The sequence below is a fragment of the Nicotiana tomentosiformis genome, chromosome 2 (assembly GCF_000390325.3).
Source record: "Nicotiana tomentosiformis chromosome 2, ASM39032v3, whole genome shotgun sequence".
NCBI classification, from domain to species: Eukaryota; Viridiplantae; Streptophyta; class Magnoliopsida; order Solanales; family Solanaceae; genus Nicotiana; species Nicotiana tomentosiformis.
The window spans coordinates 10,193,671-10,265,759 of NC_090813.1; the positions used below are offsets into that span (position 1 = coordinate 10,193,671).

A 72,089-nucleotide genomic window follows, 5' to 3' on the forward strand; every position below is an offset into this window, starting at 1 on the left:
TTTTTTAACCCCAAAAAAAAAGAAATTTTTATATGTTTCAAATAGAGCTACGGTAGAGATTCTTTTACTTTATTTTAATTATATGTGGACCGTAATACAAATGTAGATAAATTTGTTGGAAAATAAATGAGCAGTTTTCTTTTAACAAAAATGTGTAGGCTAAGTGAAAAAGACTAAATATTTTTCCTGAAATGCTGGATGGAACTTTTTTAAACTATTGTTTATATTTTGACTTTATTAAGAAACGTTTTGCAAAAATAGACTCGCACCAGATTTGTCAAAACTTTTATTATCGGGGTCAAAACACCAATAGTGACATAAAAGTATCCAATTTGCATCATTCTCTCATATTTTCCTAAGCAGAAAACTACGACTTGGGCTTGTTGGGCTAAATATACGAATTGGATATTGGGCTCAGGCTACCAAAGTTTGGCCGCAAATTCATTTAGGGATTTTTACCTTCCTATACACTATTTGAAACTTTATTATCAAAAATATTCACGTTTAGTTAATTACCCGACCTAAACAAGTTTTGTTTACAAAATATATACATTCCACTTTAAAAAGCTCACAATTCATTATTAGTGCCTTCAATCAAGAGATTTAGTTATACTTTTTTTCCTTTTTTCTCTCCTCTTTCCCCTTTTCTCTCCGGATCTTCCACCCTTGTAGCAATTTAGTGATCAAGTCAGTGGACAACTCTTTCATCTGGTTGATCACGGAACCATGTCTTAATAGTACTTATAATTTTGTGTTATTTCTTCTAATCCTTTTTCTTCTTCTTCTTTTTAACCCTTCAGTTTTACGTTGGAATTTAGTAAGAATTCCTCTATAATTAACAGGAAGATTAGGTTAATATTTGGGGATAACTTTTTACAAGTTCTTTTTATCAGGATTCAGGATAAAATCAAAATTCTATTTTAAATCCTTAAAAGGGAATCAGACTCTATTCCATGTCTATCAAGTCTATTTAATTATTATCCAATGAAGAACTTGTTGAAGTTGTTATTCAAAATACAAAATCAAAAGGGCACCCATTTTCAAAGAATTATATCCTATGCTTTTCACTTTCTTTAGGTAGGAGTAATAATTAATAGGACAACCCTAGTTGGATAGAATATATGTGGAGGACATTATTCTACAAATCATACTCAACAATGGTTATACTTTTTCCTGCAAAATAAGATGGAATCCTTCTGGCATGTAATGCTGAAGATAGGTAAGTTTACCTTTAATGAGAAGTCGATCTGAATTAAATTGCAAGGTATTTCATGAAATTAAGTAATGTTTTAAACAGTTTTAACACGTTTAGGCAAAGAGCTTAAAAGCACAATGTAAAAACACAACTAATCTACAACTTTCATACATTATTTCTACATAGTTAAATACAACTATAATATCATACAACTAAAATACAATTTAAATACAATATGTCTTTTGTATATTTTGTATCTAATTTATACATAGTAAAAATAAATTTCATACAACTAATTAAATATTATACAACGTATCTACAACTTTCATATGTTATTTCTACCCATTTATATACAACTACAATATCATACAACTTAAATATAATTATACAATATTGTTCAACTTTCATACAATATTTAAATAAAAATATATATATAAAGAACAGAATAAAATTTTACTACAACTTTACTACAATTTCGTAAGTATAATATATATCATGTCTTCTTCTTCTTCTTCTTCTTCTTCTTCTTCTTCTTCTTCTTCTTCTTCTTCTTCTTCTTCTTTGAGTTTCAATCTGAAATTCAGCCAAAATCAAGTCTAATCTTTACCAAAACACCCTAAAAATGAGATATAAACTCCAAACAATATTCTCAATTATTTGCAACAACACCCATGTAACGACCCGACTTGTCGTTTTAAGAATTAGCTCCTTGTTCTGTGACTTAAGGTCTCGAGCAGCTTCGTAATATGTATTATGACCCGCGGGTGTGGGCGAATTTTATTTTCGGAAGATTCAGAAATAAATTAAAAGAACAATTCTTATTTAGAAGCTTAAATGAAAAGAGTTGACCAGAGAGTTGACTTTTGAGAAAACGACCCCGGAATAAAATTTTGATGATGTCAATAATTTCGTATGGTGATTTCGGACTTAGGCGTATGTCCGGATTTGGATTTGGAAGTCAGTAGGACAATTCGGCGCATTTTAGCGAAAGTTGAAAAATAGACGATTTTCGAAAAGTTCGATCGAAGGTTGAATTTTTGATAACGAGGTCGGAATCTGATTCTGGAAATTGGAATAGGTATGTTATGTTATTTATGACTTATGTGCAAAATTTGAGGTCAATCGGACTTGATTCGATAGGTTTCGGCATCGAATGTACAAGTTGGAAATTTCATAATAGACTAAAGTTTCAAGTGAGTTCGCATAAGACCTAACTTCAAATGAGCATAACTCTCATGATACGAAGTGTTATATGGTGTATTACCTATCAAATGAAAGATCTTTAAGTCTAGTTTCTAACTATTTAAACCGTTTGTCATTTGGATATTCCTACAAGATGTTATGACCAAATTACCAAAGGCTGGAAAAATACGATTCTGCAACCAATTCTGTGATCGTAGAATAGTTATGCGATCGCGAAACTGCTTCTGCGACCGCAAACTGGTCACAGAATGGACCAGAACAGCCCAGTTCTGGGCACCGATTTTTGCAACCATTTTGCGGCCTGCATACCCATTCTGCGGTCCATTATGCGACCGCAGACCTGCTTTCGGAGGGTTAATTTTTCTATTTTCATAACCCGATCCCATTTTAATAAATGGCCTTTGGGGCTTATTTTGGGGTATTTTTCTGGGGATTTTAGAGAGAAGTAAGAGAATTTTAGATAGAGAAGGAGGGAACCTAACATTCTAATCATCCAATCTTCAAGAATCAAGGAAGCTAATCACAAGATCTTTATCTAAGAGGTAAGATTCAACCCCTAGTCTTCAAATTTCGAGTTTGGAGTAAAAGATTGGTGATTGGGAGTATGATTCTTGGGTGTAAGAGTATTATGTATATATACTTGTACCAATAAGATTTTTGGGAAGATTGTTGAGAACAAATAAGTAAAGATTGGGTTGTGGAATGAAGGAAATCTTGTAGAAGAACCTTGTAACCAAATCTGCACACCTAGTGTTTGATAAAATGCTCAAATGAGCTGAAACCATGAAAATCTTCCTAATTATGGTTCACTTTTGTTATGTTTCTAAATGAATTGATGTTTCTAGGATTTCCGGAACCTCGTAGTAATGTAAGGAAGGCTCAAGAAAGATTGGGGCCGTCCGGAGGTCAATTCACGTGAGAAAGCTATTTTGGAATATCGGCCTAAGTTCAAAAAGGTAAGTATCTTGCCTAACCTTGAGTGGGGGAATTACCCCTTAGGCATCGAGTCTTATGTACCATTTGTGAAATGTGTAAAGCTGTGTACACGAGGTGACGAGTACGTACTCGGGCTTATATGTGCAAACTTTATTGAGTTAAAGTCTTGGGCATATTGTATAGTGAATTGAATAATTGTTGGGATTTATTTAATCATCTATTTGCCATGCCTCAAATCACATTTATTGAATTTGTTTTTATATGACAATTTGATATAATTATTACTTGTATATTTATGTGAATTCTGTGAGTTTGATGGTTTGATATTTCTTGGAATTTAATTTCATTATGAATTTTCCCTATGCAAATAATTAATTAAGCAAGCTTAAGAAGAAGTGTTAATATAATTATCAAAATTTGGATTAATGAAGGTGTTGCCCTATGCTGATTATTTTCTATCTCTGTTGATTGTTTTGAGGTTTCATATAAATTGTGTGGAGCCTTGGGCTATTTGTTGTGAAATTAATTGATTTTGTTATATCCTTGGAATTGGTTGTGGCCATTGGGCAAATTGTGATATGAATTAATTTTGTTACGTTATCGTGATAATATTCCGTGTAAATTATTGTGTTAATTGAGTTATTATTTTAAGGATATAAGGGTGGCATTTCACTGTTGATAATATGTGGGCATAAGGGAGGCGTTTCACTGTTATTATGTGTGTTGGAATATTGTCTGGGCGGAGCGATAAGGGTGGTTATAGGAGAGACAAGGGTGGTTATATGAGCGATAAGGGTGGCTATTGATATTATCAGGGCGGAGGGATAAGGGAGGCTATTATAGGAGTGATAAAGGTGGCTATTGTCAGGGATGATATATGATGATGTGGAGTTATTGTGTTGGTAATTTTTATGTGATGTTGGGGTATTCCTTGTGTTTATTTTTATACCTTGTGCAATTTGTCTTGTTGTTGATAAATTAATAACAATCTGATTTATGTTGAAATTGGGAGCCTGTGGCTATCCGCCTGAAATGAAATATGGGTACGAGGTGCCCGGAATAAAATAAAATGATGATATTGGCACGTGAATTGTCCGTGCAGTTGTGATATGAAATGTAGGCACGAGGTGCTGATCACGCCCAACTATGCCTTATAAAAAGGACTAAGCGGTCGTTGCAAATATATTCCGCCTAATAAGTCCGGAGTCGAATCCCACAAGGAATTAACCTATCAAATACAGCTACTAGACTTGCACAAATTCACACAATCAATCTTCAGAAAGATTTAAGTAACATATTGGTTTTTACTAACTAAATATTACGTAATTAAAATGTAATAATTAACAAGTAACTACGAACGGGTTGTCAACAAGAATTGGAATGATCTAAGGTTATGATTTCCCCTATTATCGGAATCTTTTCCGCTAAGTTTTCTACAAATTTGCCTAAGTCTTCTCTACTGATCATGAGCACTCTAACTGTCGTAACTCTCTCCTGAGTAATTACCACAATTACTAGACATATTCTCCCGAATTACGCTAGCTAGCATTAAGCACAGCTCACTCAGATCGCACCAAGGTTTCGTTATCCCTAAACCCACCTTTAAACCTCCGTATTGATCCCTCATATACGTTTAGGAGTGATGTTGTTCAACAACTACCTAAATATTCACTCTCTCCCGAGTAATACATACTAAATAGGCATAGCTAATTGAAGGCCCTTCAATCAACCACAAGAATAATATAGTTGAACAAATAGAGAAAATACTACGGCAAATCTATATTAACATAACAAGAAAATCATCCTTCAATAGGTTCCATCAAAACCCTAGATTAGGAATTTAGCTACTCATACTCATAATAACAATATCCCAAATATTTTGCATAATTAAAATAGAGAGTAAAGATGAAAAGATGTAAAAATGATGATTCTAACTCCAAGGAGTGATTCCACAAGCTCTTCTTGCCTCTAGCTGCCAAAAAACGTCCTTCCAAGTGGTGTTTTAGGTCTATTTATATGTGTAGAAGAAATCCTAAACGTGTGGGCCGAGTCATAGTCAAACCCGAAATGAATTAAGTCTTCAAAACTTGGATTGGACCTGGCCTCAGGCCTAGCATCGCTAGCCTAACGCCTGGAATTTGGCTGGCCTCGCCAGGCTAAAGCCTGGTTCAGCCTGGCCTTAGGCTGGCCTCGCCAGGCTAAAGCCTGGTCTAGCCTGGCCTTAGGCTGGCCTCACCAGGCTAAAGCCTGGTCTAGCCTGGCCTTTGGCTGGCCTCGCCAGGTCTCTCCTTTTCACTGTTCTCAAGCACACCTTCGATGTTTAAGTATCCGTTTTGCTCTACTTTCATCTCCAATTTACCTACACATAAAATAGACTCCATTATGCGCAAATAAAGTGTAATTAATCATTAAAGCATGTAAAATGCAAGGCACATAATGTACGAAACTATGGAATTATAGTCGCACATCAATACCCCACACTTAAACATTGCTCGTCCTCGAGCAATCAAACTACACTTATAGATACGACCTTTTAAAGCAATTCTCCTAACTCATTATACCAAGAATTTTTAAAACAGTTTAATCACACAAGTGTGACATCTTCACCTCAAGATTCGACTCACAAATACCATGCCTTATTCACAATTCACTTACTTACTCTGACATGGATATCGACAACCTTACCTTTCCTTTATGAGTCATGTGCCCTCACCCAATCAGAGAGCTTAGTTCCACACACAATGAAATTTTAAGAACATAGGAACTTAAGATAGACAAAATTCACTCGCTCTCAGAAATAACATTCATATGCTACAAATGATGCACCATAGGCTTCCCCGTAGTGTAATACTCTACGAATCGAGTTCATTCAGTCTAAGATCAAGTAGGACTTTCATTGGTTGTAATGTAGGCTGTGGGTCGGGTGTGATACATTTGGATATGAGTGACTACACCTCCCTTAGCACTTTAATACATATACTTTAACACACATCCCATACTTGTGCCAAACCAAACATTCCACCTTCACTTCAATTTATATTATCCCATATTTCTTTAAGCATAATTACATTAAGAGTCGCCACTTTTCAACGAATATTCTCTTCTTTTTCTTCTTCTTTTTTTCTCTTTTTCGATTCAAGCAGCTCTTACTTTTTCAAAACAGTTCACCCTTCTCCTTATTTCATTGGTTCCACTCAAAAACCAAACCAATCACCCCACACTTTAACTTTTATAAAGTTCATAACAATTCAAGTGCTCATTCGAGATGAAAAGGTTCAAATAGACGGTTAATTCAAACAATTGGGTAAGGCTTGTAATGTGGTGGTTGCCAAAGAAACATGATAAAAGGATCAAAGGGGTTAACTATGTTACATAACATTTAGGTGGGTAAACTATATATATCTGTCTTAACAAAGAAATGCCTATATCACTTCTCAGACTGAACAAGACTACTATTTCGCTTTGCACACACACAGGGTAAGTTCTAGACATCAAATGCAATGCACAGAATACAAACAAAACTCACACATGCATGGCACATAACTAACTCAGGATTGGTTTCATCGTGACACTCCAGTCAAAGCAGCTAAGCAAAATTAGGAATCTACGATTTAAGGTACTTATGCGAGAGTCAAAAACCGAGCCTAAGCGTCACAACCTTAGTACTAACTATTCTCAAGGCATAACAAAGCTAAGAGATATTTCTACAATTAAACGCATAGCTTCGTGGTTCCTACTCCTAAAAATTAAAACTAACTACGCCTGGTTCAACTAAAAGCCCCTGGAAAAGAACCGCGGCCCAAAGAAAAACTAAGGGGGAATTACTACACTACCTGCACACAACAAAAAAAATCTTTTTGGTATTTTCTTTTGACTTACTTCCCTCAAGAAAACCGTTTGGGAGATCCATCGTCGGGATGAGTCCAACTCAATTTAAAGATTTTTTTTTTAAAATAATTACTAAACTACTAAAAACACATACTAACACAATTAACATTAAATAACTAAATAACTAAAATTAACCATGTACAAGTCCCCACCCCATATTTAGATCATGCAATGTCCTCAGTGCATGCACAAAATGACAAAACACGGAAAATGAGTAGGGTGTGAAGAAACTCCCTGATCAAGCAACCTCTTCATCCTCTGAAGCTCTCCACTCCTCATCATGTTTGTCCTCCGCATCATCATCATCTCCCTCACCATCTGACTACTCTGGCTCAGCTTCAGACTGCTCCAGTGTGTTGATATCCTCATCATTGGGTAGTTTGTATCCATCTCCTAACCCAACCAGCTTCTAGGCATGAGCATTGAGCGGGTACCGGTGCTCCAATTCAGTCCTCTCCTCAGATGTGGCCTGTCGACCTCCTATCCTTAGCTACAAATCCATCATCCTATAGAGATGGGCCATAAAACTATCATCCCGAGTGTTGTGCTCGGTACTTGTCATCGATGTCATGGCAGTCTCTTCTTTCAGTCGGAGGCTAGTGATGTCCGTTTGTCGTAGGTCTAATCAATGGTGTGGTCAAACTCTGGCTCCTCCTCAACCTCCTCGTGTCTTAAGTACTGAGTTAGAAAATTAGCAAATAGCATTCGATCGATCTTTTTACTCGTTCTGACAACAGACATCTAGTAGGGGAAAAGATGACCCACATTTACCCTTTGACCCGTCATGAGGAAGTAGAGTACACAGGTCCTCTCACGGCTAATGAGTGTGTCATTATTGCACGGTAGGAGTCGTGCATTTATCAGTTTAAGCCACACTTGAGCCTCCGCCCTCATCTTCTTTTTGGGAAACCTCTTGTGCCGATTAGTTATCTTATCCCGGACCCGTGCTGCCGTAGAATCGGCACCACAAAGCATGTGTCTCAACTCTCTGTATGTAGGACGGCGAATGAAGTGGTCTAATGGCTCCACAGGAACATCCGAAGCACCTAAAAAGTTACATATGTCCGTGGGTGAGAAATCTATCAATCGTCCACGAATCGGCACCAGCTGTTCAGTACTCTGCGGATCAAACCCTGCATAAAATTCTCGGACTAAGTTGAGATTAATGTTCCCTGTGTTCTTGAATACATAGCTCAACCCCATATCCTGAATGCCCCTCCAAATTACCTGATACTTTGCTTTCAAGCTGCGTTCATTGATAGCTGCTTCCGGGTGTACATGTTTAGGCCTACAACGCATGTACCAATCCTTAGTGTGCGGTGGTATGTTGTTGATGCCAAACTCTCTTTGGCCTTGTGGTTGTTGATGCATATCTGCCACAGCTTGTACTCCACTTAAATTGGAGGTAGCTCCCCCCTCCCCCCCTCCCCCCCCTTTTATCTTCTTTGGGGGAGGTGTTGAGGTCACTTTTACTTTAACCGGCGCAGTGGAAGTAGCCTTGGCTTTTCCGGTGTCTTTTCTGGGAGGCATCGTTATTCCTACACAAATAAGCAGTAGTCAGATAAAACTGCATTACACGTTACACACATAATTTTTTCCGACTTCCCGAGGTTACTCAGACTCCACCTCGTCTTTCCTTAATATTAGAATCAAAGAACAATACATGGGCTACCCGCGAGCCACCCCACTTAAGATTTTATCGTGGTGTATGACTTCATAACACTAGTCTATTAATCCCGGAGACGGGCTCCAATGGGGACAAGGAATGCCATTGAGGAATTATATCAAACACTTAACGTGCATTAGTGCCATGGTATTTCTTATGGACATGAGGGATTGCCTCATCCTCCCAAATCAGCTTGGGGGTTCCGTACTACCACACATTTTCATAATCCCAGTACTATTCCTATGGGGTTTCATGGGGTTGGGGCACACAAATTCAATACCACAATGAAGAACAACCACCAATTTTTGTGTGTAATATTATACATGTACCTCTGTCGAAATTGCAAAGGGAAGAAGTGAAATCATACCTTTGAAGCTTTTGAGTGGAAGAAGCTGCCTGAGAATTTCTGATTAGTGTGAAAGAATAGCAATACTAAACTTGACTTCAATGGGGATGGGGGATACTACTATGGCAATGTGTTGTTGAGTGTTTGTGGGTGAGGGCAATTCATACAGTGTATTTGGTTGAGAGAAACATTGATGAGAAGATGTGTGTGTTTGTGAATTTCTTTTCTAAAGCTTGATATGTTTTTGGTTTAAGTGAGGTTAGGGTTGTGTGTATTGTGTTCAGTGTTTAAGGGGTGTAATGATAGGAGGTTCGACTAAAATAACGTGAGCTGGGCCGAAATAACTTACCTGGCGTCGCCTGGCCCAGTACCTGGCATTAGCCAGGCGTCGCCAGCCTAAAGCCAAGCAGACCCTAGCGTCGCTAGCCTAAGGCCAGGTAGACCCTGGCGTTAGCCAGGCATCGCCAGCCCCAGCGCCTGTTGTCCGTCAGGTGATGCTGAAACCCTGTTCGACTTGCCCAACTCTCCTGCAAACTTGTTAGTACCTAAAAACAAAACCAAAACAAGGAAAAATTCTAACTACACTAAAAATCAACTACGAATTGGGTTGCCTCCCAACGAGCGCCTGATTTAACGTCGTGGCACGACGCAGATAATTGCACTTAAGGCTCGCTTAACCTTGGTGGCTCGAGCAAATGAGTCACCAACACCACCTTAACATCTTCCATGCCCAAATAATGTTTTAACCTGTGCCCATTGACTCTAAACGTGCGAGAGTCATTTGATGCATCAATCTCTATGGTTCTGGTGGGGTGAATCTCCACCACACTAAATGGTCCCGACCATCGTGACTTTAACTTACCCGGGAATAACCTCAACCTCGAGTTGTATAGCAATACCTTATCTCCGGGTTTAAAACTCCGCTCAAGAATATTTTTATCATGCATTATTTTTATTCTCTCCTTGTATAATCTTGTGCTCTCAAAAGCGTGGTAACGAAATTCATCAAGCTCGTGCAGCTCTATGACTCTGCTTGTGCCCGCAGCTTCTATATCAAGATTCAATTGTCGCAGTGCCCATAAAGCTCTATGCTCCAACTCCACTGGTAGGTGACATGCCTTCCCAAATACCAATTTATATGGCGTCATACCAATCGGAGTTTTGAAAGCTGTACGATAGGCCCAGAGTGCATCATCTAACTTTCTTGCCCAATCCGTTCTTGAAGCATTCACAGTCTTTGTCAAAACACTCTTTATCTCTCTGTTCGACACTTCTACTTGCCCACTCGTTTGAGGATGATATGGGGTGGCAACTTTGTGACGTACACCATACTTTTCTAACAGCTTTGCGAAGGCTCGATTACAGAAGTGAGTGCCTCCGTCACTGATTATCGCCCTTGGAGTGCCAAATCGGGTGAATATATTTTTTCTCAAAAAGCCAATTACTCCCTTAGCATCATTTTTCGGGAGCACTGCAGCCTCTACCCATTTCGACATGTAGTCCACTACTACGAGTATGTATTTGTTGCTATATGAGCTGACGAAAGGCCCCATGAAATCAATTTCCCACACGTCAAACACTTCTACCTTTTGAATTGGGTTCATAGGCATCTTATGTAGACGGGAAATATTCCCAGTTCGTTGGCATTCATCACAACCTTTCACCCGTAAGTGTGCATCCTTGAACATTGTCGGCCAGTAGAAGCTTGATTCCAGCACTTTCGCGGCGATCCTTACTTCTCCGAAGTGGCCACCATATGGTGATGCATGACAAGCCTACAAAACAGAAGATTGATCTATCTCGGGGATACATCTCCGGATCATGTTATCAACACAAATTCTGAACATGTAAGGCTCATCCCAATAATACATGTGACAGTCACGAAAGAACTTTTTCTTTTGAACAGAGGAAAGATCATAGGGGATAATACCGCTTGCCAGGTAGTTTGCAATGTCTGCATACCATGGCGCTTCCTCCAGTATCACTGCTAGCAATTGTTCATCTGGGAATATCTCAGTTATATCTTCTACCTCGACTTTCTTTTCAGCTCCCTCTAACCTTGAAAGGTGGTCTGCCACTTGGTTCTCTGCCCATTTTCTATCGCGGATCTCCAAATCAAATTCTTGTAGCAAAAGAACCCAACGGATCAAGCGTGGCTTTGACTCCTTCTTTGCTATCAGGTACCTAAGTGCTGCATGGTCAGTATAAACAATCACTTTTGAACCAATCAAATAAGACCTGAATTTGTCGAATGCAAACACCACAGCCAACATCTCTTTCTCAGTCACGGTATAATTGAGTTATGCACCGCTCAGCATTCTGCTTGCATAGTAAAGTGGGTGCACCAGTTTGTCCTTTCGCTGCCCCATGACTGCTCCTATAGCATAGTCACTTGCATCACACATGAGCTCAAATGGTTGCTCCCAGTTGGGTGCAACGATGATTGGTGCAGTCACCAGTCTCCTTTTCAGCTCCTCAAAGGCTAACCTTCAATCATCAGAAAACACAAAAGAATGATCCTTTTCAAGGAGTTTACATAAGGGTTAGCAATTTTTGAGAAATCCTTTATAAATCGCCTGTAAAACCTGGCGTGCCCAACGAAACTTCTTACTGCCTTAACTGAAGTGGGCGGTGGAACCTTCTCAATCACCTCAACCTTAGCATGGTCAACTTCAATACCCTTACTGGACACTCAATGCCCCAACACTATACCTTCTTGTACCATAAAATGGCATTTCTCCCAGTTCAACACTAAATTTGTCTCCATACACCTTTTTAACACTCTTCTTAAATTATGCAGACAGTCTTCAAATGAATCCCCTACCACAGAGAAATCATCCATAAATACTTCCATAATATCTTCAACCATGTCAGTAAAAATGGCTAACATACACCTCTGAAAGGTGGCTGGTGCATTGCATAGGCCAAACGGCATTCTCCGAAAGGCAAAGATGCCATACAGGCAAGTGAATGATGTCTTATCTCTATCCTCAGGGGCTATGGAAATCTGATTGTACCCCGAATACCCATCCAAAAAATAGAAGTGAGACTTCCATGCCAGTCTATCCAACATTTGGTCAATGAATAGTAAAGGAAAATGGTCTTTCCGGGTGGCTGTGTTCAGTTTTCTATAATCCATACAAATTCGCCAACCCGTAACTGTACGAGTTGAGATCAACTCATTATTCTTATTGGGCACTACAGTCATTCCACCATTCTTTGGCACACACTGAACTGGGCTAACCTAATTACTGTCAGAGATTGGGAAGATGATTCTTGCATCTAACCACTTGATCACTTCTTTCTTCACCACTTCTTTCATGTTGGGGTTTAGCCTTCTTTGATGTTCTCTGGAATGTTTGTGCCCATCTTCTAATAGAATCTTATGCATACAAAATGTCGGGCTGATCCCCTTAATATCTGCAATGGTCTAGCCAATTGCAGTCTTGCATTCCATTAACACCTGCAAAAGTTGTTCTTCTTGCACATCTAACAAATTGGATGAGATAATAACAGGTAAAGTGGATTTAGGTCCCAAGAAAGCGTACCTGAGGTGAAAAAGTAACGGTTTTAGTTCCAACTATGGTGGCTCTTCAATTGACGGCTTAGCTGGAGGTATTTTTCTTTCTTTCAAGTGTAAGGGCTCGAATTCGAACTCTCTTTTCCAGTACCCTCGCCCTTCAAGGGCCAAAACCCACTTTGTCAAGTTTTCACCATTCATTTCTTCTAAGTTCATAAGACATGTTGCTAGAGGACTTTTGCATTCAGAGTCTTATCTTCCTCCTCCAAGATCACATCCACAGCTTCTATCAGAGAGCAGTTAGCAAACTCACTAGGTCGCCGCATAGATTTTTGCACATTAAACTTTATCTCTTCATCGTTCAATCTCATCTTTAGCTCTCCAGTTTCACAATCAATTAGGGCTCTCCCAGTGGAAAAGAATGGCCTTCCCAAAATTATGGGAATCTCCTCGTCAACCCGGCAGTCTAAAATGACAAAATCTACTGGGAAAACAAACTTCCCCACCTGTACTAATACATATCATCAATGATACCAGAGGGCCTCTTCACTATCCGATCGGCCAGCTGTAATAACATCGACGTGGGTCTAGCTCTTCCAATGCCTAACCTTTTGTAGATAGTCAAGGGCATCAAGTTTATGCTTGCCCCCAAATCACAAAGTGCCTTAGCAAACGCATAGTTGCCTATTGTGCATGGGATTGTGAAACTCCCTGGATCAGATAACTTCTCAGCTATGGGTCTTGCCACAACAGCACTACATTTCTGAGTCAGTGTAACCGAGGCCAAGTCTTGAAAGTCAAACTTACGATACATCAAGTCTTCATCATTTTTGCATAACCAGGCATTTCCTTTAAGGCATCAATCAATGGAATGTTTACCTGAATTTGCTTCAACATCTCCAAGAATTTCTTATATTGCTCATCCTTTTGATATTTGGCCAATCTTTGGGGGAAGGGTGTTGGAGGCCGCTTCTTTAATGTGCTTTGATTTTGAAGCTCCTTTGGCACTGTTTCTGCTGCCTTCTCTTGCTCTGACTCAGTTTTCTTCGCGACTTCTGTTTCCTTACTTGTTTCGGCTGGCGCATGTTGTACCATCACCTCTGTTAACCCTGTTGAGTCATCTATCTCGATGGGTACATGCACAAGTGTTTCAGTAGGCCGACTTTCGCGAGCCATCTCTTGCTCCAGATTTAGGTCTCTACCATTTCGTAGACTCACTGCCATAAGCTGTTTTGGGCCCTATTCTTTTGGATTGACTTGTGTGTCAGCAGGTAACGCCCCTTGGGGACGATTGTTTAGGGCCATAGAAATCTGTCCTAATTGAATCTCAATACCCTTTATTGCTGATTCATGCGAGTCTACCCTCTGTTGCATTTTTTCCGTTGACCCAATCAATTGTTGCAGCATTCCCTCAAGTTTAGTAAACCCATCCTCTAGTCTCATAATCTGTTGTTGTTGAGGTTGTTGATAAGTCAGCTGCTGATTTTGCTGGATGTAGCCTTGTTGCCTTTGGTAAGGCGCAACTTGACCCATTGGTCGCATAGCTCCAGCATTGTTGTTGTTATTGTACTGTTGTTGAGCTGGTCTATATTGTTGATTATGTTGACCCCAATTCAAACCACCTTGCCTCTGTCTCCCATAGTTGGCTACATAATTCATATCTTCATGATATTGCTGGTTGTCACCTTCCGCACTCCACGAGCAAACATATGGTTGGTTAATGCATGGTGTACATAAGCCCCCATTAGTTGTGTCAACTATGTGAACCTGCTGCTTCTGGCCTGATTCATCAATCTTTTTGGTGAGGATACTCATTTGTGTCATTAGGGTAGCCATATTCTCAGCTATAGAGTTGTTTGGATCCAACGCCACTGAGTGAACTGCCGGAGTGATCGTGGAAGCTCTAGTCATCCATCCTGAGTTTTGTGCCATCTTATCAAGTAGGATCTTGCATTCTGGGAATGTTTTACTCAGAAATTCTCCACCCGCTGAAGCATCAACATTGGCCTTTAAGCTGTCAGCCAATCCCATGTAGAATCTCTGCCCCAACATCTGATCTGGGATACCATGATGTGGACGCTTAACCAATATGCCATTGAATCTCTCCCATGTTTCTTGTAGTGATTCTGTTTGTCTCTGCCTGTAGCTCAATATATCATCAATCTGTTGGGCAGTTTTATTTGGTGGGTAGAATTTGTTCAAAAATTGTTTGACTAATTCCTCCCAAGTAGTGATGGAATTTATGGGGAGCGAATTAAGCCAAGTCTGAGCTTCTCCTGTCAGCGAGAATGGGAACAACAAAAGCTTTATTGCGTCCGGTGTTACGTTGTGTTGCCTTTGCGTTAAACATATTGACATGAAATTCTTCAGGTGCTGCTGAGGATCTTCAATATGTGACCCAGAGAACAGTCCCTTGTTCTGCAACAAATGTAGCATGTTATTTGTGATTTGGAATGATTCTGCTTGTATCTGAGGGACTGCAATTGCGGTTGCCAGATTGTCGGCGGTGGGTTGTGCCCAATCATATAATGTTGTTTCTGGTACAAGAAGCACCACACCCCGAATGTTTGGTTCATTCTCATTGTTTCTGTTGTTTATTGGATTTTCTATTCCGTCAGCCATGTTTGGTTCGATTTGTTCTCTCGAGTTTCGTTGTTGTTTGCTTCTCTTGTTTGCTCGATTTAGTGCCTTGAAAACTTTCTCAGGATTTGATATCGCTTCAAGCAATTCACCAGTTCTTGAGGAATTCCTAGGCATGCACCTGTAACACCCAAGACTACAAACGTTAAAATTTCAATATATTTGGTTTAGAATGGGGAAAATTGACTATACTAAGAATTCTAGCACTTCTTTTAGCTGTAATTAATAACGTTAAATCCCCGGCAACGGCACCAAAATTTGATCACGCCCAACTATGCCTTATAAAAAGGACTAAGTGGTCGTTGCAAATATATTCCGCCTAATAAGTCCGGAGTCGAATCCCACAAGGAATTAACCTATCAAATACAATTACTAGACTCGCACAAATTCACACAATTAATCTTCAGAAAGATTTAAGTAACAGATTGGTTTTTACTAACTAAATATTACGTAATTAAAATGTAATAATTAACAACTAACTACGAACAGGTTGTAAACAAGAATTGGAATGATCTAAGGTTATGATTTCCCCTATTGTCAGAATCTTTTTTGCTACGTTTTCTACAAATTTGCCTAAGTCTTCTCTACCGATCATGAGCACTCTAACTGTCGTAACTCTCTCCCGAGTAATTATCACAATTACTAGACATATTCTCCCGAATTATGCTAGCTAGCATTAAGCACAACTCACTCAAATCGCACCAAGGTTTCGTTATCCCTAAACCCACCTTTAAACCTCCGTATTGATCCCTCATATACGTTTAGGAGTGATGTTGTTCAACAACTACCTAAATATGCACTCTCTCCCGAGTAATACATACTAAATAGGCACAGCTAATTGAAGGCCCTCCAATCAACCACAAGAATAATATAGTTGAACAAATAGAGAAAATACTACGGCAAATCTATATTAACATAACAAGAAAATCATCCTTCAATAGGTTCCATCAAAACCCTAGATTAGGAATTTAGCTACTCATGAAGATACGTTAGAGTGATTTTAGGATACTAATTATTATCATTAAATGCCTAAAAATATACATAATTGGTAATTGGGTATATAATATGTAATTATATTAAAACTTGAGTAGGGAGGGTAATAAAGATTGAAATAGCGTATAGGAATGTAAAAATTCCATTCATTTATAACCATTCGGGACAAACTTTTAACACCCGGTAGTCCAAAATTACAATATACATTTTATAGCCCAAAAGTAATTCTAGTGGCTAGCTCAAAAGTACTTAACTAAGAGGCTCAGATCTACAAAGACATGTCACTGAAAAGGGAGAAGGCGACCACGCCATGGCTGCAAAATCACCGATTGCCTGCAAAGTAAAAACCTTGGAATCACCAGCCGTCCGGTGATTTGCCAGGCCAAGATACGGGTCGGATAGTCTCTATGCCCGATCCAGTTAGCCCAGAATCCGGATAAAATATCATCACTGCCTCAATTGTTATGTACCAAAAAAGAGGAACTAAAATCATAGAAACAGAGACAGAGAAAGAGAGATCTTGCTATTGTTGTTGATTGATGTTGAAGAAATGACTGTATAGTACTATAGTAGTACGTATTTCCAGGAATTCAAGGGATGTTGATTTTATTTTAAAAGTGAAAAAGGAAAATCATTGGCTAAACAGAGAGGAGCAACCACCCTTTGAATAAAAATCTCAAGCTCTTTGTTATTGCCTTATTTTTTTCTGTGATAACTTTCTTTGCTGGGGAAATCCTTTAATTTTTACCAAATAAATTTTCATATATATGTCATTAGTTGATTTTGATGGGAATCATAATTTCAGGCCCACCATTAGTATATATTTACATGGATATTTATGTATTTCTTTCGGTGAAAATAGATTCAAATATTGGTATATTACAAAATATATACTACAAAATAGACTGTCACTATACAAGAATTATACAAAATAGACTGTCACTATACAATTTATATACAATAAACAGTCACTATACAAAATATATACAAAAATAGACTGTCATTATACAAAAATATATACAAAATAGACTGTCACTATACAAAATATACTAAATAGACTGTCGCTATACAATTTATATACAATAGACTGTCACTATACAAAATATATACTAAATAGACTGTCACTATACAAAATATATGCTAAATAGACTGTCATTATACTAAAAAATATAAAATAAACTGTCACTATATAAAATAGACTGTCGTTATACAAAAAATATACAAAATAGACTGTCTCTATACAAAATATATACAAAATAGACATTTCGGCTATTAGATGTAATATGTTTGGGCCGGAGGGCCATTTTGTGTCAATAGGTAAAAACATGAACTATTAAAATTTTGAGGGGCTATAGAGGGTAGTTTTCTCGTTCATCATCAGATTGATCTAAAATCAGCCCAATGGATGCACATTCCCTTTGAGTTAAGCCTAAACAATTTCACTTTTAGACTTCTAACCTCTCTTAAACTTCAAATTACACTGAAATAATACTCCACTCGTTTTGTTTCAAATCAGTGCTTTGCTTGTGTTTCAATAGGCTTGTAATCCTCTAAATTTTATTTTGATCTTCCATTTGATTAATGTCTCGTGTCCCGTCCATCTTAAGACCCGGACAAATAAGAGGACTTATTTGGAACACTGTTTTAAAAGGTTTTTTTTGGACTCGCCCCGAGACGGACCACTACCAAAATGCCTTGAGGCTCATGTGTATGACTTAGTTCTGCGAGGCGCGCCCGACTGTGAGCCTTAAACACGGCTAACGCTTAACGCTCGGAACTCGCCCAACAGTTCCTATGCAAATCATGTGTTGAATTCATTAATTACCATTGTTGACTCTCAAAATTCTTTAACAAATGAAGGATTAAAATTCTTTTGATCTATAGGAATATAAAAATTGTGAATAACTCAAATAACGAACTATAATATTGCATATTTACTAAATGAGAATATCGTGAGAGTGAATATCATTTGAATATTTCTTCTTAAAATGGATAACCAAAATTTATATCTTTACTTGATAGATGTTCTATGTCTTAGTTCTATATCTCTCGACATTATCATACATAATTATTTTAATATTTAAAAATAATTTTATATTTACTCATAAAGGACTAACATTTTAAATTACAGTCTTGATAAAGTTTATTGAGTAATTACTTTTAAGGAGGTAAAAATATAATTTGATAATATTTTTTAAGAAATAATAATTTTAGTTGTTTGAAAGTTAAGACGTTGTAGTTAATTTATATTTCATTGTAACTTTAACAATATTGCATTATTATACATGTAAAACATGTTAGATATTTTATTTTATATGAGTTTCATTAATTCTTTTTAGTTTTTTTGAACTTTTAGTTTATCTTTTTTGTATTATAATGCTATATTATTAATTCTTAAATCTAAAAAATTAAAGATCCTTGGGCCTTATGCCTCATGTCTCGAGGCTTTTGCCTCGCCCCGTATTAAGTAAAATGCCCCGTCTCACGCCTTCTCTTTTAAAACATTGATTTGGAAGAGAAGTAAATTACTATTCCCACTATTTCAATTTTGGTGAGTCTAATTGATGGGACCGTGAATATAGAGCAAGAAAGAGAAAAAGATAGACTTATGAAATTTAGTCTTAAACATACCTATATTTTTGTGGCTATAAGACTTTTTAAATTTGTGATTTTATAAAAGATTAAGGGTAAAATAATAGGTTTAATTTAAATTATTTCTAAATTTAAAAATAATTTTTTAATTTCAAAAAACTAAATAAAATAAAAACATCACATAAACTAAAATGGAGAGAGTATAGATATATCATTAAAGGTGAAATAGACAATTGGGAATATGGATGAATCCTTGAATTGACAACACGTAACGACATCCACCCGAAACAATAAAAACCTTATGCCAAATCTATACAAACAATACAAGTCGTTGTTATGTACTTCCAATACTAGTAATAAATGTTTAATCCGTTCCAATATACGTGAACCTATTTGACTGAATATGCAATGTAAAAACAAAATAAATTTTTTTAAAACTTGTGGTCCAAATTATAATATTTGTGTGATTATAATTCTTTTGAAATTTGTGGTATTAAACAAGTCAGAGTATTTGTGTAGCTATAAAAACTTTTCATTAAAGATATAATTAGAATTTTAAGTTAAATTATTTCTAAATTTAGAATGAGATTGTTTTTTTTTTAACGAACAAAATAAATAGGTCACATGAATTGAAATGGTGGGAGTAGAAATCTTAGATCATAAAACAAAACAAAAAAGAAATTTGATTTCACTCGAGAGTTCAGAGTTGAGACAGAAACTTCATCATACTCTTCGAATCATTAATGTTTTTTTTGCCGACAGACAATAGGCAGTTGGGCGCTACGTCTTTTTCTTTGTTTTTTTTGGTTTCTCACTCAGTATCCGGTATTTACATTGGGGCCCCGACTAAATCCGGATTCGTGCCGGGAAGTCTCACATTTGGGGTAAAGCGCTCCCTAACAAAGGCGACTCCATACCCAGGGACTCGAACCCGAGACATCTGGTTAAGGATGAAGGAGTACTTACCACTCCACCACAACTCTTGTGGTCTTTTTCCACCAATTGAGGAGATCATATCAATTATCAAAAAATGCAGTGATAACCAATATTGATGTGGAAAATTAATGACATGATTATTTATTATTATAATAATAATAATAATAATAATAATAGTAATAGTAGTGATTATAAGCAAATGGTTGATTCCACCATTTGATATGCTGGCTCGAATTAGTCAAAAAAAGGGGATAACTTGCAAAATCTTCTAAGAGGGTCTTAAACTATTTTCTTACCAAACTGGAGCAATTCATAGCATTCTAAAATCACCGGAATTACTTTTTGGTTCACTTAGAACTAAATAGAATCTTCCCACTCTGAAGGAATATTGTCCTAAGTCCTAACTCTTTGTCTCTCGCAGAATCTGACAAAAAATCAGGTGCACATTTTGTTTGATTATTCAAAAATGATAAAAAGCTAACAGAGTCATAGCGAGGTAGTGAAACAACTGAATTCTGAAACTTAAATGCTTACTATTTTATAATAACTAAGTGGTCAGGTGTCTGAACCAAAAGCATGATTGACAAAGAGAAGAAATATAGCTGAGCATGTTTACAATTACTAACTTCAAAACCATGCTACTTTGAGATAACTAAATAAAATACCTAAACTAGAGTGCCTTCACCTCACCAACCTACACCTCCGCAAAACAAATATTTATAACAATGATGTCCGGACTGCTAACTTCGATGCTAACACAAAACAAATAATTTGAATGTGAGGAGACAAAATGGTTGGGTTCCACAAGTTTTGCTATGACTATGACAACCAATGTGCAAAAAGGTGGGAACAGCACAATATGGCTCTACATGAAACATAACAATAGCAATGACAATGACAAACAACTTGAACAAAGTAAGGTAGGAACAGCATAATATGGCTCTACATGAGACGTATATATATAGCTGACTGCACATGGAATGTTATCGTCAAGCACATGTTGAAGCTCGCAATGCAGTTAATAAGCACCAAAACCATGAGACGAATATATATATAGCTGACTGCACATGGAATGTTATCGTCAAGCACATGTTGAAGCACGCAATGCAGTTAATAAGCACCAAAACCGTGTTAGCACTTCACCTGGCAAGGGGACAGAGAGCACCTGACCCTCAATAATGCAACTTATACCAATTATCAGTACTAAAATAATAAATAACATAAGCCACTTGGTTGACAAGCCAACCAAATAACGAAACAATCTTGACATTTTGAGAAATTCTAGATCGAAAACAAATATGAACGGGAAGATAGAAATAAACTAATCACAACAAGTATGGCTGAAAGGTACTAACCTTGTAATGGCATAATGGAGAATATTAACCACAAAAAGAAAAAGATAACAAATATTTAAGCAGAAACAGATAGCAGTATTACAACTTGAAACCCACGCTCCTCACTCTCCAGCATTCACTCCTGATAAACTACGTAAGCCCAAAACTAGCTGGACTTCACAGCAAAGTGTACGCAAAGATGCAACATACAAGAAAAAAACTGCTTATATATCTCTGGGCGATCAGAAACATATTACACCACATATAATAATCTGTCTTTCTTCAGTTGCCTTCATGATCGTACTCTTCCTCCTCCTCGTATTCACCTTCGTCATCAGCAGTGGCATCCTGATATTGCTGATACTCGGACACAAGGTCGTTCATGTTGCTTTCAGCTTCTGTGAACTCCATTTCGTCCATTCCTTCCCCTGTGTACCAATGCAAGAAAGCCTTTCTCCTGAACATAGCAGTAAACTGCTCGCTCACCCTCCTAAACATTTCCTGAATGGAAGTTGAGTTTCCAATGAAGGTGGATGCCATTGAGAGACCTCTGGGTGGGATGTCACAGACACTGGATTTTACATTGTTTGGAATCCATTCAACGAAGTAAGAAGAGTTCTTGTTCTGAACATTAATCATCTGCTCATCGACTTCCTTAGTGCTCATTTTACCCCTGAACATGGCTGAGGCAGTGAGGTAACGACCATGACGTGGATCAGCAGCACACATCATGTTCTTGGCATCCCACATTTGCTGAGTCAGCTCCGGGACTGTTAATGCACGGTATTGCTGTGAACCACGAGAAGTGAGAGGAGCAAACCCAACCATGAAGAAGTGTAAACGAGGGAAAGGGATCAGGTTAACAGCAAGCTTCCGAAGATCAGAGTTCAATTGACCCGGGAACCTAAGGCAGCAAGTAACCCCACTCATTGTAGCAGAAATCAAGTGGTTCAAATCTCCAACTGCAACATAATGTTAAGCACATTTAGCAAGTGTAAGACAAGATGAGCAAATACCAACAAAATCACTGAAAGGTTGGGAAAAAGTAAAAGAAACACGCGAACATCCAAATGCTAGAGCAGTTTAATTTTGATTGTATTCCACTATGACTTTATGTGTGATGGTTGAAGTAATAATAGGGACTAACTGATAGGGGAGCTAATTAATGCTCCATAACCATATTGACTACCATCCATAACTTTTTGTTAATCTTGGTCCGGGCCAGCTTGTGCAAACTATATTGACTACCATAACATTACAATAAATTGAAAACAAACAGCACAAGAACAGTTATGAGCCAGGAAAGGATCTAAACTACAACAGAAGATAAATCCCAATTCATATATTTATCAATTACCATAACCATGCAGCATAAATCAAGGCTAAAAATTTTGACTTAATGATGCACACACATGTTTGTTGGTGAAAATACATTTCATGTTTGTATCTGATTAGGCTTGTTCGTTACAGATCAAAAGTAACTGAAACAACAATATATAGACAATAGGAAAATGACCAAATCACCAGCTTACCTACCTTATTATAGAGGGTGATTGATGAATCAAATAGCAGGGACCATAACCCATAACAAATGATCTGTCCCCCACCCCAGGACCACGGGTCAAGGAAATCTAGGGTTCTTTGAAATTACAATAGTCTTCACTCAAATAAGTGTGTCCTACTACAACATGAATCATTGATTACTCGTAGAACCATTTAACACCAACTTCGGAATACCTAGAGATTAGCTAACGGTCCATCTAAAGAATACATTTAGTGAAGCCACTTGAAACCAGGTCTTGTCTTTGAAGGCCACATATTTCACCAGTTTAAGAAGGTTGAAAAAACCCATAAGCTAGAGAGTCAATCTATACATTGATAATGATTGAAAAAAGATAATCGGAGCACAGAGACAAAAAGTAAAGTTGTCAATTTGGAAAACATATACTCACAGCTGGGTGTGGTAAGCTTGAGAGTCCTGAAACAGATGTCATATAAAGCTTCATTGTCAAGCACCATACACTCATCAGCATTTTCAACAAGCTGATGCACTGAAAGGGTAGCATTATATGGCTCAACCACCGTATCTGAAACCTTTGGTGATGGGAACACAGAGAATGTGAGCATCATGCGATCAGGGTATTCCTCCCTGATCTTTGAGATCAGCAAGGTGCCCATTCCAGAACCTGTTCCTCCACCAAGTGAGTGGCACACTTGGAATCCTGCAAAAAGGTAACCAGAATATTACCCAAATTAAGCTCGATTACATTGCATACTAAGGATCCTAAGAAAAACTACTCAAATCCATGATTGTTACCTTGAAGACAGTCACAATTCTCAGCCTCCTTCCTGACAACATCTAGAACAGAATCAATAAGCTCAGCACCCTCAGTGTAATGTCCCTTGGCCCAATTGTTTCCAGCACCAGATTGACCGAAAACAAAGTTATCAGGCCTAAAAATCTGGCCATAAGGACCAGTCCTCACACTGTCCATCGTGCCAGGCTCAAGATCCATGAGAACTGCACGTGGAACAAATCTCCCACATGACGCTTCATTGTAATACACATTAACACGTTCCAACTGCAGATCTGAGGTTCCAACATAGCGTCCAGTAGGATCAATTCCATGTTCATCACAGACAACTTCCCAGAACTTTGATCCGATCTGGTTTCCACATTGTCCACCTTGAATGTGCAGGATTTCTCTCATTTTTTCTGAAATTAACCAAGATGTTATAAGTTCACTTCCACACACATATCAAAATCCACTATACAAAGTATTAAAGTCATATTTTCACGAAATTTTAAAGAGAAGAAAGTTGATCACCACAACATTTACCTAATTTCACTAGATAATGCTTAGTATTTGAGTCGATTTGTGCATTTCAATAGCATTAATATCATTAACAACTGTTGATCCAAACTAACATTCTATCTATGCAAAGCATATTTTCCTTAGATCTCATTAAATCGACTAGTCATAGTAGATTATATATGCGAAACTACTGCAACTCTAATACATGCGAGGTAACAATAAATTCTCAGATCTATAAATCAGTAAAACATAGAAAGTTCATTCAATCTAAAATTTCAAGTACGAAATATTGACGAATCAAAATCAATGAAATGAACAAAACAACAGTAAATCTCTATCGATCTAGAAAATTTATCATATGCGGAAGATTTATACAAAGTGGAGAAGGAAAATGAGATAGAAAATCATTAATCACAGAAAAAATTATCAAAAATTATAAATGCAATTCAAAAATCAGTGATTAAACATAGAAAGTTCACTCGATCTATCAATTGAAGTACAACATATTGCATAAATAACTCAAAATAAATGAATGAACCAAAAAAAACAATAAAACCCTATCGATCTAAATAATAATTGAAATGCGGATGATTTTTTAAGAAGTAGACAAGCAAAATGAGACAAACAATCATTAATCACAGTAAGAATCATGAAAATTATACTAAATGCAATTCAAAAATCACAGATCTGCGATAAATAAACAGAAAATTTACCTTTAAAATCGGGAAGGCAACTGAAGAAATCTGAAAATTGATCGAGAGAGTAGTTGGAGAGTGAAGCGAGTGGGTGCGAAGAAGTGAAGCCTATGAAGAAGTTTATATTGAAGAGGGGGAAAAGATCAACGGCTGTAATCTTTTCCCTCCTATTACTTCTGGGCCCTTGATGAAGAAACAGACGGTTATGATGAGATCTAAAATGGTGAGATTTGATTTTAATGTAAACTATTAGTTGGAGATATTTTAGTGACGATTATGTCCTTTGTGAAATGACTTGAATGACCTCCCCAGCTGTCTAACAATCTTACCGAAGTCGGTGTCATGTCTTTTTTTTGTTTTTTTTGTTTTTGAAACCTTACCTTATAGGGATTAGGTGATAAATAGAAGTACCAATTACACATATTATAAATGATATTACTTATTGTTTTAATATATATATATATAATATACATAGAATACGAGTTAAAAAAAACTAAAATATATATTTGCCTTTTGATGCGTAAATGAAAAGTTCTAATAACAAAAAATTTAAGATGGTATATCAAATGAATATGTAATGCTTCATTAATTTTCAAAAACCCCATTAAATAGTAAAAATGCATGCATCCCTTTCATTACGGGGATTTAGGAGATCTACATATTTATCATATCAATAAAGCAATTTCGTCTTAGTTTCATAATATTCTACTTTAATTATTGTGAGTGATTTTACGGTGTGCCTCACACACATTTGTGCACCCATATCTTACACATCTGGGACCACAAAATTACGAAACAAAAAAGATGCCTCATACAACTAGGTGTCGTTTGGTTGCCGGTTAGAGTTATGCAAGTATTAGTTATGCAGGTATTAGTTTTATATATATATATATATATATATATATATATATATATATATATATATATATATATTAGTTATGCAGGAATAAATAATGAAGGATTAGTTATGCATGTATTAGTTATGCAAGGATAAGTTATGCAAGGTTGAGTTATGTTGAGATTAGTTATGCGGGGATTAGTTATGCGATAGTTATATAAGGATTAGTAATATAAATGTAATGTGAGTGTTATTTATTATTAGCTTACTTTATTTTATTAAAATTATTAGTATAGTTTAAATATATATTTTTAAAGGCAAAATACATAGGTAGCCACCTCACCTATACCCAAATCTCTGTTACACACTTTCTGAGAACGAATATCATATTACACACCCAATCTTTCAAAATTGTGTCTATTACACACTACTTTTTTCTTGACTAATTTTTCAGAATATGTGTAATGTTACGCACCAATAACATTGTGACGCGTGTTAATAATTTAAAAAAAATACTTAAATTTCTCTTGACTAGTTTCTATTTCCTCGGGTCTTTCTCTTTCACGAGAAAACTAGAGACACTACCATACTTCCATTCTTCTCTTTCTTTGAAGACCACTTTCTTCCTCATCTTTGTTCTTCTTTATCACTATTTCTCCTTGCTCTAAAAATTTATCACCATTTTTTTATTTTTTAAGTTTTGTTTGTTTTGTTTGCTATGGAAACACCATTTTTACCGATGGGTGTTGCCACTGTAATAGTGGCCGGAAAATGGAGGTCGCCATCGTTTGTATTTTTTAACCAAACAAGACTATATTTGAACGAAGAACTACCAATTTACCGGAAAGATATGAGAGAGCTCTATCCAGCCGAAGAAGATTGACCTTGTCGGCCATGATCTAACAGTGAAAGCAACGACCTAGAGGTCTCTGCATTGCTTGAGGTCATCGCTGGCGTTACGAGTTATGGCCGAGATCTACTTAAAGGAGATAAAAGAAAGGGGGGGGGGGGGGGGAAGATGGCCGATGGGAGGTGTGGGGAGAGAAAAGGGAGTTGTGGTTGTCGCCGGATTCCCAGGATGACAAGGGCTCCAAATGGGGAAGAAGGGCCTGGACATTTTCTTTTCTTTTCTTTTAACTAATAAATTAAGAAAAATAAGGAGAAAAAAATAAGATTTAGACACGTGTGCTTATATAAGGATTTGGACTGATAATGTATAGGTTTCATGCGCTCAATTTTTTTTGTTAAACACACGCGTGCCATCTAGCACAAGTAGTGTGTACTAGACACAATTTTAAAAGGTTGCATGTGTAATATGATATTCGTTCTTAAAAAGTGTGTAACAAGGATTTGGGGTATATGTGAGGTGGCTTCTTATGTATTTTGCCTATTTTTAAACAAAAAAATACAAGTTTGAATAAAGGGTATTTTTGTTATTTTATGTTTTAATACAAGTATTACTAATATATGTATAAGTTATTCCACTTTCTACCTTACATAAAGCGAAAAAGAAAAACATGAACCAAATATTATATTAGCAATGCTACATTTTATGTGGAAAAGAGGAAAAAATAATCAAATATTGTATAACTTATGCTAGTTTCTATGTGGAGATTATTTTTTCCCCTTTTTTTAACTAAACAATAAATAAAGTTATCCTAATTTAAATATATGAATAATTCATCTCTAACCGGCTACCAAATGACCTTATTATCAGTTGTGTGAGGCACAAATTGAAATTTTTTGTATAGTTATGTCTATGAAATCACTTTGTTTCTTTCACATGATAAGTTAAAAAAGAGAATTAGGAAAGTAATATATGGAGAGATGGATTCTGTAACTTGTTACATCTCTATTGGTCATATATTCACGAGCCAGTAATGAGTGAGGGGAACATGGGATTTAGGAAAGAGACAAATGAGTACAAGTACAACAAAGAGGTCACATGAAATTATGTTGCTGCCATGTGGTGTGCCTTGGTCCTTGTATCACTCACATTTGCTCATATCTTTTGGAGATGGTATATGTGAAGTATAATATAATATAATTACTCAATTTTTACATCAAATTAGTAATTTGCTAAAATCATCAAATAAAATTGAGATAGAAATAGAAAACTTTGAGCAACAGTAAAATTGTATTCGTATAACTTATAATTTACTGGTTTGAATCGTAAAAGTAATCATTAGTGTTTGCATTAGGATAAGCTATTTACTCCATACTCTTTGGAGTACGGCTCTTTCCCGTACATTACATGAACATAAGATGTTTTGTACAATATACTGTCCTTTTATATAAATACGTATCATATATTCATTTATTTAATATCTTCATGTTGCATTGTAGTTAACCTTGACTAGTTTAATTCTTCGTTATACAGGATTAATCTATTTCTTATTTGAATTAATCCTTGTTGCAGAAGTACTTGTCAAATGCTAATCATATTATAATTTTTCCCAAAATATCTTTAGAAGCCTTTCTTCTCCAAAGAGATACCATAAATTCTTGGCGAGAAGATTCATAAGTAGAACATTAAGATAAGCACTGCTTTTGTTGGTATATCATATCTTAGGACTTAGATCTTTGAATTTCATATGAAGCCAAAGTCAATGTCTGGAGGCTCTCGAGTGAAGATAAAATTTACGAAAAATCATTGAAAATAATTTCATTCTTGTGTGTAAAAATGGCCAAACTTCTAAAATTAGTTTACTTTAAAAAATATTTTTTTTAAATACTTTGCAAAAAAATATTTTTGATGAGAATCAATTTGTATTTAGTTTATTAATTTAAAAAATATGTTTGATCAGTAATTAGTGTTTGATCAAATTTTTAAAAAATGCTTTTAAACGTATTTTTCTGAAAAGTGTTTTTGACGAGAAGCTATTTTGAGGGTGTTTGGCTAAGCTTATAAGCTGGTCAAACTGGTTTATAAGTACTTTTTTGACTTATCTACCCGTTTGGTAAACATCAAAAGTGCTTATAATCTAAAATCAGCCATAAGTCATAAGTTAATCACCTCTAACTTATGACTTTTCAGCTTATAAGTACTTTTAGTTTGATCAAGACTTTTACTATTTAATCCTTAATAATATTTTTTAATTTGCAAAATATTTTTTCCAAAATAAATTTTTTAACTTTCTCTTCATTCCATATTCGTTGTTTGTCCTTTTCTTTACAAAGAAATTTTTTAATTTATAATCTTTTATAAAGTTTTTAAGGGTATTCTAGTCATTTTAATAAAAGAATAACTTATCAGCACTTTTCTACCAAACACATCAATTGTTTATTATCAGTTTCAGGCTTTCAACACGTTTATCCAAACACGTAAATACTTATTTAAAATATCAATTTCAGCACCTAAAAATGACTTTCAATGCTTCAAACTTATCAGCTATTTACAATCAGCTGATCCAAACAGGCTCTTTTTCTGCTTCTCAAAAACTGTTTCTGCTTCTATTCAAAAATATTTTTTTTACTTCTAAAAGCTTGGTCAAATACTTTTAACTTCAGAAAAAAACATATTTTGCCAAATAAAAAACTTGACCAAACATACTATTAATATTTGTGTTTTTCTTAATAAGAAAAAGTACTTGTGAAGTTTTTTTCTTTGAAGGTGATCATTCGTCTTGAACCAGTATCTCTCTTAAGCTTAAAGCTTGCTTCCCACTCAATTGCACTTAAATAATAATTAAGTTGAATGATTGAGAATATTGCTTCACCTAATTAAAGTACAGATCTGGATGTCACAACTCACAACCACCAGTGGGAAGAAAAGTGAAATTGGAAGCAAGTTTGGGAAGTATTCAGTGACAGATTCAAACGAGCAGATGCTTAACCAATATTTTTCACAAGCGGCGTGGATATTGAAACGGTAAATATGTGAATAAATTATTTTAATAATATTATATTTTTAAAAATAATTCAAAATATATTAATAAAATATATAATGCAAATATATTACGACAACTCGGCTCAACGGATTTACACTTTTTGAAATATATTTATAATAACCTATTTGGGTTAACTTTTGTAGATGAAAGGCACAAAAAGCCGTACTACTTCACTGGTTTTGTTCGGAGCACTGCTTTTTAAAAAAAAGCAGAAGTCCGGAAATAATATATATTAAACTACATGTCGAAATTGAGGCTCGAACTCGCAGCCTGAGCTCGGGTTGTCGGCAAGCGTGATTTTGCATAAATATATTTTTTTTGCTTGTATTTATATATTTTGAAGGTTTGTATTTTTTCAATACAGCCGAATCATCTGAATCCATGCATCATGCACGGATACAAGATATAAACATTGAAATACATTGAATACAAACATTAAAATAGAACAAAATATAAACAGTGAATGTATTTAATTTTAAAATACAGTGAAATACAGTAAAATACAATGAATACAAATAGAAATACAATGAATACAACCAATGGAATATACTGAATACAACAGTAATAACATGTATTAGGAATAACTAAAATACTGTTAATATAAATACATTTAAATATACTGTATATAAAATAGCGAATACAGTAAATACAAACATTAAATCTAATGAATGCAGCAGTTAAAAAAAATAAATTAAAACACACTAAATACAAAAGTTATATACAACTGAAAAATCATTCTAGTTAATTGATTTGATAATGAGGCATGTTAGAATTGATTTTGTTGAGTTATATTAGGAGTGTATCACGCTAATTGATATTATTTCTATTATTAGACAGCTGGACATACCTATTTGTAAGGTGATTGTCGTTACTATATTCATGACTACATGACGCGAATACATGTGAATACATGTGCGTACAGCTGGACAGCCCTGATTTTAGGCCCTTTTTGTTGCTGTATTCATGAATATAGCAGCGCGAATACATGTGAATACATACGCGTACAGCTGGACTGCCCTGATTTTAGGCGCTTTTTGTTGTTGTATTCATGAATATATGGCGCGAATATATGTGAATGCATACGCGTATAGCTGGATTGTCCTGATTTTTAGGAATTTTTTGCTGAATACAACAACGCGAATACAACGAATACACTACCGTAACAACTTAATAATAGCTATAGGAAGTAATTATGTATATGGTAGCTATAGGACGTTAATAACCACTAAACAGTAATAGTTTTTGAAAATTTCCCTCGCATAAAAAAGCCAACATTTTAGCATTTGACATATGGTAGCCTAAAGTTATTCTCTCTCTTCTAATGGTTCAACCACCATCCTAAAAATAAGCCATATCAAAATTATTTTCCTTAAAAATAGCAAAAAATATTTAAAATCCTCTCTCATCTCTCATAGATACCATCATCCTAGAAATTAGGTTTCATTTCCTTCAGTAGTATCCGAAAAAACTCCCAAATATTTTTTAATTATTTTTTTAGTTTTTTTATCTGTATATCCAAATATATATAACACAATAATAATTATATTATTTGTATATCATATTGTATAACATAACAATAATGTGTATATCAAAAAGGTATATTAAAATTTTATTTTCCTTCTTTGTATAACACATTTCAAATTGAAAACTCAAGTTCAAGACGACTCCACATGTGTATCCCCTATTGTATCTCATGTATATATCATGTATATCATATGTATCTGTGTATATCCATGCAAATTTGTGTTATATATACGATATACAATGTGATATACACGGGTGTCCTAAACAAATTATGTTGTATACACGATATACAAAGTGATATATACAGACGTCCTTAAAAATCTATGTATGATATACACTGATGTACACGATATACAATGTGATATAAATATGTCGCAGTTGGATTTTTAGGTCTGATTTTTTACCTGAAACCAGTGTAAATCACTTCTAATCTTGCTCAAATTTTGTATATAGCCTCGTTTAGATATTTTCAACAAATTTCAATCACACTTAGGGCTGTTAAAAACTGAACCGAAACTGTTAACCAAACGGAACCGATGGCTTATTGGTATCGGATTATCGGGATAATTGATGGTGAACGGATTGAGATTTTATAATTAACGTCTTAACAGTTTGGGAACGGATTATTCAATTTTCTTATCGGATAAACTGTTAATCTGTTAAGAATTTATATATTTATACTTTACCACTATGTATATAAAGTACTATTAAAACCTAAATGGCAAAATCCCTTCTAATTCTCAATAGAACTGTCATTTGTCTGTAGCTAATGGTATTGGTAGTCGTTTTTGGCTTCTAACGAGGAAAAGTTACCACAACTAATAGAGACAGTTTGAACTATGCATTTGGCTGATTGGTATTGATTGTTCAAAAAAATTCTATTTGGTTTAGCCGATAAACCGCCCAATAATTGTCAATCGGATGCCAATTCGCCCGTTGTCTTATTGGATGGCTAGCGGATTACTATATTTATAATCCAATAACCGATAAGCTGAACCGTTAAGCGTAATTATCCGCCCGATAAGCACCCTTAATCACACCCACTCGTTCAATCGAACCAAAAAAGAAGAGAGAAGTAAAATAAAGTTAAAACATATTTTCTCTCTTAGATTTTGCTTCTGATTTTCTCTGATGGGAGATAAACCTAACATTTTCATCCCACTGATTTTTTTGCATAATTTACAAGAATTTTTACTAAACTATGAGAGCGAAAGAAAAGAGATAGAAGAAGAAATATAAGGAGATAAAGGGGGAGGGGGGGGGGGGGGGGAAGCAATGAACAAGAAGAGAAGTGAGCGGCGAAGAGGGGGGAAAGCAGACGGTTTGGGGCCGATTGTTTGAGAGAGAATATATAAGAGAGTAATTTTTTTAGGATTTGGCTATATAATGTCATTTGTTTTGGGCTATCTTTGCCAAACCTAATATAAAACTAAAAATTGCTAATTTTTGTAATGTGTTGTCACCTTGTGCCATTTCCTCATCCGTATTCCGATTGAATAAGAAGAACTGGGCTAGAAGCAAAAGAGGCTTCATTTCTCTTGACGGGCCAGTTCTTTTGGAATGGTTGCAAATTGCAAAAGCAAATTGCAATGTTTTACGCTTTTGCAATTTGCAAGTAATAGTTGTCCTTCCGTTTTAACTTCGAAATCAAATAATGAAAAGTACAAACTCAAATATAAAGCTCTTCTATATTTAATGCAATTTTAGAAATTCAAATATTAAATAGTTCAATCTCTTCGATGCAACTTTAAAAATTAAATATGAATTTCTTCTATCTTTCAAATGCAACTCTAAAAATTCCAATCTTAAGTAGTTCAATCTCTTTAATGCAACTTCGAATTTCGAATCTTAATTTCTAAAGCATAAAATTATTTTTCAAATTTTAATAATCCAACGCACGATTCAATGCCCAAATCTACTCCAAATGAGCTCAAATTTAAAATATAACTTTTAAATCATAAAGAACAAACCTCAATCATCAAATTATTAAAACAACAATAAATTTAACAAGATTATGTTGCAACTAAGAAGAAGAATAAGAATAAGAATAAGAAAGCAACAACGAAGAAGAGGAGAATAATAAAGTTATCCAGTTTGTCACACTCCAACCTTGGGGAGGGGTGACCGACACCCGGCACACGAAGGCGTAAGCGAACCAATTATAGTACCTATAACCGACATGGAACCTGGGCCGACAAGGCCTGCAAATAACTTTAACAAGACAAGAATGTACAATAACTTGCAGTCATAAGAGTCTCAACACAGTACATACATATAACTAAGGCAGACAAGGCCTCAAGGAGAGTACCGTCAACTAACAAGAGGGCCAACAAGGCCATAACAAAACGTATACATATTGAACCTAGTCTACAAGTATCTAAAAGTGCTATAATACATAAATAGATTGGGACAGAACCCCGTCATATTCAAAATGCTAGAAGTATATACAATAGTACCTATCGACTCCTGTATAACAACTTCAGAGAAGTGGAGTGCTACAAACAACAGGTGAGACGAGCACCCTACTGAGGAGGGATGTGCCCTGTTTATTTATACCTGTGGGCATCAACATAGTGCCCCAGAATAAAATTAGGTATCAATTATTTATTTATTTATTTTAAAAAAGTAAATACAAATTCAATGAATGGCATAAAACTGAGCACCGCATAAATTTTTTACTCACTTTTACATGTAATAACGAATCCATTGTTAGTCTAACATAAAAGAAAATTCAATGACGAAGAGAATTTTATTGGAATTAGATGCACGGGCTTGAATCTTAACACTTTCACGTAACCATTGTCTAGCTGGGTTCATTACCATCAATATCTCCAACATACACTAGTCCTAAGAAATTAGCAATATACGAGTCAACTACTACCTTTTCCCCTCTCCCCTCCTCTGATGTAATAAAAAAAAATATAAAAGTTTACTGTTGGATCTTCTTTTTATGTAAAAAAAGTTTAGGAATTTTTTTTGGCATCCAAAGTGAATTTTTATTAAGGTAGTGTAAAAATCATTTCCTACAAGTACTTGAAATTTAGTGTACAATACACTGTCATAGACTTTCCAACTGTAGCAGTATTAATGACCTTATCGAGTAAAATTAATATACTCAGTACGAAATTCCTTAGTATAATAAACCTAACGGCTAGTTTTTGGTGGAATATAGGGAAACACAATTAACACCGTCAGATCTGCTCTCTCTCATCTAACGGCTACTATTTCAAAAAAAAAAATAATACGACCGTTAGAACTGTAGCGCCGATTCTGCAGCTTCAAAAAGGGGTCTTCTTCATTGTACCAAAATCTATAGTTTCTCAGAGGCTTTTCAGAGAGAGGGTAAGGGGGAGAGAAGGGGAAGGAACCAAGATTTGGAAATTTCAACGAGAGATATTTTCTCTGTAATGGCTTCAAGAAACGTTCTTCAACAGCAGAATATAGGTTAGAATACTGGGTTCTTCTTTTTTCTTTCTTTACTCATCTTTTGTTAATTCCTTTTGGGGTTTCTTGTCAAATTTGATCAAAGATTATACTCACTTTCTTAAGGGTTTTTTACTACCGATCCTGAGTATTTTGTGCTTGTCTTTGTCTTTTTTGCCATTCACCTAAAGTAAAGTTGGACATTGAAAAAGATGGGTTGGTGTTTAGAGAGTGTTTGAACTAATTAAACTATCTGCAGTCTACTTCACAGAATATCTCGATCTAATGTTTATCCACTTGAAGTAGATTGAATATAAGGATTGTAATAATGTGAATTTCGCATATAATTTATTTGAAGAATTCACCTTTCTCTTAATAGATATTAAATAAATGAATTAATTTTATAGATCTTTTGGCATATTAATCAGAGATATTACTGAAACTAAATTGGATTTTACCAGGTTTCACAAAACAATGTTTCTCTATACCCCTCTCTCCGGTGTATTATTTCTACATTTTGCAGGGTATTTGTGAAAAACCTGATTAAAAAAAAAGCACGGACCTATATATTGGGAGAAAGTCTTTAAAGCTTTGGTCATAGAAATGGTTCTTTCAACAATTTAACAGTTATCCTTTGCCACTTCTTTTAGTATTTGTGAAGCTAGTTAGTATCTATGACATAAAAACAACTCTTGCAATGTTAATACTAAATCCAAGATTTGTACATCGGTCAGGTGAGGCAGTACCCGGGGCACTAAAACAGAAGAATATGGCAGCAGCAGCACAAGGTAGAAACCGAAAGGCGCTTGGTGATATTGGGAATAATGTGGTAACTGTTCGTGGCGTCGAGGGAAAGCCACTTCCTCAACGCCCCATAACAAGGAGCTTTTGTGCACAATTGCTCGCTAATGCACAAGCAGCAGCTGAAAACCAAAAGGTTTAATTTATTATGACTTGAAAATCATATTTTCTCTTAGTATTTTCATCAAGTTTTATCAAACAGTTATACTAATAAAAAAGGGGTTGTTGATCTTTTATTCATTTGTAGAAATCTTTGGTGGTTAATGGGGATGCACCGATCGTTGCTAAAGGAGCTCTAGCGGTTAAAGCTGCAGCCAAAAAACCAGCTCATAAGAAAGTTGCTGTAAAACCAAAGCCTGATGTGATTGAAATTAGTCCTGGTACTGAAGAACAAGTGAAGGAAAATAAGCAAAAGAAGAAGGCTGGTGATGACTCTTCACTAAAGAAAGCAACTCTTACTTCAACTCTCACTGCTAGGAGCAAGGTGGGAATTTTTTGTTTAATTCTGGAACAATTATATTCGGTCATATTTCTCTATTTTGTTGTCTGATTTATCTTATGTTTTTCAAAGGCTGCTTGTGGACTGAGTCATAAACCAAAGGTCCAGATTGTGGACATTGATGCTGTTGATGTGAATAATGAGTTGGCTGTGGTGGAATATGTTGAGGATATTTACAATTTTTATAAGATAGCTGAGGTATATTGTTGTGTTCCTCCTTTTTAATTTGCATTTTGTTTCTTGTTCACAAATCTTGATTAAACTAAATATAGTTACTGTCTTTTTGTGTTACACTAGAATGAGAGCAGAATTCATGATTACATGGATTCACAGCCTGAGATAACTGAAAGAATGAGAGCTATTCTGATTGATTGGTTGATTGAAGTGCATCACAAATTTGAGCTTAGTCAAGAGACTCTTTACCTCACAATCAATATCGTCGATCGTTATCTCGCGGTCACAACTACATCAAGGAGGGAATTGCAGTTAGTAGGCATGAGTGCTATGCTCATTGCCTCTAAATATGAAGAAATCTGGGCTCCTGAGGTAACATTCTCAGTCACTTAAGTCTAATTATGGCAAGTTACTTTTCCCATTTTCAAAGTTGCTAACAACCAAATACTTTATCTACTTTCAGGTGAATGACTTTGTGTGCATCTCAGATAAAGCTTACAGTCATGAGCAGGTGTTGGGAATGGAGAAAAGGATTCTTGGCCAATTGGAGTGGTACTTAACAGTTCCAACACCTTATGTGTTCCTCGTTCGCTTTATCAAAGCTGCTGTTTCTAATGCACAAGTGAGTGTGTCACTGTCTTGAATTCTTGCAATTGTTTGCTATGAAACTAACCAAAGATATTCGATTTTACACAGATAGAAAACATGGTTTATTTCCTGGCTGAATTGGGGTTAATGAATTATGCAACAAATATCTACTGCCCATCGATGATTGCTGCCTCAGCAGTCTATGTTGCTCAACACACACTGAATTGCACTCCGTTTTGGAACGACACACTAAAATTGCATACTGGTTTCTCAGAGTCTCAGCTACTGTGAGTAACACAAAACTTGGCCATTTTCTTCTCTTGTTTCAATTATATTATTTATACATATATATTTGTACTTGTTTTGTAACACAGGGGTTGTGCAAAGTTGCTGGTAAGCTATCACATGGAGGCTCCAGAACACAAGCTGAAAGTGATTTACAAGAAGTATTCGAGACCAGAGAGAGGTGCTGTTGCACTGCAACCTCCTGCCAAATCCCTGTTGGCTGCTTCTTTATATGAATAATAAATAACCAAAAGGGGCTGGGCTTAGTTCGAGTTCTTTATTTTGTTTTCATTTTTTTTGTTGTTGTCACAATGCATTGAAATATTTAGTTAAAAACTCTGATTTGATCAACAACATTATTTCAAGAGTTGTTCACTTTCAGACTTTTTTTGGTGAACTGAATCCGGTAAAACAGGCAATGTGGTTCTAAAAGAATGAATGATCTCTATTTTGTTTTTTCGTCAAATTTGGCTGTAAAAGAGAATTCGTGAGCTGTCTCAGAGAGCCTGTAATTTTTGGAAGCTAATAGACCAAAGATTGGACAACATTTTGACTCCAGTGTCTCACAACTGAGAAATTTAAAAGTAAAATCTGGTGGACGGCTTGACTCGTCCATGATTTTAATATATTTAGATTGAAAAAGCAAATTATTGTTTTGGTAAATTGATGGAATCTAGACAATCTACTATGTATTTCTTTTAAATATCCTACTAAAAACAGATCACAAATACGTTTTATAATAATATCTCAAGAGCTAATAAAATTATAGTAAAATTTAATTCTCGAGCGATTGACCAAAATTCGAGTTCCTTTTTGGATTTTCTTCTTGATCAAACAACAACAGCGAGAGGCGGGCGAGAGGCAGATACGTTATTCTTTTTTTGAAGTTACATCTACTATATTTATTAGTATAATTTTATATAAAAACGCGAATCTAGAATTTACCTTACGATTAAAAGTCAATTTCTAATCCTAATATCCCCTTCTTGCCCACGAGGTTGCCACGTTATTCTTTTTTTGAAGTTACATCTACTATATTTATTAGTATAATTTTATATAAAAACGCGAATCTAGAATTTACCTTACGATTAAAAGTCAATTTCTAATCCTAATATCCCCTTCTTGCCCACGAGGTTGCCACCACTAACATCGAGCACCCAAAAACATTTCCCTATCTGTTAAAGAAAAGCACTATCCATCTCAATAATAATTAAAATGAATTAAAAAAATGCATTCTAACTCACAACTAAGTTTATTTGATTCCCACTCCAGCAACAAACTTGATGAAATAAGTATTGCCGGTAGATTGTAAGTATAAAGTTATCAAAAAAATAATCATCTCCTCCATTGATAGAAAAAATATTAAAACTTTTCATAAGATTCAGATTAGAGGAAGACAACTCTCTCATAAGTCGATTCTTTTGGCCATCTTAGTGGAGGAATTGTAAACAACTTTAAACTACCAAGATTTTTTTTTCTTTTGTGATGCGAGTTTGTTTTTTAAAACAAAAAATTACTTTTGACATCCTTTTGTTTTGTTTGGTAATTCAAATAGGTGTGTTGAGGGTAAAACTTATTTTACAATAAAATATATCGACTTAAACGATTTAATAAAATAATAATATATTAATCATGATTAAATAAAATATTCAAATAATACATACATGTTATACATTTTTTTTTGTTGCTAATAGACATGTTATACATTTGTTGATAGTGTAAACACTAAACACCCATGGCATTTTTTCTTTTTCCTGATTGCATTCTTAATGAGTATTAATAACAACAATTTTTTTTTCGAGGTAACTCTAAATTAACCCCATGGCAATAAGTCCTTCAAATACCATTAAAGGTCTTATTTAGTACAAGATGTATTTAATCTCTGAAATTAGTCAAGATTGTTACTGAATGTTGAATTTGTGATTATATTCATTTATTACTTGTATTCAATAGGCACGACGTATTATCACTGTAAATAACAAGTGCATCAACACTCAAGCCACATAATGCATATGTATATTGTTTCCCATTATACATTTTAATTGATTAATGTTGATCATCTTACGTTTTAGACATTGCAGGTTTAAATTTGAATGACAAAATATATTCTGTTTTAAAAGTGGGTCTAAGCACATAAAAGAAGTTTCTAGTTTATAAGAAAATACTGTTAAGAGAGTGACTTTTGTTTGGAAGAGGAGATAAAATTAAGATTCTAGAGCATATTAAATAATTCCTCTATTTTAATTTTTGTAAATTTGTTGCACCGGATGAAGTGTTGCCATTTTGAATAAATTTGATGAGTGATCATTCAACTTTATGTTCATTACGCAAAAGTCACTTTTCTTCTTTCTGTTACGTAAAAAATATTCAACTTTGTGTTCATTACTCAAAAGTCACTTTTCTTTCTTTTGTTACACAAAAATTATTTTACTTTGCTCTATTTATCACAAAAGTCACCTTAGCCATATTTTATAATACTCTTACTTGAAAACTCTATCCTCTCATTTATGTAATACCTTCTATATTATATATTATATAATATATTTTTACCTAGGTATTTTACTTATAATTAAATATTTTAATTATTTTATTTATTATTTTTATAATATATCCATACATCTAATTTTTTCATGGCACTCAATTTGTTTAATCATATTCAGACATGAATATATTTTAAATATAAAATTGATAAAAAAATATTTATTTTTTAATATTTATTTAAAATAATAGAAACAGATTTGTTTAATAAATCATAGTTCTTTTATAGTCAATAGAAATTTGTAAAGAAGTTTCAAAGATATTTGTCTTTAATATTAAATTTTTTAAAGCTTTATCTGTTAATATTATTTATTTAAAAATATTAATCTAATGTGTCATTTTGCTAAATGTGAGTATTTATTTTATTAAATTAATGGGCATAGCTTGGCTGATAAATCAATAATTTTTGATTTTTTAATTTTTATTAAACATATTTCATTAAGCATGATTAAGACGTGGACTTGAGATTTGTTCACGGTAGTGTTACTGACAAATTTAATAATGCTACTCATATATCTTGAAAATTAATATTAAGATAAATTAAATTTACGAATATATTATAAAATAATAAATAAAATAATATTAAGTTATTTTTATAAGAAAAATCTGTGGGTAAAAATATATTATATAACATATAAGAAGGTATTAAATAAATGATAGGATTAATAATAGACTTTTCAGGTTAAAGGTTTGTAAAATATGATCAAAGTGATTATTATGATAACTAGAACATAGTAAAATGATTTTTGTATAACAAAAAAAAGAAAAGTGACTTTTGGGTAATAAATATAAAATTAAAAAAGCTTTTATATAATAATAAAAAAAATATTTTTGAGTAATGAACACAAAATTAAATGATTTACCGAAATTTACTTATTCTTTTTTGATAGGATAACTTTTTGCCGATGCGCGTATCATTTTTGCTCCATAAGAAAGTACAGAAAAAGCAATCTTTTTTGTAGGAATAGTATTTCTTTTTTATTTTCTGTTATTTAACAATCATTTTTCTCTTGCCAAAACAAGGAATCTATGAGACCTTGATTTTAGGAATTAGGAAAGCACCATTAACTAGTCACCTGATTGATCGGTACGGTCCACTTATAGTGGGTCGTGATTTACACGCGCTATGGATTTTGTGGGGTTAGGTCTAATAGCCCGTTTGGCCGAAATGCAAAAATAAACTTATTTTTAGAAGTATTTTTTTTCAAAAGTACTTTGGTGCTAAAAATACTTTTGAGCAGCAATTAGTGATTGGACAAGCTTTAAAAAAATAATTCTAAGTGTATTTTTCTCAAAAATATTTTTCAAAAAAATACTTTTGAAGAAAAGTCATTTTTTTCTGGTTCTCCAAAACTGCTTCTACTTGGCCAAACAACTTAATTTTAGAAAAAAATATTTTTGACCAAAAAAAATTACTTTTGCCTTAAAAGAAGCTTGGCCAAACAGGCTATAAGTCTAGCGAAAGATGCCAATGTATTTATCCCACAGACATAAATCAACGTTTATAATTACTCATAGTTATTAATGAGTATTTTAATTTAATTTATGATTCTTAAAGTCAAATTACATAATATAAACATTAAGTAGGAATAAATACTTCTTCCTTTGCTTATAAATTTTAGTGACAAGTTGCTTATTAAAATAATTGAGGTACAACCAAGATATACCAAAAAGAGTAGTATATAATAGAGATGTGATAATTTCCCAAAAGAAAAAGAAAGTAGAAATAAAGTCTTATTTACCATTAAAGGCTGTGGTAGAGTGTTAAACATACCTCAATCCTTAATTAAATGTTTCAAAATCAAGTCTTAAAAATGGAGTTAACTTTAATAGGGAATTTTTTACTTCTAAAATGAAATTTTACTTCGCGAATCTGAATTAACAGGGCTCTTAGCAAGCAACCATAACATAAATACCTTTTAAAAAAATAAAAATATTCTTTTTAGGGGAATGGAGTGGTGGAAATTTTGTAAGAGTTTCATCAATACTAGTTGTAGTAAACTATAAATTTTGGTTTTAAGCACAAAGATCCTCAAATTCCCAAATAATAAAATCACATACTACCCATACCTCCCCACACCCCCCCTTCTCTCCACCCCTACCCCTTGCAAACACATCCAAAATCACATCATTATTGCAAATTTACAAAGCTAAACTCATTTGTCTCCTCTGTTAAAGCAGACCTCATTGGTCTTCCTCCTCCTCTTCCATCAACACCCAAATATCAAAGCTTTACTGTAAGGGGTGAGGACAGCAAAAAAAAGACAAAATTCCATCTCAGAAAAAATCTAATCTTTCAAGTCTTTGCTCTCTCTATCACAACCCCAATTTCTCAAATACACTCCCCTTTTTCCCCCCCCCTTTCTTCTACCTTAGTCTTCAGTTCATTTGTTAGAATTAGTCTATCTATCTGAATTTCCAAGAAGTAGAGATCATTGACCCCAGAAAAAGTTTCAACCCCATCTCAGAAAAATCTAATCTTTTCGAGTTTTATACTGTATATCACAATTCCACTCTCTAAGAAAATTCCTTTTCCTGGTCCTACCTTGTTTTTCAAGTTCATTTATCAATTAAGTCCTTCAATCTGTATTTCAAAAAAGGAGAGCAAACCTCTGATTTTTTTCAACTTTTATACTGTCTATCACAAACCCCATATGTTAAAAAGACTCATTTTTTCAGTTCAATTGTCATTGGTCCATAATCTTGTAATTTAGAATATTCTTGAAGGTTTAGTGAAATGAGAGAAGAAGATTCTAATTGGTTTGCTAAATGGGAAGAAGAGCTTCCTTCTCCTGAGGAGCTGATGCCTTTATCCCAAACCCTAATCACTTCTGATTTAGCCTTAGCTTTTGATATTCAAAACCCCAATAGTCCACTTCCCAAAACCTACCACCAACAACACCAGCAGAGTACTCCACCAGTAGGAGTTCATACACCTTCATCTCACCCTAACTCATCAGCCGAGTTTGACTCGGCCGAGTTGGGTGGCACTGCAGGTTCAGGGGGTGTTGATGAACCTGCCCGCACCTTAAAAAGGCCTAGGCTTGTGTGGACCCCACAGCTCCACAAGAGGTTTGTGGATGCAGTTGCTCATTTGGGGATCAAGAATGCTGTCCCCAAGACTATAATGCAGTTGATGAGTGTAGATGGCTTAACTCGTGAAAATGTGGCTAGTCATTTGCAAAAGTATAGGCTATATTTGAAACGTATGCAGAGACTTTCTAATGGTAGCAGTGGCAATGGAAATGGCAGTATACCGGGTTTATCCGGGGGAGGGATGGTGGATACAGTAACAGATCGACTGTTTGCTAGTTCACACGTTCCTCCACATTTTTTGCATCCAGGGAGGGGTAATTCGGACCAGTATATGCCGTTCGTGCCAGTGGCAGCAATGCACCATCATCATCAGATGGCTGCAGTTGTTGGACACCCTCCCCAACTTCAGCAGCAGTATAGGCATTTCGGGTCGCCACCAAACGGGCAGTTTGAGGTTCCATTCTTGTCGCGGCAGCAGGTTTAGAGAATGGGAACATCAGTGCATAGTAGTAGTCCTGTGGTGCCATCTTATGTTGAGGATTTGGAATCAGCTACAGCTGCTAATGGGAGAAAGATTCTTACTTTGTTTCCAACTGGGGATGAATAATATTCAGGGTAACTGTTGATTTGTCATTATGCAATTATCTTGTTAATTTGGCTTATGGATATATCTGGAGACTGTCTTTGGAATAATACTTAAGTCTTTGATTTAGAATCTTTTATTGGATAGGTGATGTTTCAGTTTTTAGTATCTCTATATAGGTGAATCCACTTTCCAGTCCATTACTGTCTTCAGGTCAAAGTCAGTTGTGTTTTTAATAATTAGGATTTGGTGCATAGTGTCAGTGCTGAAATTGTTCACTTAGACGAACTTCTACAGGTGTAATTATGTTGTGGTTAGCACTGTGTTTCTCTTGTCAGCCTCCATGTTGCTGTCTAATTTAACCCCCATCGGCTACTAGTGATGAATAATGAAGGAAATGTCAATTTGGGAGCATTAATGACATAATGGGCCTCAGAGTCAGTGGTAACAACATTCTCTAAGTATATTGATCAATGTGGTTTTCTGAAAAAAGCTGCTCTACTCCGTGGTTGCATAAGAAGCGCTAGACTTTCCTCAGCTCTGTTTTTCTTATTGAGGTAAGTTGTTGTCTGTGAAGACATGATGGCAACAGTTGCATATAAAGCAAGATTGTTCGGATGAATATGAAAATATCAAATAGCTGTTGGTAACAGGCTAACAGCATTGGACAGCATGATGCAGCTATCTTTGGCTATTTTCCCTAATCTTCTGATAAGAATTTATTTCTGATGTCTCCTGGTTTAGTGTCATGTAGAGGTGAGTCCTGCTTGTTGTAAATTGAGTGATCTCATTGCGGACTTAAACACTTTGTTGAAAATCTCTCTGGAGCGAATAATCATTCTGGTGCTAATGTTACTCCATTGTCTACTCCTTGCCGATACTTATTGCTTTTTCCTGTTAGTGCTTGGCGGAACAGTAGTTGCCACATAAAATGAGCGGATACATAGTATGTCTACTCCACTCCATATTGCTTCTATAGCTAAGTATGAGAAAAAGCACGAGCTAAATCTCCACTTCAAGATATGGAGCTGTTTATTTTGTAAGCGTTCTGAAACTTGTCACTTAAAATGTGATTGTGTGTAACTACTTAAGAGTACCTTCTGAGCTTATAAGTTGTTACAAGGTAGGTAGAAATTGTATCATATTTCTGCCACAAATTAAGGTTATAGGTAACAAAGTTTATGTACTAGAAGATCCTTTCTCAATCTTTTAAGATACTGAAGCTAGCATGAAAATGCTACTGGCAAGCAAATTGCAAATGGATAGCTAGATAGCCTTTTAACTTTCTGAAGCTATTTGCTCTTAGTTACTATTGTTTCTTAGTTTTCCATTCGGGGGAGGGGGGGGGGGGTTGGCCATGTATTATTCTGTTTGTTTGGATAGAATGCATATCCTGTTGCAGATGCCAAAAGGAATTGGGGCCACCTGTTTTTAGAACCCGTGTCTTCAATTCTCTGGCTTGTAGTGCATGGGCCTTGTGAACTCTTGTCTAAATTTATTGGTTTATTAAATGTTGGAAAAGTATAACGAGTTCCCGCGAACCTGTCAAGTTTAAATCTTGAATCCACCCGTCTATCTTCCATTTTGTTTGTAAACTTTCACAATGCTGCTTTTGACATGCCTGATCAATACTGATTGATCTTTAGGACGATGTCTGGAGTAATTCTTATCCTATGGAAATGGATTTCTGTCGATATATTTGTTGATATTGATTTTCAGTTATATAAATTTCGATTGGATTATGAAAGCTTATAGTAGCAACTAGCAAAATAGTAGGATCAATTACTTCTATTTCACATTTTAAAACTATTTTCTTGCTGGCCATGTGCTGCTGCTCTGGCTGTAGCTTATATATAGTTTACATTGGGATTAAGTGTTGGATTTTGTTTAATGCTAATATTGTTACCAAATCACTTTTGTAATACGTTAACAACAACCCCCCCCCCCCCCCCCCAAAAAAAAAAAAAAGTCATTTCCAATAATTTTGCTTTTATGCTTCTGAACCTAAAATATACATTGTCAAAACCTAAACTATATGCCAAAAAGTTGTGTCCAAGAAAAGAATTCAAACATAGCTGCATTAAGATTAAGTAAATCTCAATTATTACTAGAGATTATTAAACAAAATAAAAAGGAGAAAAGCTTAACCATCTTTTAATAATCAAATGATGCATTAATTGAAGATGTGCCACCCCCTACAAAAGAGGCAGGAGCTTAAATATTTGTTGCAATTTGCGATACATACAAATCTGATCCAGTAAGATCTGATTTTCTACGCCAGTTGGTTTGGAGGGCGGTCATCCGTATGGATGACCTGGGATCGATTCACCCCTCAATACCTTCTGGGTTGAGCCTGTCTTACAGGGTTTGTCTAGTGCCTGTGTGAGTTGCAGGCTATTACACAAGGGAGGTTTACCTAGTGCGCACAAAGTGCTCATCTGAAGGGCAGATGCCGTGACAGGTGTCGTAGCGACTGCGAGTTTCCTCTCTTACCAAAAAAATCTGATTTTCTATAAGAAAACCAAACATCGTGATTTATATGATTTCCAAATCAGCATTTGCATTATATTATATGACAGTTCATCCATTTATGCAATCTCTTTGGTTTATGGAATCATTTTAAAATTAAGAAAAATGAAGGAGCGGACATGAATCTAAAAGGATTTGTTTCCCTCATTGGTTTACAAATCCAGGAGACAGAAGGCAACTTGATAGATTTTGCATAATCCTGTGTAAGTTATATGAACAAAACTGATGCACATTTTAAGTACCAAATGCCAAAGCTGGATTTGGATTGTTCCTGTTGCATTATTGGATTCTCAATCAGAAACGGATCCACGATTGAAATTTAATAAAATTTGGCTTTTAAAATTTTTAGTCTTAAACTCGTTGTACTACTAAAATTATGGGTTCAATCCAATACTTGTTGATATTTAATAAAATTTTTACATATAAATTCATATTCTGTATCGAAAGTTACGGGTTCAGTTGAACTCGTAAATGAATGGCTACTTTCGTCCACAACCAATTCTGAATCTCTAATGTTTAATTTAACTAAGGGAAATGGCTTTTAGCCGAGGTTGGGTTTGACATGACGGAAGTTATTAATTTTTTATTTTACGAAAAGTCCTTTTTTGTACGGAAATTATTTTCATAAAAATTAGAAAAATAATTTTCTTCACTTATTGGCATATTGTTTACACATTTAACTTTGAACATATTATTAATCTCGACTATTCAAAAGTTTCATTTAAATGCTCCCTAATTTACTAATATTATTAATATTTTTTATATGTATTTTTCACTCAAAAATATTTTCCAGGAATACACATTTTTCATGGAAAACGACTTTCACATACTAAGCACACAATAAATTAAATTTATACTTTATATTAATTACTAACTCATCAAAAGCAATTTAACTTAAAATACTTCGTAAATTATTAGGTTTCTTGGCAACAGTTGCGATCGATAAATTGAATTAAGTGAAAGAAATCAAACAAAACATATTCATATTTTTGATAATTCTCAAATTTTTATTTTTTTCACATTGGGTACCAAAAATATCTTTTATCCACTAGAAACAGTATTTTCACACTTCTACAGTTCTCACTTCGGTCCTCTTCGACTCACCTACCCCAGTTGTTAGCTCCATATTGTCTCTTCCTGCAAATGAAAGATTTCGGGCAATTTGATATTTGCAGTGCTCCTATATTAGGTAAAATTACTGTTGATTTGTGTTTTTCAGGGAAAGACTATTTACGTAATTTTGCACTCCACTGCTACCGCTTTATTTTGCTCTGCCCTACGTTTCGCTTTATTTCGGTGCGTTTTTTTTCGATCTACTCCATTTTCTCAGCTACTTCGTCCACAGGTGTATTGAATTTGTTATGTCAGCTTATTTGGCAAATTTTTGGGTTCTTTGTTTGTTTGATTTCATTTTCCTTGTTGCCTGTGTATAGGGTTGCAAAAGATTTGACGAATATATAGTTCAATAAAAACTAACATATTTTACATGCTAAACTATAAGTTTTAACAGATTAGACCAATGTACTCTCTTCATCTTCTAAAGTTTATTTTGTTAAAGCTAAGTTGAAGTCAAGTGAGGCATAAAATTTGTACACATTTTAGTAGAATTTAACAGATAGCATTCAAGATTATTCATATTCTTTCTTCTTTAAGGTTCAGCTTTATTTGACTGCTCAATTTTGTCACTATAAATTAAAAGGCATAGTTGATCAATAAATCAAAAAGTAAATATGTTTTATTTTGAAAATAAAATTAAATACAAAATGTGTAAGTCTAAAATTAATCAAATTGAGACCTGATAAAGGGATACGCTATAGCATCACAGTAGATATATTGACCGTGTAAAAACATTTCGTATAGTTTAACTGGTTGTAGCATATTCATTAAGTTATTTTCAAAGTTATTTTGATGATAAGCTGAGTGAAAGATTAGTTATTTCTTGGCTATTAGTACTATTTATTATTTCAACTTGTGAACAACAAGTTGAAAGGAAGAACCTTTGGGACAAAAAAGATTTTATTATCCAAGTTTCATGGTATTTCTGTAACTTGAGCAATTCTCGCATTACAATCTATCATAGCATATACTTCTATAACGTAGTAGATCTGTAGATCATGTAGGTGAACCACGATTATAGTGGTTTTGTTAACTGTTTAACTTCCTAAGAGTGAGACACCTTAGCAAATTAGGCTGGGCATTCTGTTTAGTATTCGAAGATTGATGAAGGCTGCGATCCATTAGTAAATTTGTCAATGATACCTTGGGACAAAATACAAATTACAGAGAGCGATAGAAAGTTTTAAGGAGATGTATGAACGACAAGTGGCATCAGCCATCAGGTAATATGGTGGTAGTAACTTACAACAACAAACAACAACAACCCAATATAATTCTACTAGTGGAGTCTGGGGAGGGTAGTGTGTACGCAGACCTTACCCCTACCCTGGGGTAGAGAGGCTGTTTCCAAATGACCCTCGGCATTCTTCCCTCCAAGAACTCCCCACCTTGCTCTTGGGGTGACTCGAACTCACAACCTCTTGGTTGGAAGTGGAGGGTGCTTACCATCAGAGCAACCCACCTTGTCTTAGAAAAGGAAAAACTAAGTTGTGCTCTTTCTCTTTTTTTTTTGGCTTGTAGAAGTAACCTAGGAGATATCAAAAAGGAAGCTTTTGGATCGTAAAATTCATACTTCGTAGACTGCAAGATTATGTGTATGCACGAGCATGAAGTCGTCTAACATGATTTTCAGAGAAAATGAACCATCCGAATCCAATCAATGGGCTATGATGTCAATTGTCATGTCTAATATTCAATTGTTATTTCTATTGATGAGGACTTAATCTTTTACGTTTTTTTACTTAGAGCCACTTTCATCAACATTTAGTACTTAGTGTCTTATGTTGTTCAAAAATTGATACGTGTATATAATAATGCGAGAGTTTCTTTGTTGAAAGTTGACACATAAAATTCAAGGTTTCTATGTCTTTATCATCCTTTTTATCTTTTTCCCAAGCCATCTCACTTCAGATTACAAAATTTGTGCAGTGATTGAAAATGGATTGTGTAAGAATCTCTGTTTAAGGAGATCTCCTGAAATATCAAATTTTGCAATGATTGAAATTAAAAATACGATTCTAACAGTGGTATCTCAGCTTGAGAAGTCTACAGAGTGTGTCTATATTCAACTCTGTCAAAGAAACCTGACTGTAGTAAAGTTTCTTCTCTATGATCACAGTGTGATGCCAGGTCATGTTAATTCTTACGTCAAGAACCAATTTTTAATTTAACTCCGCATATGTTTGAGTTATACAGCTGATCTCAAGCCCGGAAAAAGGAGCATTCGTTGTCTTCTCAATATTTTACTAATAATGAATTTGTTCTTCTCTGTTATAATAAACTTGTAATGCTAAATAATTTTTTATAGCTAGCTAGATAGAGATAAAGAGATAGATAGATAGATAGATAGATAGATAGAGGGAGGGAGGGAGGGAGATGTTCTGCCTATTGGATCTCCTTAAAGTCGGATACCTTGTAATTGTGGATAATAAAGTCGAAGCTCTGGATGGACTATGTTTGGAGATAAAGTCCTGATAAATTTGTTGAGTTGTCTTTTTATGTGATTGTCTGTCTTCTTGCACTCTTTGTTATCATATTCAGCTTTGAGAAAAAAAGAGAAGTTGTACAGTTGTTAGTAAGTGTTTTGATTTTATTATTTTTGTACTGTGATAAATCTTTTAGCTACTAACTTTTTGGAGTATAAGTTGGTATCAAGAATTATGAAAACCTTTTTGTTCTTGATTAGAAGTGAGACCGTTATTCCTGATTTGTCAAACTATCAACATCTGTGTTACTTGGTGGAGCTGGAGTTGCAACCTGTTTTCAAGAAAGTTTACCTTTCAAGCTGCATGTTAATGAATATATTTTTATGATTTGTAAAAATATCATATCTGTGTTACTTGATAAACCAGGAGTTGCAAATTTATTTTCGAGAGAGTTTACCTTTCAAGCTGCTCATTAATGAATACCATGGTTACATGTATAATTCATTCTTACAAAATGCAGGTCCTTGCAGAAAAACCAATATCTGAAGCTAAAGGTGAATCTGCATCTTCTCTTCTTGATTCGTGTAAATGTTATTGTTGTTGTTCATCAAATTTCAAAGTAACCGATTTAAACTGTTGAAGATTGTCTTCCCATTAAATCTACTATGTAGATGTTGTACACTATATTGGTGGTCTACCCCTGCAAAATGGTCTTGGCTACTGAAATTGTGTTGCTAAAACTGCTAAACCCTGCATTTCTTCTATCTCAATTTATTTTATTTTTCTAAAAGATCAAGGGTCTACAAGTTCTGAATGCTAACATCTTTTCTGTTTCTATGTGAACCTATATAAAGATCTCCAAGTTTGCCCTGCAAATGCAGGATGCTTTGTCTTGGTAGCATTGATCCTCTCTTTTCTCTTAGCTTCTCAGCAGCTCAGATACTATACCAAACCAGCAGTGGGTAATCACTCTATGTAGACATGGAGAATTAAAATACGCGCACTATGAGTTTTGAACATGTTTAAACTGACTGCTTATAGCGATTGTATAAAGTAGTGCTCCTTCCATTCTTCAAACTTAAAGCTGATGGAAAGCGTCCTCATGAATAACTTCAACTTCCCATGAGATAGAAAGTTTCTAAATTAGTAACTTCAAATTCCCATGAGATTTAAACAAATTGGTTTTCTGTCTTCTCCAGATTCATTTATCTTGTGTTTTTTTTTGTTCATCGCATTAAAGTGCTTTTTTCTATAAAGATCATCTCGACTTTAACTTCCGGTGATTAATTTCGTTTCAATAATTATTAGTTTCTTTTATTTGGGGTTAAATTTGGGCACCATGTAGAAATGGGAGGAAGCAGTGATATTTAATTTTTGGCACCATGTAGAAATGGAAGGAAGCAGTGATATCTAAGAGAATACTCTTACCTGGAAATAGTTATCTTTATGATTATCTTAGGGTACTCTCTTAGTTGGTTTACTTTAAATTGTTTTTCTTTCTGGTTGTGTTAATTATTTTGCAAATCAAGCTATTTACCAGAGCTGCAATTTGATGAAATTTTATTAGGACTATTGTGAGGGAGTAACTGTTGGCCCTTTTTGGGACTTCTTCAATGATAAATTTATTGGGGTTGTCACAAATATACTTTTACTTGATTATAAAGAATATATGTATCAAAGTAATACACTTAATCATCCATTTCATGGAATGTTTTTTCACTACAGTTGTTCTTGCACTTCAATTGTGTTAAAAGAATTCTTAAGCTGTACTTCAACTTTTCATACTGGTTAACTCTGTCTACAAAGGTTTCCTACCAGTCCATGTTGTTCTACTGCATAAGCTGTTTATATGAGGTGCCTATTGATCTCGCTTTATCTAGACAATTCCAGTCATCCTCCCTACCCAACTTCTTTGATGGATTTCATGAATCTGCAAAGCAAAAGCTAAACGTGATGAGAAGGAAAAGGCTCTGGTGTTTGCTCAATTTAGAAACAGAAAGAGAGAGGAAAGAAAATTTATTACTTTTTTTGTTCGAATTGATACCTACAGTTTGTGTTTCTGTCATTGTTGTTGTCTGTTTGGTCTCACTTTATACATTAATATCTGCTTTATACGAGCATAACAGAAATATGTGCCATACACATTTTCACAATATTATTTGTCCAAAGTGTTGGGCCCGGGCTTGCACGGGCCAATCCCATCTAGTTTATCTAAAAGGGTGCAAATTTTCCAATTTTTCTTACAAATCTGACGACCCAATTTCTCTGCTACAATTTCAAGATTTTGTTTGCTGTAAGTATCAAATCTTTTACTGTTTCTTTGGTGGTTAAAGATCTCAAAATTTCCCCCCTATTTTTGTTAGATTAAATTGCATAGACGCCCCAAATCTGATTAAGTGACTGTTAATGGAGGAGTGAGTATCCTAATTGACTCTATTGTTGCTAACCAATTGAACTATTCCACTCTGTTGAGGTATATGTATTAATTGGTTTTGTGGAATTGACAATCTGCTACTGAATTAAATTGTATGTACTGAGATTTAGGATGAAATTGCATATGCTGTGCTGATTATTTGCTGCTGCCTGAAGGAAAACTGGATTTTTATTCGAAATTAAGTGGGTTTGATTGACTCTTATTTCTTGAATTATATGTTTGTTTGTGCAGCATTAAATAATGCGATTATAACAGTAGTTATTTACAAGTGTTGGAATGAAAAGAGAAGGAGAGCAACATAATGGATATAGAGGATCTAGTTAGTTGAGGCATAGTTGATGATTTACCGGTTGGAGGTGCTAAACTTAAGCATGTATATCCTTGAAAGCTGGCTAAACAATTGAGAAAAGCTTTGAGATATTTCCAGCTATCGATGCTAGAGGAAGTCACTGTGAATTGGGGTTATCTCCAATTAGTTTATATGAAAAATTCAAATAGGGAGGCTACAAAAGTTTTTTCCTCCCAATTGAGGACCTTTAAGTTTACTTTAAAAACCTCGTTGGCTTTTGTAGCAGAACCAACTACCAGCATTGTTATCTGAACACTTTACTACTTGACTTGAGTTTTCTAATTCAACCTACAGTTATAGAGCACTGTGGTGCAAGGTTTTGCTTTTCTTAAAATTGTGCCTGTCATATTAAGTTGTGCTTATCTGCACCTTGCATCTCTACGAAGTACCGCTTTACTGAGGTAATGAAAGTTTCAATGTTAAATTTGCCTGAACAAGATTATATTCATGTCCAAATCAAAACCGAACCTAATCATCTTTAATTAGGCTTCAAAATTGAAAAAAGGCCTGTTATTCAATCATTAAGTTTGCAAACAAACACTCAATCAAATCTATTAGTTTTTCCACTCCTTCGTAAGCACAATCTCTAAATGATTTTTTCTTCCTAATGGCCTATGGGAAAAGTAGTGCACTTGTTCCTCTCGAGTAGGGAAAGAATGTACTCATCAGTTCACAAATACACTTTAGTCCGACATATATTCGCCTTGTGAAAGCCACACTCTTGTTAGGCACCCGCTAATCACAATACACTTTAAAATATCACTATAGCTGAACTAAATCGATAGCTGCTTAATATGTTTTGGATTGGTACTGAGTTATGTAGTAGAATGTTGACTTTGAATATGCCTACTCTTACCCTAGTCCAACCTTTTGGTTTAACTTATCTTTTCTTGTATGAAACCAGCAGTCCTGAAATTATAGGGAAGTTATCTCTCGGTTGAAGAAACAATGACATCGCCATCAGATCACAAGGCTACCATCATTGATGGTAAAGCAATTGCTCAAACTATTCGTTCTGAGATTGCTTCTGAAGTCCGACTCCTTTCAGAAAAGTATGGCAAGGTTAGTTCCCTGACATGTGTATCTGCATGCTTAAGCGAATGCATGTACGGAAATTTTCCTATTAATCTGGTAATTACATCGTGGATATTATGAAGATAATTCAGAGTATGTGCATTCTTTAATGTGTATATGATGTATTTGAATTTTGAAGCTGGTGCAGCAATGTCCTTAATCAGAAATTGTATTTTTCATGGGTCATGCGGAATTCAAGTATCCAAGTTTTTTGTTATTTTCAGGTCCCTGGCTTGGCAGTAGTCATTGTAGGAAATAGGAAGGATTCTCAAAGTTATGTGAATATGAAGAGAAAATCTTGTGCTGAACTTGGCATTCAATCTTTTGACATAGATCTCCCAGAGGACGTAGCTGAAGATGAATTGATTAGCAAGGTCCACGAGCTGAATGCTAATCGTGATGTACATGGTTAGTCATTGGCGATAATAGGAAGTTATTTTTCTTGCCTCTTGCTGCTTTGCATTGTTATACTTCTGTTGTTTGGGTGAGGAAGTTTAGCCTTGTTTGTCTGTACTTGGTTTGGGCATACTGCAGATGTTATTTTCTCATCATGCTCCTACTTTATTTTTGTACAACCGGGTTATTTTTAGCCAACATTGTCCATACCTGTGTAGTTATTCAAAAAGAGAACTTTAAGGTCCTAGCTATTGCAGGCTCGATACAAAATATTTGATATAAAATTGCTCTGTCGGACAAACTCAATGGTGTTAATTGTTGGCAACATAGTGGCATCTACAGTAACCAGCCATTCTACATGCAACCTGTGTATTGCTTTATGTCGTTGGTACTGCATAATTCAGTTAGTATAATTAAGTCTATTTGAAACTGAAAATCCTCGGATTAGAGCACCTATCTAATATCTCATTCCTACAGTTTGGTCAAAGCTTCAACTTCCATCTTTAAAAAAGTTTTAACTTCAACTTGGTCAAAGCTTTATTTACACCACCTCTTTCCATGACTTTTAAAATTTGGTTTTACCTTGCTGGTGGAGTTTTTGCAAGTTTTGCCTGACTGCTTCTTAGATTTCTTCTCTTTTCTTTCACTTTTTCCTCGAGTAAGCATTTCTAATTTTCTAGTTCTGGTTTATTAGTAATGTTGTGCAAGTATATTGTTGAGAAGAAAATGTGTTGGTTAGAATATCAAATGACGCATAACAAAGACAAGTGTAGTTAAGGCACTCTGTGCATTGCGACAGGTATACTGGTACAGCTTCCGTTACCAAAACATGTTAATGAAGAGAGAGTTCTAGGTGAAATCAGTCTAGAAAAGGATGTAGATGGCTTTCATCCTCTGAATATTGGCAAGCTTGCAATGAAAGGCAGACAACCCTTGTTCCTCCCTTGCACGCCTAAGGTAGTGAAGTGATACACTTCATTGATTCTGAGAACAACTAATACTTCTGTTATTGAATAACAAAACATCCAGATCTCTAATTCTCCTGCCTTAATTAAGAATTTATGTTCAAATCTTTACTATCTAGCTTCTAAAAGCACTCCTATCAACAGGGATGCATTGAGCTTTTACATCGAAGTGGGATTAGCATAAAGGGGAAGAATGCAGTTGTGGTTGGTCGAAGTAACATTGTTGGATTACCAGTGTCTCTGCTGCTTCTGAAGGAAGATGCTACTGTTACTATAGTGCACTCACGCACCAAGGAGCCAGAAAAAATCGTTCGTGAAGCAGACATTATTATTGCTGCCGCAGGACAGGCTATGATGGTAACAAGGAGCATTCATTTCTCCTTTCTTACCCTCCTTTTTGTACTCATTTTGCTTCTATTAATTAATTTTTTGTTTACTATACCCTTGCAATAGAGCTTTCTTGATGAAATATAACCCTGCTAATGGCAGTAAGAAAACCATTCCGCAAGTGCTAATTTTTAGTTCATAGATGACTGGCCTCTGAACCAAGTTGCTGTCTTATTTTTCAGATCAAAGGCAGCTGGATCAAACCTGGCGCTGCAGTAATTGACGTAGGGACAAATGCTGTAGATGATCCTACTAGGAAATCAGGTTATAGGCTTGTTGGAGACGTCGATTTTCAGGAAGCATGTAAGGTAGCTGGATGGATAACTCCAGTTCCGGGGGGTGTTGGACCAATGACTGTTGCAATGCTTCTCAAGAATACCTTAGATGGAGCTAAACGAGTTATCGAGAAGTAAACACTTTCTTTAGCTCTTTACACCTACAATAAGATGTCAAGGCTGCTAAGCTGCTGATCTTTTCCTAAATTTAAAGAAAACCATACATTTAGAGGTATCGCTTTCAATTGAGAAATAGCAATGAGACTGTTCCTGTGATGTGGAATTCATGTTGGGAAGGTTATTTGGCGTCAAAGAGCTTCACGAAATCTAAAGTTTTCACTTGAACTGGTGAAGTTAAGACACTTTCTTGCTAGGCTAGCCTAAGGTCTTAGCAGTTCTTTTTGCAATGTCACTTTGAAAATGCACTATACATCTAACAAAAAAGGATCATTCTTCTAGAAAAAATAGCCGCCGTAAAAATAATAGTCGAAAAAATGTATAAAATTTGTATATTTTTTGTATATATATACATTTTGTATGTTATATACAAAAATTATACAAGTTTTATACACTTTTTCGGCTACCAAATATAAATAATTTATGGCGCGGGCTACTATTACCAACTTCAAAACCAATATGTTTTTATAGTAATTCTTTTTTCTTTCGTTATTCTTTCCCACAAACTTATCGAATAGGAACTCCTAATAATACAATTGTCCTCTGGAACAAAACAATCCTAATGGCAGATATTTAGTCTACTGCTATTTCTTTTCTCGATAAAGCTTCATCACCACTTGCTTAGCCTAATAAGGCATTGGTCAAATATATATATTGGGAATGTACTTTACGTTTCATTAGAGCCTATAAAGCTATTCTTGTTTTATTTTAGGATTTTGATCTCTCTCTCTATATATATTTATAAAATTTCCTTATTTATTAGTATTACATTTTAACTATTCGTAGGATGATTTTTTATTTTCCAATTATTGAAGAGAAACTTTGGAGCAATGGTAATTAATTTAGTCGTCGTGTGAACTATAGGTTAGGGGTTCGAGTTGTAGAATCAACCACTAATGCTTATGTCAGGATAAACTACCTATATTACAATCCATTCAGTTATAACCCTTTCCCGAATCCTACGTTAACGCTAGAATTTCGTTCATCGAGCTGCCCTTCTCCTGTTTTTTCAATTATTAGGTTTGTATCATGTAATTCACAAGAAAATGGGAGCTAACATTGGGGATGTGGGGTACAATAATTGTCATTAGGTAGCTGAAGTGGTACGAGAACCTTAACAATTACGTAAGGTGAACAGTTGAATAATGAACAAAAGACTATGTATACTACTTCCCTTTATAACCCAAAAAAGAAATAGAAGCGTAGAAAACCAACAAGAGTTTCCTCTGTTTAAAGACTGTTTGAAGTATTGATATCGATATCGACATTCTCCGATAAATCTAGTCTATACTTTGCTACGGGAGTAAATTAACCACGTACATGCACAATATAATTAAAACAAAAAGAAACACTCTAATCAATGTATAGATTTAACTTTAATTTGTGGATTTACATACTTTCATTATTCACTAGAAACAAATCTATATATTTTCAAGAGGGAAAAAAATACATAATCTAACGACTGCAAGTAATAATCAGAATTCATAATCATTTACAATAATTCAAGTCCGTTTGAGGTAGGCAGTAGATACGAAGCCAATAATTGTTGTTATTTTCTGCCAAACATGCTTCCCATTACTCCCTCCGTTTCAATTTAGACGAGTTAGTTTGACTCGACACGAAGTTTAAGAAAAAAGTAGAAGACTTTTGAAACTCATGGTCTAAAAAGATTAAGGGATAAAAGTTTTGTGGGGCCATGACATTTGTGTGGTGATAAAAGCTTTTCATTAAGGGTAAAATGAAGAGTTTAAAGTTAAATTATTTCCAAATTTAGAAATGTACCATTTATTTTGGAACATACTAAAAAGAAAAGTAACTCGTCTAATTTGAAACGGAGAGAGTACTTTAATATGTCGATCATTACTGGTGAAATTTAGAAACCTGCTACTGTAATTATCAAAAAGTGACTGTAGTTGTATTTAATTTTCTTATCTTATATACTATCTCGTATCGAATTGCCAACAACATTCTTTTCTATATAATATAATTTCAAAAGGCTGAAACCTTTTTAGAACAAATACAGGAGTATGTTTTTCTTTTTATTAAAAACCACTTCCATATTGTAAACTATTCAACAAACTCCTCACAAGAACAAAATTTTGTCCCCAGCCAAAGATTAACGTAACAACCTATACTGCTAGATTAAGTATTTATCAACTAGTACTTAATTTAAGTTATAAAACGATCAATATATAGCTTATCGATTATTATTAAAATAAATAAAATAAAAATGAAATATCCGAGGGGGTATAAGCGTGTCTAGATCTTATAATGTATTTGGGGGGCACCCTTCTTCCTTTGCGTATATAAGAAGCATGCAGCTTTCTTTTTGACAATTCTTATTCTAAAAGTGTTTTACGTAAGTTAATTAGGTACTGTATATTGGGAAAATAAAAGAGAAAGAAAGAGACTTGACTTATGGATTGAAAGAAAGTGAAGATTTCTCTTGTTTTCAGCCAATTATTAATCCAAAGCCAAGTACACCTCATCTTTATGTGCTCATAATGTAAATTTTTTTAAAAAAAGTTGAAGAAAGCTACCTAAGGGCTAAGCAAGAAAATTCATCTTAATCTTGAATATGAATATGTCGAAGTCATGATCCTTTTATAGAATAAGATGGTGATCACAATAACACACCAAAAGAAGGAATACAACCTCTAGATAAAAAGAGGAGAAATACCACCTGATAAAAGAGAAAAGAAAAACGACCTGTAGATAAGAAAGCTCTATCATTTCTTTTGGTCCCAACTTTGAACTGCACAATTAATTTTAACCATGTAGTACACGGAAGTATCGGAACCTATTAGCCCGACTAATCTAGATTAATACCATGTGAGACTATTAAGGGGTAAATGCTCCTTACAAGAAATTCTCCATTCAAAGGCTCGAATCCGAAGCCTCTTATTAAAAGCGGAGGGATCTCGTTCGTCCTGCTATATTTCTTGGCAGACGCAGAATTTTTATTTTTTTGAGTTCTGAATTTTGAAACGATAACTTCAAGTGCTAATGACTGAATTCTAAATTTAATATTTAATTTGTACATATTTAATAAATTTCTAAACATAAATATACTATTTGAAAAAAATATATTAAATTTAGCCGAACCCGTAGCTAGGCTTATGCCTTCCCTTGCCCCCTGGTGGTAACTGTGTGCTGCATATATTCATAACTCATTTGAATAGTCACAGAACAAGAATTGTACTATTCTCATCTTGCACGGTGCACGTACGTGTGAAGAAAAAGCTTTGCAATAATTCTGGTACTTCCGTGAGACAACTATTATTGTGATTTGACACTGTGAGCTTTGAATACCTTTTTTAATTGTTGTCAACTTTAAGCTATGCAATTTTTTCGCTCTTTAAAAATACTACTCATAATTTCCAACAACAAAAAAAAAAGTTGAGCTCTCTAGCTTGATGTCTGCATCATGCTGAAGAAAAAGAAGAAAAAAGAAATCGAGAAAGCTAGAATTATGAAAAGTTTATATGTCCATTTGAACAAAATAGATATGACACATGCTTCAAATATAGAAGTGGCATATATATATCTGGAGGGGAGAAGGAAAATGAAATGAAAAAGATACCATTATTAGCTAAATTCATTTTTACACCATTATTAGCTAAATTCATTTTTATCTGTATTTAAATTATATACGCAGATATAATGTAATATATAGCAGGTTGGTGTGTTTGGTTACCACCCCCCTTATAACAAATCAATGTGTCAATAGAAGTCATAATCATATATTATTGCTAGTATTTGTACGTTTCTAATCACATTTTCTTTCTATTAATAGTTCAATGAAATCGAAGTTATGGTATTCACTATTTATGGATGTAGGGAACCGACGAACTGAAATCCAACATACTATTATCAGTTAATGATTCGACAAAGAATTGAATTAATTGGTATGATTGCCTTTTGACTGAAAAATAAAGAAAGTATCTAAAGTACTAGCTACTTTGTTGAAAAGGAATTAAGCACTACCTAAGCATGAAACAAATTAATGCCACAACAATTTAAGTGTTACTACTTACCATTTGTTCTTAATTTTATTAATCTGAGCAATTGTCCGATTGAACTATTTAAACTAACACTCCAAATATAAGCATGAAAAAAGGAAGGACAAATCACTACTAAAAAAAACGGGAAAAACCGACCGATTCGTGGCGGTCGGTAATCGTAACGTCGGTAGAGCTAACCGACCGATTTTAGTCGGTATTTTTCGACCGATTTCGGTCGGTCAATTAAATTCAAAAAAAATAAATTACCGAAAATACCGACCGGAGTTGGTCGGTATTTTAATTATGTAATTAAAAAATGCACCATCTAGAAATCAAACCGGGGTCTGTACTGTAGCAGGATACTATTCAACCACTAGACAATTGATGCATTTTGTTTTAAGACTGTCTTTTATTTTATTTATACTCTTTAATTATATTTTCGCACGAAAATAATCGACTGATGTCGGTCGGTTTTATTAAAAAATAAAATTACAGACCGAATTCGGTCGGCTTTTTAAAATATATTATTTTTTAATTTTTTTTTACGAAACCGACCAACTTTGATCGATTTTCTTTGGCGCAAAAATGCGAAAAACTATGTTGGTCGGTTTTTTATTTATAATAAATTAAAATTAATATTAATAAAACGACCGAAATCGGTCGGTTAATATAAATAAAGTATTGATCACCTCTTCATCAAGAGTGAGCTCGACATCGGTCGATTTTTGCGGAATTTCTAGTATTAATAGAAAATGAGTTCCACTTGAGCTTCATCTCAACTTTAACATTTGTTGAATTGATCCATTCGCCACAAAAGTTTGTCCAAACTAATCAAATAGATAAACACCACCTAAAAAAAGGTACAGAAAATGAAAGATGAACAGTTGTAAAGATAAACGAGAGAGACGGAAGAAGAAGAAGACATCTAGCTGTCACTATTTTGGTGCAACTCTCAAAAAGTATATTCACTCGACACTTTTCAAAATTAAAGATTCCTATGCTTTCGGCCGAACTCAATAATTTTAGTTTAAATCTTGTATTTGTCTTAAAAAATTTATTAAATATATGCAAAATATTTATTTAGAACACAATTACTTAAACAGACTACGATTCTGAACACCCTAAACATCAAATTTTGGCTTCGACTCTGCTCATGTAGGTAATAATTTCCCACATTCTGAGATTCCTATGGGCCTAGTTTTAATTAATTAACAAAAAAAATTTAACTTTTTAAAAATTTCAAATATTGAAACTCTATATATGATCTTTTCCTTAATGTAATTAAAAACTCAATTAGACTCTCTTGGGCAATCAAAGAGTTCTCCTTGCATGATTAAGCATATAGTACAAACTCATTGGTTCAAAAGATCACATCATTATGCTTTTCCAAAAAAGAAAAGTTTAAAAAGTGAAGTGCATTAAGAATTCTTTTTTCGTAAATAGACGGTTATTTATGCTTACCAAAAATAAAATGAACAAAAAGTTTGTAAAGAAGATCCATCTATTGGTACGTTAACTTTGACCGGAAAAAAGTTGTTGAAGATTTTATTTTGAACCTTTCGGTACGTAAGGAAATAACAAGAAGAAAAGGAGAGCTCAAGGAACGGACACTAAGCATTTTCTTGTCGATTTATTATAATATACTATTATTTAATTTATGTTCAATAAATAGTGGAAGATAATAATCAATAAATGATAATGCAACTTTATTTGTGTAGATTTTTATATAGAATTTCGTCTTCTTACGACTTTATACGACCTTTTTCTTTTACTAGTTTTACGAACGTGCGTTACACGTTATAAATGACACGTAAATATTAAGATGGTTAACGTTTTTCGTTGGGCGATCGTGCTTTTATAAGTCTAACTTAACCAAAGCGAATAATAATAATAATAATAATAATAATAATAATAATAATAATAATAATAATAATAATAATTTCATGTAGATATTCAATCAGTTAATTATATAATATAACATTTCACGTTGGCATATTGTAGTGTATTTTCTGTGACATATTTCCTTACACAATATAATATATTTTGCACTCCAGGCAACCAAGATCATCCTTCACTCCATTGAGGCAATGAAAAAAAAAAAGGGGAACACAATCCACTTTAATTTTATCAAAAAGTTTTCAACTTGATTGAATCACCTCCAAAAATATTTCTTTTTTCTATTGTACTTTAACATATATGGTTGTCTCAATTATTTGAAAATTTATGTCGAATTTAAAGTACGTCATATATAATTCAAGTAAAATTATTACTGTTTTATTACCGTATAATAAAGCAGTAAAAATTTAATCACATATATGCTCTAATAACATTTATAATCACCTACCTTTTGTTATTTTAGTATCGCGGTACTATGATAAATCAAGTCCATGATTAAAGATTTTAAGTATCATATACTCCTTGATTATTGAGCAAATTGCAAAGGATTTGGTTTTTGTGCATTTTCTCACTCAAAATGATCACCTGTCTCCTCAAATATAAAAACAATTATAGTCATAGCCATGCATAAAAAATAATGGCATGTAGTACCTATTAAGATAAAAAAAAATTAACATATAGTTTTTTCACAATTGTTTGAACATATGTAAGGTTAATAAAATACACGGTAATCATATGAATCACTATAAGCCATATCTTTTCCTATAGCAGTGCCGAGAAGATTTTTATCTATTCTTTGAATAATAGTTGGAAATAAATACCCAATAGCCACATGAATCAGTATCGCCATCTTTTTCCTCGAAGTATAATAATTTAGCAAATATTAGCCTATATTATTTCCTTAAAAAATTCTTTTCCCATACCTAGCATATCCGGTATAATAGAGTCATCACAAAGAGAACCATTAAATGTCACCTGCCAATTAAAATATTTTAAAAAAAATTAAAAGATAAAAGAATAATAGTAATTGTATATACCACGAAGCAAAATAATTGCACAAAGTTCACACCTTTTTACTTGAAAATATTATCAAAAGCTATGAAGAAGTATTTCTTTTAGGATAATTTTGAAATTTATTCTACATCGTTTGTGTCAAAATAATGTTAATTTTTTTTAGATAAATCTTCACTATTTAAATATATAGTATCGAGAATAATCAAGAATAACGTGAACATGAAGAATACATACATTTAAAAGAATTCTATTACTCTAATGCTCTAAAAATAACACATGTATCCCTCAACAAACCAATACCTTAAACAATATAAATATTTATTATTTAGAATAAGGTAAATATAAATTCAATACCTTATATTATGCAAACATCCTATTTGTCTAAAAAGTTTTAGTTGATTTTCATATTCTATATGAACATCTTATATTAATGTATTTTTGGTTCTGTCACAGAGCCAATCCAATCGTTGTTTTAATATATAATATATATATATATATATATATATTGTGAAAATTGTATTTAACCAATCTTCATCATACATAATACATTGGTAATAATATTCTGCAGTATTTTACTTTTTATTTGAATATGAATTGAGTTTAAATCTTGAATTTGGAGACAATGCATGGCACAAGATCATATAATTGTGAAAATAAACCAATCAAAGGAAAAAATTCGATATATACGAGACTTGGACGAACTTGTTTAGAGAAACCTAATCTAACATGCATTGGTTTGCTTTGAGAAATTTGTAAAGGAATCAATTAATCACACTGAAATAAAAATAAATAAATTAAAGAGCACAATACCATCCATATTATCGGAACCACTTTATTATTAAGTAAAAGAAAAATATTCATATTAATCCCTTAAAATTAAATTTTATATTAAAAAAATTATCATTTAATTGTTTTCTTATTATTTAAAATTTTAAATTAACTTAATTTTGACTATTAAATTTTTCTTTATTTGATTATGTAGTTACTCCTAATATTTACCAATATTAAGTACATCACAAAAGATATCTTACTTAATTTATTTTTAATATTATACGAACTAATATCAATTAAGGCTTTAAATGGTAGTAGAAAGTTTTCTCTTCGTTTAAATTGTTATAAATATTTGCAGAGCCTAGTACTAAGGTTTCCTTTTATATTAGTTTTGTGAATATTTAAGATTCCTAAATCAATTAAAATTTTTAATCCCTTCTCCATTTATAACTTAACATCCCCACATTTCGGAATTGTGGCACCGGAGGAAAAGGAGAGAAATTCAAAAATAGCCAGATTTATAAGTGGTCATTCAAAAATAGCCACAATTTCAAAAGTCATCGAAATTTAGCCACTTTTCATGTAAAGAAAAATCTGAACGAAAATACGATTCAAAATCCGGAAAATACTCCAGCATAATATACTGGAATTCCAGTATAATATACTGGAGCTCCAGTATATTATACTGGAGCTCCAGTATATTATACTGGAGCCAGCAAAGTATACCGGTCCAACATAATATGCTGGAAGTTCATACACAAATGCACCGAACTCCAGTTTATTATGTTGGACCGGTCTCTATTGCAGTAAAATAGTGGCTATTATTCAATGACTTGGCAAACGCCGACTATTTTTGAATGACCAGTCCGTGCTATTTTAACAAGGAAAAGTTAAGTAAATCGACTCCTTGAGTTGTTTAACTCTTAAGAGGAATCTGTTGCATTTACGTTTTTGTACATTTTATTAAAGAGATAATTTAATTTTAAAGGTTATTTTTGTCGACTAACCTTGTATTCGTACTTTTATAATAATATAGATAGATAAATAAATATAGATAAAGAAATCAAAAGCCTTACAGTTTATTTATTGAGTTTGTTTTATAAAAAAATTAATTATTGAGTTTAACTAACAGTTTCTTGAAAAAGGGAGAGAATTATTGGGCTCTTTCTGAGTGAAGAATGATTGGTTTAAAGTTGCAATTAAAGAGTGTTTTATATGGATTTTATTAGTCTTATTGATTCATGTGACTTTGTACCCCATCAATAATTTAGATTAAACATCTATAAACCGCATTTTTTAATGATGATTTTCCTACTTTATTGACCAAGGAAACAGGGCAAAAAGAAATGGAAACTTGCAATTGTGTACTGCTCCACAAAGTTAGGTTAGAAATACACCAACAACAACAAACACGTGTCTTTTCACAAGTGAGGTCCAGGAAAGGTAGTGTGTACGCAGACTTTATCCCTACCTATAAAAGGCAGGGAGACAAAGTTAGGTTAGAAATAATAGTCTAATTATACATACAATTTATTGAAGTAGTAGTAGGAGGTACGTAGAGTATGTTTGATAGAACAAGCGCAACGGAAGCAAACATACAAACTAGGCATCTGATCACGTCCAACTATGCCTTATAAAAAGGACTAAGCGGTCGTTGCAAATATAATCTGGTTTACAAGTCCGGAGTCGAATCCCACAGAGAACTAAGGCTTAGCTACAGTTGTTCAATATCGCTAAGAAACACAAGTCCAAACAATTTTCTAATTATAAAGATTATAATATTTATTTTTATCTAATCACTAACAAATACTAGAAAGCAGTAAAACTATCAATTAACAAGGATACCGATTGGAGACAAGATTAAGGAGGTCTAGAGTTATTATTTTCCCAATTGTCAGAATCCTTCCCGCTATGCCTTCTATAATTTCGCCTAAGTTTTCTCTACCGATCATGAGCGCTTTGAGTGTCGTAACTCTCTCCCGAGTAATTATCATAATTTACTAGACATATTCTCCCGAATTACGCTAGCTGGTATTAAGTACGGCTCAATCGGATCGCACCAAGGTTTCGTTATCCCTAATCCCATTTTTAAACCCTTCGTATTGATCCCTCATATACGTTAGGAGTGATGTTGTTCAATAACTACCTAAATATACACTCTCTCCTGAATAATACACACTAAATAGGCACAGTCGATTGAGAGCTCTTCAACCAACCACAATATAAACGTAGTTGAACAAATAGAGAAATCCAACGACTCAATTATATAAAACCATAACAAGAATTTATCCTACAAAAGGTTCTATCAGAACTCTAGATAACAAATTAGCTATTCATAATAGTATACAAAACTACAATACTAGAATTCATAACCAATAATGGAAATAGGAAGAAGGAAGTGAAAAATTCGTAGAAGAATTCCCCGCCTTGCTCCTAGTGTGTTCTTTCTCCTTAGGTCGAATCCCAGGTCTCATATCGGTTTAATCCCCTAAAAGTGGTATTTTTAGGTCTATTTATATGTGTAGGAAAAGACCTAAACGTGTATGCAAAGTCATAGTCAAACCAGAAGACGAAATAAGTCTTCAAAGCTCGAAATGTGCACACCGAGACCTGGTCTCGCGAGGCATAACGCTTGGTGGACCTCGCCTAAGGCCTGGTGTCGCCAAGTATACAACCTGCTTGAGCTCGCCTCTGCCTCGCCTCGCCAGCTCCTACACGAGCTAAAGGCCTGGCGTCGCCAGGTATAAAGCATGTTATAGGCGTGGCTTCGCCAGCTTTCTCCTTTTCACTGTTCTCGAGTATGTTTTCAATGTTTAATTATCCCTGTTGCTCTACTTTCATCTCCAATTCACATACACATAAAATAGACTACATTACGCGCACATAAAGTGTAATTTATCAATAAAGCAAATAAAATGTAAGGCAAATAATGTACGAAACTATGGAATTATAGCTACACATCAATACCCCACACTTAAACGTTGCTCGTCCTCGAGTCAACCAACACTTTACACTATCTTTGAGCACTTAACATATTTAACACTTTTGAAGTACACTACACCAATTACTATGGTTGATAGCAATAATTAAACTTTAGCATATGAAATCTCATACACTTCCCTTTTCTTATGCCATACTTCAAAACATTCACAACAACTACAACATGCTCGTACAAATCCTAGCCTCAAAAACCGACTCAAAAGTCACAATGCACTCATGGCTTGAATACCCAACATCCTAGAGAAGTCTAATAATGTTATCTATCCCTCAGAAATTATGTGCTCTCACAATAAGAACAAAAGAGTAAGTTGAATCCACATACTTAAATCAAATGCTCAAATATACGTTAAGGACTCATATATATATATATATATATATATATATATATATATATATATATATATATATATATATATATATATATATATATATATATATCAGAGAAAATCTCTCACTCTCACAACAGAAGTCATATGTATGCAATTAGCACCATAGGCTTGCCCTTAACGTAAATCTCTACTAATGTAGGCTTACTCGATCTAAAATCAATTAGGACTTTTTCAAGGTTGTAATGTGGGCTAAGGGATGGGTAGGATATATTTAGGAATAGTGGTTCACCCTCCTAAGCACTTTAACATATCACATAATAACTTTAAGCGCAAATTTCTCAATCCACTTCAATTTCACAAACAAAATTATCCCTAACAACATTCCCTCTTTCTTCAGGCACTACTTTAATTCATACCCATTATCAAGAACAAGATATCAATTTATTCATCTAATTTTTTTTCTTTTTTTTTTTTGAAATTTTCACTAGTAGTGTATTCTTTTACCAAACAAGTGCACCTTTCTTCTTTTCATTGGTTCCATTCAAAAATCACCCCACACTTAATCCTTACTTCTTCTAGCGCTCATTTCACAATTAAAGTACTTTAAGAGGTAAAATGATCAAAACAATGTCAATTAAGAACAAAAATGGTATAGGCTTGTAATGTGGGTGCCAAATAAAAGTTTATAGGTTCAAAAGGGTTAACTAGGGATAACTTTTATTTATGGTAAACAATAAGCTCAACAAGATCAAAGAAAGCCTAAAATCATTTGTCAAATCGAGCATCACCTAAAGTTTCTCTTCGACTCACATACCGGGCAAGTTCTAGACTCAATCACAAAAATATGGACTACACAATTTCTCACCACACATGGCACATAACTCACTAAGCACGGTTCCATTCCGATTCTCAAATAGTTGCAAGTATTCACGGAGCCATAAAATATTAAGCATTAAGCACAAAGTGAACATAAGTCAAGAAAATAAGATGTAGGCGTCACAAAACATGCTATCCAAATAACCAAGGCATAATAAGCAATTTTAGCTCATAGGGAAGATACTACACATGCCAAAGCCTAAATATACTACTATCAAACAAGTCAAGGGCGCCTAGGAATCTCATCTTTCTTTCTCTATTTATTTTCTAAATTCTAATCTACTCTAATAAAAAAAAACTACTACCCGGTTCAAACTACATCCCATGGAAAAGAACCGAGGCACAAAGAAAAACCACGGGGGATTATTACTACCTAAAGAAAACTAAAAGACATATTTTTGGATTTTTGTTTAGACTTTAATCCCTCAAAAAAATTGTCTAGGATATCCATCGTCGGGAAAAGTCCACTCTTTTTTTTCATTTCTCTAAAAAAAACATTATCTAATTAAACTAACACAACTAAAATAACGTAGAAAGTCACCCAGACAATCTCCTCACCCCACAATTAAAATTGTGCATTGTCTCCAATGCACACCATATTAATAAGAACGTTAAAAGAAACTCCCTAGTAGGCCAAAGGCCAAAGCACTAGCAGCTCGTGGGGTACTGAGACTTCTCCCAGGCTTGGTCCTTCGTGCGGGTACCTCACACTTAGTTCCAACTAGGGATGGCTAGTGGGCCGGTTAGGACCGGGACCGCAAGTCCACATGGGCGGTGGGCCTAAACGGTCCGAACCGGATAGGACCGGGACCGTGGGGTGGTGGGCCAGGTAGTGGGCCGGTCTCATAGGGGAGTCCCGCGAGACCGGGACCGTTTAGAACCGGGACTGGCTCAGAAGTGGGCCGCTTCAAGCGGTTCTAAACGGTCCTAAATGGGCCCAATGGATAATTTTTAATTTTTTTGACCGTTTGACCATTTAAAAACTAGCCATTTGGTCTGCCAAAATAGCCGTTGGCTATTTGCAAAATAGCCATTTAACCCCCCAAATTTTGTTTTAACCCCAAACTTTTTATAATTACACTTTTTCCCTATTTTCAACTATAAATACCCCCTCATTCTTTTATTTTTCTCACAAAATCATCAATCTCTCTCAATCTCTCTCTAATATTCTTCTATAATTGCTTACTTAATTGTTACAATTTGTGCAAAATTGTGAAGTTGGTGAATTGAAGTCTTCAAGTCTTCAACGATAATTATTTTTCAACAAGTTGTTCTTCAATTCGGTAAACTCGTTCCAACTCTTAAGTTTTAATATTATAGTTTTGTTTGTTTTATTTACTTTGCTTGATTAGTTAAGATGGCTTATTCCCTTAAAAAATGTTTAGTAAAAATAAGGAAAAATCCAAGAGTGGTGAATCTAGTGGCCAATCTGTTCCTCCTCCACTTCCCCCGGCTCCCGGCCGAAGCCTATTACCCGTCCTACACCTGCTATTCTTGATAGCGATAATAGTTTATTATAATTTACCGAGAGTCAATTTTGCCATAATATTGCACCCGGTGAACAATTAAACTATGAATATATGAATGCTCTTTATGGTAATCCAACTATTGATGAAAATGATGATGAAGAAATAGATTTTGATGAAACGCAACCGGATGACGATACACCTACTAGTCCTGCTCCTGAAGTTAACCCAACTAATAATAATCCAAATGATCCCCCGTCTGACCCTCATGTTACTGCCCCTACTTTTTCTAGACAACCTTCTAAACGGGCAGAAACATCTCTTGTTTGGCTATTTTTTACTCAACTAAGAGAAAAAAATAGGGTTAAGTATAAAACTTGTGGCAAAGAGTTAGTTTTTAAATATGTTGGAAGTCGGGGGGGGAGGGGGGAGGGCGAGGAGTTTAACTAGACACATATTGCTACACCCTCAAGATAAAGCTAGATATTTTCGTATGAAAGCTTTGGCCGAGGGAACAAGTGCACCTAGTATGGCTGACCTTAGTACCGGGTCAAATCAATTTCAATCGGGAATTAACACTGTTACCGGTGGTATTTTATATTATGATCCAAAAAAAGATCGGGAAGAATTGGCAAAAATAGTTACTGTTATGTGCTTACCCTATAGCTTTCCTTCTAACCCTCACTTTGTGCATTATATTAGAAAAGTTTATAATCCTACTTATAAAGGTTTTCCTCGCACAACCGTAAAGAGTGATATTTATAAATATAAACATGAATATGAACAATATTTGCGCTATTTATTTACTCATATAAATTATCGTATTGCTATTAAAACTGATATTGGTAAAAGTGGTAATGACTGTGATTACCTTACTGTTACAAGTCATTAGATTGATGAGGATTGGATAATGCAAAAGCGCATTATTGCTTATAGAATAATTAATTCACGTCACACAGGGCAGTTTATTTCTAGAACGATTACGGATATTTGTAGATATTTTTGCATTAGTGATAAAATAATATCAGTTTCAATGGATAATGCTACTAGTAACACAAATGCTGTAGCCTTGCTTACCACTACACTAAGTCCTGCATTTAGTAATATTTTTCATGTTAGATGTATTTGTCATATTTACCATTTAATTGTGGGTGATGTTATGCGAATTTTAAATGTTGAAATTGAAAAGGTTAAAATGGCTCTTAATTGGCTTTTTTATTCAAACCGTAGAAGTAGACTTAGAGAATATTTTAAAAGATGCGGTGAATTTGGCCTAAGAGAAAGAAAGGTTCCAAAACCTAGTCCAACTAGATGGAATTACATGTATGAAAGTTTAGTTGTTGCATATGAATATAGAAACCCCATAAACTCAACGTTTAATACTCATGTAAGTGATGATGATGAGCAACTTACAAATGCAGATTGGGCTAATGTTAAAATACTTGTAGATTTTTTAGAAAAATTTTATATTGCTACAAATGAATTTTCTAGGCAATATTATCCTACTATTTCTAACTGTTTAGTTTATATTGCAGAACTTGCAAATTTGTTTGATCATTTTTTAGAGGGTGGGAAAATTTATCAACTTGCTATTGATTTCATGAGAAAAAAATTTTAAATTTTTTTTCCCTATTCCCCCTATTTATGGTGTTGCTGCATTGTTAAATCCTACTATGAAATTAGGAGGTCCTCAATTTTGGTATGAAACTGTTTATAATGGTTTAACACTTGAAGATGAGGAGTTGTCTACACTTGCGGACGCAATAGCCTCAATTAAAATAAATGTTCAAACTATTTATAATACTTATCAAGTTACATTAGATCATGCTAGACCAAATGTTCCAACTCCTTCTTCTTCTAGTTCTCAATCATCTAAAAGAACTGCGGAAGTAAGAGCACTTAGTGCTTGGGCAGGGTTCAGGGGTTCTCAAGGTTCTAATACTAGTAATTTTTCACAACTAAATGAGATTGAAGTTTATTTGTCACAGGGAATTGAGGAAGTGAATCCCGACGGCTCCTTTAATATTTTGGAATGGTGGAAGGACAAAGAAAAACACTTTCTGATTCTTTCAAGGATGACCCGAGATATTTTAACTATTCAAGCTTCAACAGTGGCATCAGAGAGCGCTTTCAGTCAAGCAAGACTTCAACTCGGTGATTATAGAGTATTTATGAGGGAGAGCTTGGAAAAATCAGTACTTTTTAGAGATTGGATCCGTTCGGAAAGAAGAAATTTTGGACTTGCTGAATCACAATCAGAGGTAGATGAAGCTTATGAAGAAATGCTAGCTGAACTTGCAGAGGATGATGCTTCGCTGGAAGCGGTGATGACCAATCTTCATTTTCGCCACCACCAACGGAAATTCCTCCGGACCTTGAATGATTTATGAAATTTGTAAGAGATACCATGTAAATTAATATGTAACTTGTATTTTGGCACATCTTGATTAGTTTTTTTTTCTTCTCAATGGTGGTATTAGCACCTTGTTGTGCTCATTCCATAGGGTGGAGGAAGACTAAGAAAGATATTGCCATAATTTTTTAATGCTATAATAAAAATATAACGCATTGCTTTGAATATCTCTTTACAATATTTTTGTCTTTTTATATACCTTAAGCTATACATATAGTATAATATAGTATATACTATACTCTCTCTCTCTCTCTCTCTCTCTCTCTCTCTCTCTATATATATATATATATATATATATATATATATATAGTATATAAATATATATATATATATATATATATCTTAAGATGTATATATAGTATATAAATCGAATATTAATGTATAAATCTTAAGATGTATATATAGTAAATCGAATATAGCTTATATATCTTAAGATGTATATATAGTATAGTATAGTATAGTATATATATTATAACGCATTGCTTTGAATATCTCTTTACAATATTTTTGTCTTTAAATTTGAATTAAAAAATTTAGGTGACAATTCTATAATATAATTTACTAGGAATTGCCTTAGATGTTTTTATTACCATTTTTTTTTCTCTAACTTGTATAAAAATAATTTAAAAAATAGAAAGTTTTCGTTGGGTCCACTTAGGCCCGCTTAGGACCGTTTGGGCCCGGGACCGACCCACTTAACACGGGACCGCTAGTTCGTGGTCCCGGTCCCGGACCGGTTCCAACGAGAAGCCCGCGAAGCCCGGGACCGCTTAGGACCGGCCCGCCTAGGACCGGCCTACTTAGGACCGGACCACTTAGGACCGGGCCCGCGAATCCCACTTAGGACCGGACCCGGCCCACATGCCACCCCTAGTTCCAACCATCTGGTTTGCTGTTGCATCCTTCCAATAGCTTTGCTTTCCATGCTCCTAGAAAATCAAAAATCGACACTGCAAAAATAATATATTATAATAATAATAATAAAATAAAATAAAATAAAATAAACCAGTAAAGCTGGGTTGCCTCCCAACATGCGCTTGATTTAACGTCGCGGCACGACATGAACCGCTTTTTGCCTCCACCCCGAGCTTATGAATTGAACCCCAAGTTTTGCTTCAAGCTTATGATTATGCTCTTGGGGTGGTACAAATTCTTGCAAGCCAAAAATTAGATAAAGTCTTATGCACTCTTTGGCTCTCGGCCGAGGAGTGTTACCTTTCCTAGATCACCTTGAAAATTTCAAAATATAAGGA

General features: G+C 34.4%; 5 protein-coding genes and 1 pseudogene across 11 annotated transcripts; 3 read left to right on the forward strand and 3 right to left on the reverse strand.

Annotated features, from left to right (window-relative positions):
* Positions 1-12,981: 12,981 nt before the first annotated feature.
* LOC138904331 (uncharacterized) lies at positions 12,982-13,978 on the reverse strand. Its single transcript, XM_070192832.1, has 2 exons — positions 13,634-13,978; positions 12,982-13,260 (listed from the first exon to the last, which is right to left on the reverse strand). The coding sequence occupies exons 1-2, from the start codon at positions 13,976-13,978 to the stop codon at positions 12,982-12,984; spliced, it is 624 nt and encodes a 207-aa protein (XP_070048933.1).
* A 15-nt stretch (positions 13,979-13,993) lies between these two features.
* Positions 13,994-15,511, reverse strand: LOC138904332 (uncharacterized). Its single transcript, XM_070192833.1, has one exon. The coding sequence runs from the start codon at positions 15,509-15,511 to the stop codon at positions 13,994-13,996; it is 1,518 nt and encodes a 505-aa protein (XP_070048934.1).
* Positions 15,512-21,252: 5,741 nt separating this feature from the next.
* On the reverse strand, positions 21,253-24,934 carry LOC104086012 (tubulin beta-1 chain). Its single transcript, XM_009590146.4, has 4 exons — positions 24,779-24,934; positions 23,567-23,965; positions 23,202-23,471; positions 21,253-22,211 (listed from the first exon to the last, which is right to left on the reverse strand). The coding sequence occupies exons 2-4, from the start codon at positions 23,958-23,960 to the stop codon at positions 21,532-21,534; spliced, it is 1,344 nt and encodes a 447-aa protein (XP_009588441.1). The 5' UTR covers positions 23,961-23,965; positions 24,779-24,934; the 3' UTR covers positions 21,253-21,531.
* A 9,362-nt stretch (positions 24,935-34,296) lies between these two features.
* Positions 34,297-37,327, forward strand: LOC104086011 (G2/mitotic-specific cyclin S13-7-like). The gene is made up of 8 exons (XM_009590145.4): positions 34,297-34,456; positions 35,170-35,372; positions 35,484-35,720; positions 35,808-35,933; positions 36,033-36,281; positions 36,373-36,531; positions 36,606-36,784; positions 36,872-37,327. The coding sequence occupies exons 1-8, from the start codon at positions 34,420-34,422 to the stop codon at positions 37,020-37,022; spliced, it is 1,341 nt and encodes a 446-aa protein (XP_009588440.1). The 5' UTR covers positions 34,297-34,419; the 3' UTR covers positions 37,023-37,327.
* Positions 37,328-41,459: 4,132 nt separating this feature from the next.
* On the forward strand, positions 41,460-43,819 carry LOC104086010 (transcription factor MYBC1-like; annotated as a pseudogene).
* A 2,635-nt stretch (positions 43,820-46,454) lies between these two features.
* Positions 46,455-55,235, forward strand: LOC104103502 (bifunctional protein FolD 2-like). Of its 7 annotated transcripts, none has more exons than XM_070194956.1 (7): positions 46,455-46,657; positions 49,531-49,564; positions 52,701-52,855; positions 53,092-53,275; positions 54,063-54,220; positions 54,373-54,585; positions 54,798-55,235. In XM_070194956.1, the coding sequence occupies exons 3-7, from the start codon at positions 52,742-52,744 to the stop codon at positions 55,026-55,028; spliced, it is 900 nt and encodes a 299-aa protein (XP_070051057.1). In that variant the 5' UTR covers positions 46,455-46,657; positions 49,531-49,564; positions 52,701-52,741; the 3' UTR covers positions 55,029-55,235. The 7 variants fall into 7 exon arrangements, with proteins under 7 accessions (XP_070051057.1, XP_070051060.1, XP_070051058.1 ...); XM_070194959.1 differs by having other exon boundaries at positions 46,460-46,657; positions 52,698-52,855; XM_070194957.1 differs by having other exon boundaries at positions 46,623-46,764.
* Positions 55,236-72,089: the final 16,854 nt, after the last annotated feature.

Excerpts from the sequence above, each read along its gene's own strand:
- LOC138904331 (XM_070192832.1), bottom strand. The coding sequence starts at position 13,978 with ATGGCAGTGAGTCTACGAAATGGTAGAGACCTAAATCTGGAGCAAGAG. Across the intron at positions 13,261-13,633 it reads AGATGTTGAAGCAAATTCAG|GTGGGGAAGTTTGTTTTCCC; the intron begins GTAAACATTCCA and ends GTATTAGTACAG.
- LOC138904332 (XM_070192833.1), bottom strand. The coding sequence starts at position 15,511 with ATGCCTAGGAATTCCTCAAGAACTGGTGAATTGCTTGAAGCGATATCA.
- LOC104086012 (XM_009590146.4), bottom strand. The coding sequence starts at position 23,960 with ATGAGAGAAATCCTGCACATTCAAGGTGGACAATGTGGAAACCAGATC. Across the intron at positions 23,472-23,566 it reads GAATTGTGACTGTCTTCAAG|GATTCCAAGTGTGCCACTCA; the intron begins GTAACAATCATG and ends ACCTTTTTGCAG. Across the intron at positions 22,212-23,201 it reads CAAGCTTACCACACCCAGCT|TTGGAGATTTGAACCACTTG; the intron begins GTGAGTATATGT and ends ATTATGTTGCAG.
- LOC104086011 (XM_009590145.4), top strand. The coding sequence starts at position 34,420 with ATGGCTTCAAGAAACGTTCTTCAACAGCAGAATATAG. Across the intron at positions 35,721-35,807 it reads CTCTCACTGCTAGGAGCAAG|GCTGCTTGTGGACTGAGTCA; the intron begins GTGGGAATTTTT and ends TGTTTTTCAAAG. Across the intron at positions 36,785-36,871 it reads TTCTCAGAGTCTCAGCTACT|GGGTTGTGCAAAGTTGCTGG; the intron begins GTGAGTAACACA and ends TTTGTAACACAG.
- LOC104103502 (XM_070194956.1), top strand. The coding sequence starts at position 52,742 with ATGACATCGCCATCAGATCACAAGGCTACCATCATTGATGGTAAAGCA. Across the intron at positions 52,856-53,091 it reads TTTCAGAAAAGTATGGCAAG|GTCCCTGGCTTGGCAGTAGT; the intron begins GTTAGTTCCCTG and ends TGTTATTTTCAG. Across the intron at positions 53,276-54,062 it reads TGCTAATCGTGATGTACATG|GTATACTGGTACAGCTTCCG; the intron begins GTTAGTCATTGG and ends GCATTGCGACAG.